This window comes from Cajanus cajan, chromosome 5, assembly GCF_000230855.2.
Source record: "Cajanus cajan strain Asha chromosome 5, NIPB_CcT2T_4, whole genome shotgun sequence".
In the NCBI taxonomy this organism is placed as follows: Eukaryota; Viridiplantae; Streptophyta; class Magnoliopsida; order Fabales; family Fabaceae; genus Cajanus; species Cajanus cajan.
Window position 1 is genome coordinate 5,968,399 of NC_138521.1, and position 60,948 is coordinate 6,029,346.

The window sequence follows — 60,948 nt, forward strand, 5'->3', positions numbered from 1 at the left end:
GTATGTTTGATCTGGACATCTTCGAAATCTGCTTTCAGCTTATTAAACGCGTGAAAATATAACAAAAGTGTTGGTTCTTTGATTTGGAAGGTGCCGTTGACCTGCTCTGTTACCACTTTCGAGTCACTCCAACACTGTACTCTGGGGATGCCTAAGTCCTTTGCCAACCTTAGGCCTGCCAGAAGGGCCTCATATTCGGCTTGATTATTGGATGCCTTGAAACCAAAACGGAGTGACTGTTCAATCACCACTTGATCAGGACCTTCTAAAATGATGCCGACACCACTGCCTTGTTGGTTTGATGATCCGTCCACATGTAGGGTCCAGAGGCGAGAATTGGGGATTTCTTTGGGGGTAAACTCATTCAAGAAATCAGCCAGGCTCTGTGCCTTGATGGGTCCCCTAGGTTCGAAGCGAATATCAAACTGGGACAATTCTATGGACCAAGCGACCATTCGTCCTGCCAATTCTGGCCTTCGCAGGACCTTAGTTACCGGCGTATCTGTTCGAACGAGCACCCGATGACTCTGAAAGTAGTGTCGAAGGCGCCTGGCAGTATGTACAAGGGCCAAGACCGTCTTTTCGAGGTGTTGGTACCTGGTTTCGGCGTCTTGCAGGGCTCGGCTGATGAAATACACTTGCATTTGCTCCGTTTTTTCTTGGACCAAGACAGTGCTGATGGCTTTGTCCGATACTGATATGTAGATTATCATGTCTAAGCAAGGGTCCGGTTTACTTAGTAACGGTGGAGCTATTAGCGTTGCCTTGAAGTTCTGGAAAGCTGTCTCGCATTCCTCGTTCCACTGAAACTTGGTAGCTTTCTTTAATAGGGACATTATAGGCCTTGACTTCTCGGCCATGCAGGGAAGAAAGCGAGCTAGAGAGGCTATGCGTCCGGCCAAGCGCTGTTCCTCCTTTATGTTGCGAGGGCTTTGCATGTTGATGATTGCCTGGCACTTATCGGGGTTGGCTTCTATTCCCCTTTTGGACAACATGAAACCTAAGAATTTTCCTCCGGCCACCCCAAAGGTGCACTTTGCCGGGTTCAATCGCATACGGTGCCGCCTCACTTCTTCAAAGATCGTGCCTAGATCTTTCAAATGATCACCGGCTGAAGTGGACTTGATGACCATGTCATCCACGTACACTTCCAGACATGCTCCTATCTGGTGGCGGAAGATTTTGTCCATGAGTCTCTGGTATGTGGCACCGGCGTTTCTTAAACTGAAAGGCATTACCTTGTAGCAGAAGTTTGCCGAATCGGTGATAAATGCTGTTTTTTCCTCGTCAGGCGGGTACATGGATATTTGGTTGTACCCCGAGTAAGCATCCAAGAAACTTAATCTGTGATGGCCGGCTGCGCCGTCCACCAATGCATCAATGTGAGGTAGGGGATAGGCGTCTTTGGGGCATGCCTTGTTCAGATCCGTGTAGTCTGTACACATTCGCCATTTCCCATTGGCCTTTTTGACCATTACTACGTTGGCCAACCAAGTGGAATACTTCACTTCTCTGATGAATCTCGCCTGGAGCAACTTGGCGGTTTCCTCCTTGATTGCTTGAGCTCTTTCTCCACCCATCTTTCTTTTCTTTTGGGCGACGGGCTTGGCGTCTCGGCATACTGAGAGACGATGGCAATGAAAACCTGGATCAATGCCCGGCATATCCGCTGCCGTCCACGCAAATAGATCCGAGTATTTCTTCAAGACTTGTTTGATATCCTTAGCTTCTGCTTCGGATAGTCGAGAACTCAAAAAGGTAACCTGTCCTTCGATCTTTCCGAGTTGGAAGGGGATTGTTGTCTCGATGGGTTCAACCCTATCTTCATCGTCCATCCTTGGATCGAGTTCCATGCCTTCTAGCTTTTGTTTGCTGACGTCGTCGATGACGTTCACGTCTCTTCTTGGCTTCGGCATTGGCTCTACTTTTAAGCTGGCGAAGTAGCATTCGCGCGCTGTCTTCTGGTCTGCATGTACAGTAATGACGATCCCCTCCTCGGATGGGAATTTCATGGCTAAGTGAGGGGTGGATACGATGGCTCGGAGTTTGTTCAGAGAAGGTCTGCCCAACAGAATGTTGTACGACGTGTTGGCCTGCACCACCACGTAACGCACCTTGATCCGCCTGCGCTGGTCGTCTCTGAAGTGGGTATATAGGTCTATGGTTCCTCGGGTATCCACCCTTTCGCCCGAGAATCCTACCAAAGGCTCGTCATAGGGCGTGAGCTCTTGTTCCGGGATGCCCAATTGTTCGAACGTCTTCCAGTATAAGATGTCAGCCGAACTTCCTTGATCGACCAGCATCTTTTTCACGAGACAATTGTTGATCTCCACACTAATGACCATCGGGTCGTCTTGCACTGGGTCAATACCGTGAAAGTCCCGGTCCGTGAACGTTATCGGGGGCATACGAATGGGAGATGCCCGTCCTATAGCGTTGACTGACTTGATAGCCCTCAAGTGTCTCTTCCGGGCTGAAGACGAGCTCCCACCCCCTTCAAAACCTCCAGCGATGGTGTTTATGACTCGCCTGGGCTGATCGCGGTCTCGTTGGTCGTTCTCCCTCGAGACCTGCTACGCTCGCGGGATCGATTCCGGGGAGGTGCTCGATCTTGGTTGTCCCTCCTATGCTCCCTTCTTCCAGGGCGGTAGTCGTTTCTTCTGTCATCTGCGGCCCGAACGAAGTTATGGAGGTGCCCGACCTTAACGAGATCCTCAATGCGGTCCCGAAGGGCGGAGCACTCCTCCGTAGTGTGCCCCCTATTCCGATGGAATTGACACGCTTTTGTCTTGTCTGCGTGAGGGGGGGTCAAAGCTCTTCGAGGAATAGCCAAAACTTTCGTGGTTAGAGCTTGTTCCAACACCTTGGCCCTGCTGGTGTTGAGCGGCGTATATTGCATATACCTTGGACCCCTACTATTACTCTTCGCATGATCTATGGCTTCTCGAGGACGAGGCCTAGGGAGTTCCTTGTCGTTCTCTCTTTTGGCGAAAGGTAGGTCGGGTCAGTTTTGGTTGCGGAACTCGGCCAGTTCCTCCATCTGCATGTATTTCGTGGCCCTCTGCTGCAGGTCGTCCAGGTTGCGAGGCGGCTTCTTACACAAGCTATTGACAAAAGGCCCGGGCCGTAGTGCAGTGGTGAGGTGATGCATTGCCACGGTTGGGTCTAGGTTCCGAATCGACAACGTCATCTTTCCAAATCTCTCCATGAAAGCCCATAGATGTTCTTTCTTGTCTTGGCGTATATTGACTAACGCGATGGATGTTAACTGATGAGGGCGGCTTGTGGCGAACTGTATTACGAAACGAGAGGACAGGGATGTGAAGGAGTCCACCGATCCGGGTGGGAGCCGAGTGAACCAATTGAGCGCTGGTCCTTTCAACGAAGTAGGAAAAACTTTGCACATGATTGCATCGTCGTCGGTGTACAATCCGACCTGCGTAACAAACGCATCGAGGTGTTCTTCAGGGTCGGATGTTCCATCATACTTTTCCAAGGTTAAATTTTTCCAGTTGTCGGGTAAACGAGACCTGGCAATGCCTGGTGTGAATGGTGTCCTTCCCTGCCGCCTTTGTTGATCTTGCGTCATTGTAGTCGGTACTCCCGATGGCCGAGGAATATTAACTTCCTTGTACCATCCTGAGGATTCACCCTGATCCCGGGTTGATTGATTTTGTACATCGTGCGAGGGCTGCCACGTCCTGTTATCGCTCCTGAGCTCGGCGTTCTCTCTTCTCAGAGCAGATAACTCATGAACGTCCTTTTTTCGGAGCCTTCTGAGTTCCATCACTTCGGCTCTTAGTTGTTCGAGGGCCGACGAGGGATTAGGTTGCTGGGATCGGTCCACGTATGATTCTTCCATTGCGTCGTTCTGATCCGTTCGCCATATGGGGGTGCCTCTGGGCATCCCGTAAGGGTGTTCGGTGGCTACATTCTCCTGCTGACTTCTCGTAAGTACTATGTTGCTTCGGGGTCGAGAACCGTTTTAGTTTCGGCCCCACGGTGGGCGCCAAAATGTTCATGCGTAAGAACACTTTTCTCCTTAATCCTTCCTAGCTGACTCCAAGTCCTTCTGAATCTTCCGTGCCGACCGAACACTAGTTCCGATTGGAGGGGGAGGGTACCTGCAAAGGCACTCCGACGATCAAGTCAGTATTCGGTTCAGAGCAATAAATGCACCAGTGGGAATAGTAACGTACCTCATTTATGTCACATCACCTGTATATTTATAGTGACATGTTTGGGCCTGGTGGGCCTTCTGCCTCGAGAATGGGTAATAGGTTGTTTATGTTTAATCTCTCCTAATTAGGTGTGTACTCATTGTGTAATAGAGGTCCTAATCTATATGTCTTTCATGAGTTGACTTTCTTCTGGGTCTTCGTCCAAGCTTGAGGCCGAAAGGGTGCTCGGCCTGCATCGAAGCCGAAGGGGGTATACGTCCTTTCTGGAAGGTATTCGGTCTATCTCGAGGCTGAAGGGGTATTTGGCTTGTCTTGAGACAGTTCGGTCTGCCTTGAGGCCGAAAGGGTGTCCGGCCTGTCCTGAGGCCGAAGGAGTGTTCGGCCTGCCCTGACGCCGAAGGGGTACTCGGCTTGCTTCGGCCAAAGGGGTGTTTGGCCAAAGTTGGGGGCAAGGGAGTATTCAATCTGCTTTGAGGCCAAAGGGGTGTTCGGCCTGCTCTGATGCCGAAGAGGTGTTCGGCTTACCTTAATGCCGAAGAGGTATTCGGCTTGCCCTGATGCCGAAGGGGTATTCGGCTTGCCCTGATGCCGAAGGGGTATTCGGCTTGCCCTGATGCCGAAGGGGTGTCCGGCTTGCCTATAAGGTGGCTACTAGTACAATATTATTTCATATAAATTTACATTGAGATGAGATAAATGAATTGTAATCTCACTGAAATATTAACTCGTTACATGGGATAGCGTATTTCCTTTATTTAAACTTTTTTTAAAAAATAAAAAAGTTACTTAATTTTTCTTTTTATTTTTATTTGAATTTATTTTATTTTTGAATCACCGAATTACCTTTATTTTAAAAGGAAAGAAACTACGCCTAACTACTTTACTTTTTATATTAAGGTTAAGATATATGTTTAGTTTAATCGTTTTTTCTAAAATGATTATTTATTTTAATGAATTGAAAATAAAATAAAGAAAAAATGACTTATATATTCATTTTTCTATAAAAAAATAGTTGCCCAACAATATTTTATTTAATTATTTATAAAGATAAATATATAAATTTAAAAATTAAATTCAAAATATTAACAAATATACCTAAATAAAAAAAAGTCAATAAAAACTCATTAATACCTTTTATTTAACTTCTTTAATATATAACAATAGCCATTATTACCAAATAAAAATTAAAATATAAGTTTATGTTATATTTAATTTATTTCTTTTATTAAAAATTAGTTAATTATCCACTTACCTTAATTTTTCATCTTATTTTATATTTAAATTTTTTAAAAATATAATTAAATTAATTGGTTAAATAGCTTATTGACCAAATTATTTTTATTTTGAACTAAAATATTACTTGAAACGACTTAGGCTATTTCGTACCAAAATTTAGAATTTAAATCCTAAAAGACTTACTTGGTTAAAGGGAAATTAAAAGTCACTATCACTCATGTTAATTAATATTTGTATAAATATTTCAATTTAAAAACCCACATTTCAGAATAATACAAAAAAAAAAGCATAAAAGATAGTAGTCATTAAAAAACAATTAATAGTTTTTATTTAGCTTTTTAATACGTAATAATTGTATAAAAAAATATGTAAAAATTGACATTAATAATTAAATAAAAAATTAAATGAAAACTTAAATGCAAATTAATGTTAGTTTCTTTAATTATTTTTGCTTTTTTAACTCTAATAAATAGTTTTTTATTTATAGAAAATATTATAAAGACAGGATGAAAATCGAACCTACATCTTTTTGCTTTTATCCTCAACTCTTTTCTCTCCAACTATTAGAATTATCTTAATAATCCTACTAATTAGTTATTGTTATAAAAGGAAGAAAAATAGAGAGAACAAAGAAGACAATATAAGATGGAGAATAGAATATGACTGGTGTATTATCTTTGGGAGATGACTAATCTATTTATAAGTACATGTGGTAACTGAATAATTACACAATAAAGGGAACAATAAATAACGAAAATATAAATGGTAATGATTGATAATGAATATTGACATCCACTAATTAAGCCATTAATTATTATTCATAACACTCCCCCTTGGATGTCCAATATTTAGAATGTGTCTCGTTAAAACCTTACTAGGAAAAATCCTGTGGGATAAAAACCTAGTGAAGGAAAAAGAGTACATCATTCATAAATATTTATTTCTCCCCCTCATGCATACAATCTTTAAGACGACGGAGTCCAATCTTGTGTATCAATTGTTCAAAAACTTTTCTTGGAAGTGACTTTGCAAAAGAGATCTGCTAGGTTGTCACTTGAGCGGACTTGTTGAACATTTATATCACCATTCTTTTGAAGATCATGAGTAAAATAGAATTTTGGTAGAATATGTTTTGTTCTATCTCCCTTTATGTATCCATCTTTCAATTGTGCAATACATGTAGCATTATCTTCATATATAACTGTGATGTCATTTTTCCAGAAGATAAACCACAAGTTTTCCATATGTGTTGAATAACAGATCTTAGCCAAACATATTCATGACTTGCCTCATGTAATGCTAAAATTTCAGCATGATTAGATGAAGTGACTGATATGGTTTGTTTTACAAATCGCCATGAAATAGTTATATCACCACTTGTGAACAAATATCTTGTTTGTGATTTACCATTATGAGGATCTGACAAATAATTTGCGTCTGCATAACTATTTAGTTATGGTTTGGGAACATTTCAATATAATAACCCCATATCCATTGTACCTCTAAGATAACGAAGGATTTGTTTAACTCCATTCCAATGTCTTCGTGTAGGTGAAGAACTATATCTTGCTAACAAATTAATAGAAAATGTTATATCAGGTCGTGTATAATTAACAAGGTACATTAGTGCTCCTATATCACTAAGATATGGTACTTCGGGACCAAGTATTTCTTCATCCTTTTCTTGGGGTCTAAATGGATATTTGTTAACATCTAAAAATCTTACAACCATGGGAGTGCACAATGGATGTGATTTGTCCATATAAAACCTTTTAAGTACCTTAGTTATATAAGCTTCTTGATGCACAAGAATTCCATTTTCTAAGTATTCAACTTGCAGTCCAAGACAAAACTTTGTCCTTCCTAGATCCTTCATTTCAAATTATTTCTTTAAGTAATCTATTGCTTTTGAAAGCTCTTCAGGAGTTCCAATAATGTTTATGTCATCTACATAAACTACAATTATGGCAAATCCATTTTCAGATCTTTTTATAAATATACACGGACAAATTGGATCATTTTTATATCCTTCTTGTAACAAGTATTCACTTAGTCGATTATACCACATACGACCTGATTACTTTAGCCCATATAGGGACTTATTCAATTTGATCGAATAATATTCTTTAGAAATTGCATCGTAAGGCAAATTAAATCCTTCTAGGAGTTTCATATAAATGTCAGCATCAAGAGAGCCATATAAATATGTTGTAACTACATCCATTAGATGTAAATTAAGTTTTTCATGTACAACCAAACTAATTAAATATCGAAAAGTGTTTGCATCCACTACAGGTGAATATGTCTCTTCAAAATCAATACCGGGTCTTTGTGAAAAACCTTGAGCAACTAGTCTTTCTTTGTATCTCACAATTTCACCATTTTCATTTCGTTTTTGCACAAAAACTCATTTGTATCCAATTGGTTTTACACCTTGTGGTGTATGTAGTACTGGTTCAAAAACTTTTTCGTTTAGCAAGCGAGTCTAATTCTACCTCAATTGCATCTTTCCATTTTGGCCAATCATTTCTTTGTCGACAATCATTGATGGACTTTGGTTATTGATCCTCAATATCATTTATTTCTTTTAGCACTATATTATATGCGAACACGTCATCAATATTGACATTGCTTTGATTCCATCGTATTCCATTCATGACATAATTTATTGAGATCTCTTCATTTTCAATAATTTCAGGTACCTGAGTTTCTCCTGGAACTGGAATATGAGTTATGTTAGAGGAATCTTTTTGAGTTTTTACATCCTCAATTTGGTCATTTTGCTCTTTAGCTCTCTTTTTTATTCGAGGATTCTTATCCTTGGAACCAATTGGTCTACCACGCTTTAGGCGTATTTATGACTCGTTTGTAGTATGAAATTGCCCAACAGGGACTTCAACTCTTATTGGAGTATTAGCCGCTGGTACATATGACTTAGTCACCCTTTTTGGATCTGTGAATACATTTGGTAATTGGTTGGCTAGATTTTACAAATGAATTATCTTTTGAACTTCTAGTTCACATTGTTTTGTACGAGGATCAAGATGAGATAGTGATAATTCATTCCAACTAATATCTTTTTCCAACTGTTTTTGTTCTCCCCCTAATGTTGGGAAAATCAACTCATTAAAATGGCAATCGGCAAACCTAGCCGTAAATAAATCGCCTGTTAATGGTTCAAGATATTTTATTATAGATGAGGATTCATACCCAACATATATTCCCTACCTTCTTTGAGGACCAATTTTGGTTCTTTGAGGGGGGCAATTGGAAAATATACAACACACCCAAAGATTCTCAAATGAGAAATATTGGGTTGCTCACCAAAAACCAACTATAAAGGAGAGAATTTATGATAATTTGTTGGTCTGATGCGAATTAATATTGCGGCATGTAAGATTGCATGCCCCCAAGTTGACATTGGAAGTTTTGATTTCATGAATAATGGTCTTGCAATTAGTTTTAAACGTTCGATAAATGATTCTGCAAGTCCATTTTGTGTATGAACATGTGCTACTGATTATCAATATCAATTCCAATGAACATACAATACTCATTAAAAGCATGAGATGCGAATTCACCAACAATATCCAAACAAATTTTCTTAATTGGATAGTCAGGAAAATGAGCTCTTAATCTAATTAGTTGAGCTAATAATCTCGCAAACGCCTGGTTGCGAGTTGTTAATAAACAAACATGTGATCATCTTGTTGATGCATCAATTAAAACCATAAAATATCTAAATGGTCCACATGGGGGGTGTATTGGTCCACAAATATCACCTTGTATCCATTATAAAAATAAGATAGATTCATTCCCAATTTTTGCTGGTGATGGTCTAATTATTAACTTCCTTTGGGAACAAGCAGTACATGAGAAAATATTTGATTGAAGAATCTCCTGGTTCTTCAATAAATGTCCGCATGAATTTTCAATTATTTTTCGCATCATGATAGTCTTAGGGTGACCCAACCAATCATGCCAAACCTCAAATTTATTTTGATGTGTAAACTTCTGGTTTACAATAGTATGTGTTTCAACTGTATTAATATACATGCAATACAGTCCATAGGAAAAAGTAAATAATTTTTCCAATACTTCCCTTTTATTCAAGTGGAGTTTCATGATATAAAGATATTCTACATTTTCTTCATTGTTTGTTTCAATATAAAACTCATTTAAACGAATATCCTTGAAACTCAATAAGTTTCTGTAAGACTTACAAAAATATAATGCATTTTTAATATGCAACTTCGTGTCTTTCAATAATAATATATTAGCTCTTCTAGAGCCTTCAATTATATTTGTAGTATCATATAACATTAATTTCTCGCATTATTGAATATGAGAAGATAAAAATTAATACATTAGAACATTCACTTCAGGGAATGAAATAATGCTAGTTAAAATGGTCTCTTGCATAAAAAAAATCTCAATATTTTGTTTTAGTCTTCAAGAGACAATAAACCAACTAAGGATATCTCTTAATCCTTTTTTTATATAAAAAAATATTATTACTTCTGGAGCAAAATAGATGTATGAAAAATATAATATACTTTTCAAATTGAGAAATCATTATAAAAATGACATTCTTGTTATGTATCTTTAGATATCAATTTAATATCAAAATTTACACTATTTTTTTTATATCATCTCATGTATATTATTTACAAATAAATGCTTCATACATATCTCACTAACACTTTATTTTTATCATTTTAGGAAATGAATGATACAACACAATCATATATTCATTTGAAGAAAAAAAATCATATCTTGTTTATGTCTTTCTTTATAAAAAAAAAAAAAAACAAGTGAGTCTTTCTCATTATACTTATTAAAATAAAATCATCTAATAAAAATATATTTAAGTCATTGCTAGGTTGACTTTAAGGAAAAAAAAATAATGCTAAAATTTAGAAAAATTATTCTCCTTATAAATGTTGTATCGAAAAAATAAGGAAGTAAACATTGATCATAATTTCATTAAATTCTAGTATTTTTGTACAAATCACAATCAAATTATAACGTAATGATATCTCCATCAATTAAAACAATAGACGCATAATATTATGAAAACAAATAATATCAATTCTATCAATAGGGTTTGAAATTAAACTCTTTTTAAGATTCAATGACATAACACATGAATTCAATTACATGACAAGTTGCTTATTTCAATCAATTTAATCATGAAGAATATCAAATTACAGATGTAGGAAAACTCATAATCTTTTCAAGAAATTACACAAAACCTAAATAGGCTTGAGGACACGCTTTGCTAGTCATAATTTTTATAAGTGCCTCAAATATCATTCAACATTATAATTATGACATTTACAAAATTATTTCACTTCCAGTGATGACTTCATTTATATCAAAGGATCAAATACAATATAATATATTTATATCAAAATTTTCACTTCTGGTGAAATTTATTTTATTTTTCACTTTTCATATTATTTTCTCACTTCCGGTTAGGAAAATATTCTTTTATTTTCATTGTCGTATAATTATCTCACTTACAGTAAGAAAATATCCTTTTATTTTCATTGTTGCATAATTATCTCACTTCCGGTGAGAAAATATTCTTTTATTTTCATTGTCGTACAATTATCTCACTTCCGGTGAGAAAATATCCTTTTATTTTTTATTTTTTCACAATTATCTCACTTCTGGTGAAAAAAAAATGCTTAACATTTCTTAATTTGACAATGTCTTCTGGATCATTGCAAAATCGTTATATGTGTATATATATAACATTCATGGAGAATTATACAATTTTACAACACATATCATTCACGAAGAATCATTCAATTTCAAAAAAAAAATTTGTTCTTTCGATTTCATTTTTTTTCACCATTTTCCCACTTCTGGTGAGAAAAAAAAATAAAGTAAAAGAGGTTGAACATTCTTCTTTGATATTGTCTTCCAGACAGATTTCAAAAATGTATGAAGAATTTCTTTATTTAATAGTGTATTCAGGAGTACTATAATGTCTTCAGGAGTATTTGATTCATAACAATGTAAACAATACAAATTTTTGATAAAATCTTATTATGGAAAATGAATAGCTAACCTTGAAATATTTGTCTTAAAAAATATGACCTTCTCCAAGAAAATTCTTCACAGCTTTGTCTTATAGTTGCAACACCAATAGCGAAAAGACTATCGTGCTGATAACGTGTTATAAAAGGAAGAAAAATAGAGAGAACAAAGAAGACAATATAAGATGGAGAATAGAATCTGACTGGTGTATTATCTTTGGGAGAGGACTAATCTATTTATAAGTACATGTGGTAATTAAACAATTACACAATAAAGAGAATAATACATAATGGAAATATAAATGGTAATGATTGATAATGAATATTGACATCCACTAATTAAGCCATTAATTATTATTCATAACAGTTATATACTATGTTATTTTGATTTTCACTCTTATTTTCTATTTGAAATCTTTCGGTTTCATATATAATAACTTTAATTGTTTAAATAGTTAATTAATGACAAAATTCACCTTCTTCCGATGAAAATTACTCCAAAACGTACACCTTTCTTTTATGTATGATAATGAATTAAAAAAAATAGTAATTAAACAATTATTTACATGTTCTTATTTTATGCAATATGTTGGACACTCGAGATTTAAACACACACATATCTATTTTTAGTCATCTTTTAAAAGAATTCATATCGATAAATGTGTCAAATGGTCGAGTCGAGATGGCCCAATCTGACCTATACAAACTAGATATTATTTTAAATTAGTTTGACTTAACCTATATTTTTTTCGAGTTATCATTTTTTGACTCGACATGGTTCATGTCGAGTCATGAAGCTAAATTGACCTAATTAAAAAAATATATTTAAAAAATTAAATATGTTTTTAAAATACAAAAAATTATGACATGATTAATTGATACTATATATTGTCATGAAATATCTAATAACTTTACATGTATACAATTTCTCACAACCATTACATTTGCATTTATCGATCCAACAATTAGTTCAACCTTTTTATAATGATTTCATACCTCAGAGATGTTAGGCTTAGTTTTCTTAGCTTTTTTAGTAGTTTGGTCTTGCTCATTAATAACTCTATTTTTACTTTTATTACCATCAGTAGCAACATAAGGATTAGTACCAACAATATGCTATTTGTGCTAGGAGGAGTTTCATTATATCTAGTTCATCCTCCATGCTATAAAAAATGTCATCAACATTCATAACTACAATATTCAAAATTAAACAAGCTTACTCATTCCATAATGGGTTATGAAGAAACAATAAGTTAACATAATTCTTAGTTCAGTTCACTAAGTAATAACAACAATGAATAAAGCAATAAAGCAACAAGAAGTCAAAATTTAGTTCACAATTCTCAGTCTACACAACACAAGTCTTAAAAGAGATAACGGGTCATGAAATCAAGCCATCAAGAACACAACAAGAGCGAAGAAACTCTCACTACAACTAATCATATTTATAAGTTTGTAACCACAATTTTTTAAGAGAACACAAAAGATTGAAGGACTATTATTATTATATTTTATCTTATTATATTATTTTATAACACATTACAGATTTATAACTTGACAGTGATTTAAATTATTCTATTTATTAGTTTAATAAATCAGTTAATAAATCCATGTGTCAATTCGACTTAAACTCATTTAGCTTGTCAAGCTTAGCAGATAATGTCAAAATGGCCTAATTTTATTTAGGTCATCCTTTTTAAGGTCTAGTCTAATCTTATTTGTGGGCTAGATGGATCGATCTATCAAGTCGGACCCAAATTAACAATTCTACATGTTATTAAAGACTATATATGTATACAAAACCTATCTCCACATGCCATTAAAAACTACATTAATAAACAAAATTTATATTTATCTCTTATTCTAAAGATTTTTATTGTATTAACACAATAAAAAAATTGTGGACAGTAATAATTGTCTCCAAAATCATTCTTTTATATATATATCTTTAATACATAATAGTAATCACTAATACATGATTTAGAAAATTTAAAATTTAAATCGATGCAAGTTTATTTTTAAAATTTTACTGTTTAGTTAATTCCCAAGTTACCCTGATTTTCATCCCTATTTTGTCTTCCTACATACATTTAATCATTTAGTCACTTAACAATTAACATTATAACTATAATTATTTTTTTTTCAATCGGATGAAAGAAAGAATTAAAAATTGTTTGACATATATTATTTTTATTTATTATTAAATAACTTTTATTATTGATGGATTTTTTTATTCTGATTCTTGATGAATTTAATTGTATTTACTGAATATTTTAAACAACTTTTATTATTTTGGTCGAGAGAAAGGATCCAATTTCACATGAAAGAAAGCGAAAAGGGATGAGAATACCGTAAATTTTAAATTAAGTATAAAATCCTTCACTTATTCGTAAATTTATTTTTAACAGTTAGATATATAATAAAAATAAATAAACATGAAATATTAAATAATTTTTTCATGTATCACGACTACTATTTATTCCAATAATATATTTAACTGTTAAAAATAATTTCACAAATGAATAAAGAAAGTTTTGACCCCTTAAAAGTCATCACAAAATATCAGCTAGACATTAAATTCTAACAACCTTGGTAATTGGTAAAGGAAACATGATAGAATTGATAGAGTCGTGTAATCTATGAATGAACAAAGTACTTAGAACTTGGAATTACCTACTAAATTTACTCTTAGTAAGAATTTAGCAACTGAATATCATATCCCGTTATTTCACCCATGTAATTGTAAATATAACCCAGTATTTATAGGAATTACATCACTCTTCCAACGTCACTCACATGCTAACAGGCTTACACCAAACTAATTCTTTTATTTAATTCAAAAAGACATCAAATTTGGGCTCAAATCCTTCATCCAAAAAGCCTGCTTCCTTTTACGTTCATTGGGCCCAATCCACTATCAAAGCATGAATAAACTTTATATATAAGTTAAGTATAGACTCTCCTTTATTATTAACTTTTTTAAATTTTATTTTTAATTCATACATAAATCAATTTTAGTTTAAAAATACCGATTTTAATTTTGTTTCTCTTAAAAATATTTTTGAAAAAATTTATCCGTACGTAGTTGATATTTATTTATTTATTTGATGATAAGTTGATATTTAATTAGTGAGCATGGTTTGCAATTCGTATGGCAGACAACTGTATGTAGGGGGAAGTTTCTAATTGTATGCCTGTATAATACAAAGTTAAAAACGTTTCTGATAATTTTTTATTGAAAAATATTGTTTATTTATATTAGAAAAACTCTAAAAAATATATCTAACTTATATGCAAATGTAAATTTTTGGATGTCCATGGTGGATCTTTAATGGGAGTTGTTCTCTCATTTTAAGTTTATCTTTTTTATTTATAAAAATTATAATAATGTATGCTATTCCAATTACAATTACAATTATTTTATGTTCCATTAATGACTCATGTAGTTCACATATTATTTAAGAGTAATGGAATAAAATAATGGATTGTTCAAGAAAGCAATCGTTTTATTTTTTGTTTGAATTTTTTTATTTTATTTCAATGCCTTATAAAATGCTTTTTACAGTTTTAGAGTTAAATTGGGCAGTCTATTTAAGCAGTATTTTAATGTTGTTGAAATTGAAGAAAAATTCATTTTAATTACTAAAATAATAATAATAAATATATTGTATAATGTTGTAGCAACAACTTTAATGACTTGCATTGTTAATGGTGCTCTTACATACCAGTGCTGAAATCCTAGTTATCTATGTTTGTGTCAATAATTTTGTTCGTCACTAAGTTGGAAATGTTGAAAATTTCTTTATTTTGGCTTTTATTGATTGGTGTATTTTATTTTTATTAAAATAAAGAATTGAATGACTTAATAATTTTTCTTTCTTTGAATCCAATTAAATGAAGTGATCTAATTTAGATTTTGAAATTCACTATTTATCTATATGTTTATTGGTCAAGTGTAATAAAATCAAGTTTAATCACCGGAAGTACTATGTTAGAACTACATGTCATGTAATTTTATTTTAAAGAGCAAATAATTTAAATTCGTATGCAAGTTGTTAAAATTATAACTATAATTATTTATGATTAGCATATATATAGTACCTAGATATACATATATTATATTAATGTATATATATGTAAAAGTTTAACGACCTAAATAATACAATAACTATACAAGTACATAAATATACCATAATTCAGTATTAAAATAATAACCTAAACTATCGGTCAATCAACACTACTAAATAAATTACATCAGGGTAACTCAAAAAGGTCAACAATATCATTACTAACATGACTTTTACACGAATTCTAATTATAATTTATCCTTATCCTATTTTCATATCAAGTATAATCATCACATTCCAACTAAAAAAACATGCAAAAGTAAGTTGATATTCAAAAGAATCAACTTCACAGTATACAAGCAAAAGTAATTTGTCAAAAAGTACAGCTTACGTGTTATAAGAATTGCTTATAGAAGTAATTAAAAAAGTGAGTTCTTCACTTCCTAGTATGCTTTTATTATTTTCTTATAGAATTTGACAGAAAGATAAAATAAAAAGAGTACAACTATTAAAAATGTTCTAACAAGCACTGAATTAAAATATGGCCTTTGAGTCACATGAGGCATAATCTTTTTGCATGACATATCTGACATAGTAATATTATGTAAACAAAGGATTTGGATCCTCCGCAGTTGTTTTATAAACTGCATCAGATTCTTGGCCTTCAAAAGTTGAGTTTCTTTTTATAAGAATTAAAAAGTTGCAACATCCTAGGTGGAAAGAAGATAATTACTCTATACTTGTATACGTCATGTTAGGCATGTTTAGGTAATTCAATAATGATTTGAATAAATGATCTAATAAGTTTAACAATATTTATTAGAAATTATGGATCGTAAATTTAATTTAATTTTATAAAATTAGTTTATAAAATAAAAATTATTTTTTTATTTATATATATTATTATAAACTTATTTTTAATTGATGTAAAAAATTTAAGATTCGAAGTTGATAATACCTCGAATGTCAACCGAGTAAATAGACCATTCTTTGCACAAAAAAAAAAATTCTTCCAACAAATAGATCTCAGATTCTCAGCCATTACAATAAAATTTATTTATACAAAATATAACTGAACAGAGTGAATGGTAAAAGATTAAACTGTACCCGGCCGATATTTTTCAATTGTGGGAGAGGAGATAATTTTGTTCAAATCTCCAAATATTTAATGTTATAAATTGATATAAAAATAAAATATGAATATTTGCTTAATTTATTATTTACGTATGTATATTGTAAAGGAAAATATGGTCTACAAATATTAATTTCTCGATAATTATTGTGAAGAATTTCATTTAGTCGTTATTGTTGGTTAAAAGAATTTCTAATACTATAAGTGTCACTTAAAAAAATAATTAGTTGACAAGCCTTCCGTGTCACCCAAAAGAACGTACGTATATTGTATAACTGTTTCTCATGAAGAACAAGTTGTAGGATAATTTGTAAAATTAAAATATTATGCAAATATATTAAAGAGAATAACACTCCCTCCTTTTGTAACTTTTATATCATTGCATGCCACCCATTTTTTCAAAATCACAAAAATATAGTACATGCATATGTATTATGTGGTCTCATAATCCAGGATTTGGTATACATTTTTAAATAAATAAATAAATAAATAAAAATAATATGATTTTTAGATAGAAAAAGGTCCAGTGTACCCACAAACCAGGTGGCAGTGGCACTAATTAGCATTAGTAGGTTGAAATACTTGTTGGGTATTGGGCTCCTTCTACGTGAGAAAGGCCCGAAATAAAAGTTCATTAATCATTATATTGTTATTACTTTTACGAACACGCATGTTCATTGAAATTTCCTGTTGAAAATATACATCTATAACAAAATAATACATTCATGTCCGTGAGTAAAGTTATTGAATTTATTTAAATTAGTTGAAATTAGTGCATTTAATTTATTAAGTCCTAAAAGTATTGGTATCCTCTTGACATCAGTGTGCAAAAAGCATTTATGATAATACTATATTTGTACAAGCTATAACAGTGTGCACAAAACATGGGAAAAAAGACTCCAAAATTCCAAATAAAATGCTAAAAATTTACAATAAAACTACAAAAATATTATCATTACAGCTTTTGAGCGAGAAGCAAAATTTTAAAAGTTAACACATCAGCACTGTTGGACATTTTTAATATAACTGTTAATTGATTGACAATAAAATACTATATTTGTTCAAACTTGCATCGTCATGAACTCGTGCAAGCCATTGAATATTAATAACAATTGGTTTTCCTAAGGATTGCACACTTTACTTCTAAACATAAAGCAATAGGCTGAAATACTAAATACAGTCAGATTACTTTATCCATTTTAGCTCCAAATCAACTGACACCATAATTTACAAAGTTGTAAATTTTCTTTTCCACACTATATGCAGATTGTTTAAATTAATTTATTTATAGCAAATATTATTATTTTTTCAATAAATTTTGTCCAGAAATTCATTTAAGTGTGACAATGTAAACATAATTTCTAATACTAATAGCCACTAAAAAAATAACAAGTTCTAGGATAATTTGTAAACTTCTTGGGCCATCCTTTTGTAAGATCACAAATCACATGATTGCAAGTCTTCCATGGGTGCTTCAAATAAACTTATTAAACCCTCCTTTTGTGAGTTATATATATCATTGGTTGCAAGTCAATTTTGTAAAATCACAAAATAGTACCATGCATATGTAGTCCTATTAATACAAGATTTGGTATGCATTGGTAAATCAAAAACAAATCATCAGAGTTTGGATTAAATTTAGAAAGCCACGTGTTTGTTGATTTGAAAGGTCGACTATACACACAAAACATTAGCTAATCTCAGACGCCAAAGTAGCACTAATCGCAAGTGTAGGCTGTGACTAATGAAGACTGTTTCTGTCTTGTGTTGCCTCTTATAACATATGATTTAAGGAAAGTTTAATTCCCTTATTTTATTATTATAGTTTCATAAATTTTATCTTTTAGTCTTTATAATTAGTTAAAAAAAAATTCATTTAAGTCTTTATAAATATTATTTTTCATCCTTTTAATTCCCGTCACTTATTTCTATAGGAAATAAAAGTAAAATCAAACCTTTAAGAAATATGAAAGATATTAATGACTTTGAAGACTTTAATTCCTTCTGCCATTAAAATTAATCAAAATTAGAGCGGTGCTGTCATTGGATATTAATTTTGATGAATATCAGATAAACCTAACAATCTTGCATCGATAACTTTGAAACCAGAAAATGCTGCTTTTCAAATAAGAATGTTACAACATAAGGACGTATTACTGGACAACAGTGCAAAGTTAGCAATCCAAAAAGATATGTAAAACAATTCATCGCCGTTGAGTGGAAGCTAGAACTAAACTTTAGTCAATGGAAGTTATACATGTGAGGAAGAGAAAACAACGAAATTGTTGCTTCAATAATTATGAGCATGCATGTTCATTAAGTTTTCCAATTGAAAACTTACGCTAACTATACAATAATACATCTGACCATGTCCTGTGACTCATGTTATTCAATTTACTTGAACTAGTTGAAATTAATGCATTTAAGTCCTAAAAGCATTGGTTTCCTCTTGACATCAGTGAGAGGATCGACCAAAAGGCACGAAAGATTTAAACCACAATAATCTATACCACAGATCTTACAAATCACATCTCATGTCAGATCTTATTTTAGAATCTATACATAAACTTTTTCAAAACACCTATTGAGAGAGAAAAAAATGAAATTAAATTTTTTTATAAATTAATTTTAGTTTATACACAAGTTAAAAATATTTATAAAAAAAAGTCAATAAAAATGAGCTTTTACAAATTAATTTATAAATAAAACTAATTTTAATTTTTGAAAAAGTTAATTTAATTTTTGTTTCCACATTTTCTTCTCTGAGTGTTTCTAAAGAAATACTAAAATAAGCCTCAATTCACTAAATTATTAGAAGCCCTACATCAACTACTTCAAAGTTGTTGCGAGTACACTAGCATGAAACAGCATATCGAAAAAAGTAATTTGTAGTTTTCACAATAAGTCGAAGAGACTAAATCTCCGTAAATTTTTGTATTATTTTGTAGTTAACTGAAAAATTACAAAGAGACTAAATCCATAACCTGTGAATGACGTGTTTCCACAGCAACACCCGAGTGCAATTCAAATGGATGATGAGAGTCCACTGCTCCATCAGACAACAATTGACATCAATGGAAGGACAAGCCACATGCATAAGACACGAAAAACTCAAATGCCCTTAGCATGTGTAAGTGTACTATGTTGCCCTATGCATCTTGTCTAGCACGATGTCTAGTGTATTTTAATCTCAACATGATAAACATGCAAGCCACAGTAATCCGAACTATCCGTTACCGAATCTCGTGTGACAGATTCTACTTGATCCCCGTAAATTATTAGCAGCCCTTGTTCAACTACTTCCAAGTTGTTATTTTGTAGTTTGTACAATAAGCTAACTGAAAAACCACAAAGAGACTAACTCAAATCCATTACTCAAATGGAGGAGGAGAATCCACCGTTCCACGTGACAGCAATAGGACTCCTCACAACGTGGCTTCCATCAGTCCACTCAATGGACCCAAAACTCTGAGAACCAGCGTAGGCAACTCTGGTAAACGCCACCTCAAATGCCTGCGTCTTGCTTCCACCACTGAACACAAGCGTGCTGGGTGAAACACTAACAGCAACACCAGGTGGAGCACTCACTTTAACAGTGTAAACAGCATCAACCTCACTTCCCACATTAGTAACAAGCCTTTTGTACTTAACCACCCCGCTTCCTCCACCCAACTCCACAGAGAAAGAAGGGTAATTTAAATCACCCGGATTACCCAACCTACCCACTTTCCCTTCACAAACATCCCCACCAGCAGGCTCTCTAGTGAAAACCGCGATCTTACTAGCATCGTACCCAATTGAACACAAAAAGGCCAAGTAGTCCTCAGTATCCAAATCATAAACCAACCCGGGATTAAGTGCCCTATTGGGATCAACATGACCAGCCCCATGAATGAACGGATTTGACTCCTTGCCACTTGCGAGATCCTTAATATTCCCACCAGAATTATCAACATTATAAGCCGTAGTCATCAGAGCAGACTTAATAGCCGCAGGTGACCACTCAGGATACGCCTTCCTAAGCAAAGCAGCAATGCCACTAGCATGAGGACACGACATAGAAGTCCCCGAAATTATGTTAAACTCGACCCTCCTAGGATCAAGGTCCAAATCGGTGGGGCCCACACGACCAGTCCAGCCTGCCAAAATGTTAACCCCGGGAGCAATAACATCAGGCTTCAGAATCTGCGGAGTGAGGTGATTCGGTCCACGGCTAGAAAAGGAAGCAACTTGAGGCGCAGAAGGAGAACCACCAATCACAGTGCCTCTAAACTCGATCGTAGCAGTAGGGTACTGACTCAGCTTTATATACTCCTTGATTTTATTCCCTGCGGTTTCACCCACCATAGTAGCAGCCAGAAGATGAGCATCAGCGAGAAGCTCTTCACCGCTCGCTTCAGTGTTGGCTAAAATCATTCCCAACCCACCAGCCAGCTTCACTGCACTACCTTTCTCAACTCTAGCGTTGCCTCCTCGATCGCACACAACGATCTTCCCTTGAACTTTCGAAGATTCTAGAGACCCCATGTAACAGTATCTACCTCCACAATCCGCGGCGTAAACCAAAGGAAGATTGAAATCGGGTAAGGAATCACCGTAATATAAGGACACACCGTTCAAAACCCTACCATCGCCCAGAATAACATCCGCGGGAAACTCGCGATCGATGGTCGAAGCTCCAACGGTTAAAATCCACGGCGCGATGTTCACGGCGGTGAAAGGACCGGGACCGGAGTTCCCGGCGGAGCAAGACACGAGAACGCCGTGTCGAGAAGCTCCGAAGGCGCCGATGGCGATGGAGTCGCGGAAGTACTGAGGTGCGTAACCGTTGGCGCCGACGGAGAGGGAGATGACGTGGACGCCGTCGGAGACGGCGTCGTCCATGGCGGCGAGGATGTCGGAGTCGAAGCAGCCGAGACTCCAGCAGATTTTGTAGGCGGCGATTCTGGCTTTGGAGGCCATTCCACGCGCTTGGCCCTGCGCGTAGTGGAAGAGGCTGGCGTTGGAGACGGCGGCGCCAGCGGCGGTGGAGGAGGTGTGCGTGCCGTGGCCTTCGGTGTCTCTGGGAGACTTGGATTCGACGGACTCGTCGATGGGTCTCTCGAGGTAGGATTCATAGCCTCTGAAGAAAGCTTTGGCGCCGATGATTTTTCTGTTGCAGAGGGAGGAGGGGAAGTCGGGGGAGCTTTGGCACGTCCCTTTCCACGTGGCGGGGACGGGGGAGAGGTTGTGGTCCGAGAAGCTGCCCAGCTCCGGCCAGATTCCCGTGTCCAGGACGCCCACGATGACGTCCTCCGCGTAGTCGGAGTTGGGCCAGAGCCCGAAGGAGTCCGCCAGCCCCAGGAAGCGCGGCGTGCGGGTGGTGTGGGGCTGCCGGATCTGGTCGGGCTCCACGGCGAGGACCCCCGGGGCGCGCCGCAGGTGGGGGAGCTGGGAGGGGGAGATGCGGGCGGAGAAGCCTTCGGCGGCGGCGGAGTAGGTGTAGAGGAGGGTGGGCGGGTGCGCGGAGGGGGGCAGGGAGCGGAGGATGGAGTTGTACCAGTGGTGGTGCGCGGCGAATAGCGTGGGCTTCTGGGATTGCGCCACGTGGACTATGTAGGTTCGTGGAGCGTCCGATGAAACAGAAAACGACAGAAAGAAAAAGAGAGAGAAGGAAAGGAAAAGAAGCAGAGAGAATTTGGTAGCCATTATTGGGATTGGGGGGTTTGGTTGTGTTGTGTTGTGTTAATAATAAAGTTGTGAAAAGAAGGTGTTACCGTTGATGAAGATAGAATGGTATTTGCGCTAGAAAAGAGGGAAGGTGAAGAGTAGATATTATTTGTTTGTTGAATAATTAAATAGGGATGAATGATGATGATTGATAGTGAAGGAAATTGGCATTTGGCATAGCTGGAATGGGTAGTGGACCCAGCGGAGCAGGCACCAATAATTGAAGGACGTATGTATGGGTCCTGCTCTTCCCTATCCCAATACAAACACATGCTGCTTTGTTCTATTTAACTACAAACATGTATCACATGAAAAGGATCAAAGATTTTATTAAATCTTCCGATTTTAATATTTCACGATGGATAATCGTATATTATCCATTATTTTTTTTACTTTTTCTACTTTATTATAAAATTAAAATTACATCTAACATGGTAAAATCTAAAAGATAATGATGTTGTGTTACTTGGTAAATATGATGATTAACAAAAATGTTTTTATGAGAAAAAAGTTTAAATTATTATTTCACACTGCTACATTTTTAATATATAAAATTGAACTCAATATTTAGCAAAATTATAATTACTCATACGCATTCAACTAAATTTTTATTAAAAGTTTAAATGATTTAGAATTTGTGTTTTTAATTAAAGATTGAGATTTTCTTTAAAGTTAATTATATAAAGTGATTGAGTATGAGTATTTTATTTTACTGTAAATAGGAATGATAAGTAAATTTGTACTCGTGGGTAATGTCCGACCCTATCCTAGCTTTGACAAAGAATATCGATTTGACCAGGTATGGATACAAGTAATACATGATTTAATAAATTGGGTATGAGGATGGGATGAATATATACATACCCACCATGTACTTGTATCCACATCTATTCCTATTTAAAATTTATAAATATTTAATTTAATTTTTTAAAAAATTACTTAAAATTTATGTAATTTATTATTATTTTTAATTTATGTAAAAAAAATTTAACTAACGTGATTTTGTAATTATTATTTTATGTTAAAATTTGTATTTTTATATTTTTTTAAAAAAAATAAAATTTAATTAATTTTTTGACGAGTAGGGAGCACAGGTATATCCGATACCCGACAAGTATGAGGATAGAAACATAAATTTCATACATGTCGGATAGGAGACGGGGATGTGTATATGGTACGGGAATGGGGATGGGACGACTATAGAGAAACATGTATCTACCTCACCTCGTTGTCATCCCTAACTACAAACAACCTTATTAAGCTAAAACCTCTTGATGGAGAGGGGATGACTTGTCCAAAAAATTATCCTTTAAGAATAAATTGTTGGGGAGGCCTTGAAAACTAAGTTACCTAAAAATTTGTTAAAGGGAGATATTATGTCACTCAAGTTGGAGGGGGGCTAACTATTTGCTTCCAAGTTTTTCTATTGCCTTACTAACTTTTGAAAGCCTCTATTGTCCATGGAAGACGTGTTTAGTGGTAAAATTATTGGGAAAACTTATGGGTTTTGTAACCATATGTGAGAAGTTAAAGGAGATATGGAAGATGGAAGAGGGTTTGATCTTATAAACATCTCCAATGGTTACTACATTGTCCAATTTGACATCAAAGCAGATAAGGAGAAAGTTTTTAATGGCTATCCGTGGGCAATCTTTGATCATTACCTTACATTTCATCCATAGAATCCAAATTTTTATGTTATGGAAACAAAGGTGGAGAAAACCCTTGTATAAATCGCTTTCCTAGTCTAAGGATGGTTTTCTATGATGAGAATGCCCTCCTCACTCTAGCATCAACAGTTGGGAAAGAAGTTCTTTAGTATACTTTTGTTGATGGATGAAAATGCCTTTGTTTATCTGCTTAATCTGAAGTCCCAAGAAGAACTTCAACTTGCCCATGATCAACTTCATGGGCGTGATCAGTGAGTCATGGTCGTGACATATTTGAAGGCCTCTCTTTGGTTTTTGTCTAGCTAGTCACGGGTGTGAACGACAAGTCACGGGTGTGAACGACAAGTCACGGGTGTGATCAGAGTCACAACTATGATCCGTGAGTCATAACTTTAACTAATGTTGATTCTTTTTTTTTCTCATTTTTTTCTTGTTAATTTTTTCTCCCTTTTATCACCTTCATTGTTTATGATGAGTTATACTTCTAAATTTGAGATAACTTGAGGGTGATTAGCTTGAGGATACAATCTAGTAAGTATAAAGAAGTAATTGAGTTAATGTTCAAAAGATACAGGGTTGAAGAATGTTCTTATAATAATTATAATTGGAATGCTTTAGTAGTGTGACTTAGGACTATGGTTCATAGTGTTAGTATTAAATGGTTTTACCCGTTAGGTGTTTCGATCTTATGAATACTTGAGGTGTCTATATTAGTGCTTAGAAAAGAGAAATCATGACAAAGGATAATTTGGAGTAAGTTATTATATGAGTTAATTGTCAACAACTTGAGGTATTTTTGGTGATAACAATGCCTAAGAAATTAATGTGTGATAATGATAAAGTTGTTAGAACTAGGTAAGCTATTGATTTAAATTCTTAGTGAAGTTGATCTCTTAGTGACTATGATTGAGGTGTTAAGCTAACATATGATTAGACGATCTCTTAATAATTCTATCTTAAGGTGTATCGAATGATGTTGTGTAATCATTGTACTACTTAATATTGATAACTAGTTGTAATGTGTGAGTATGTCATTGACATGATATATTGTGAGCTATGTATAAATTGATTGACGTGCTTTGACATTGATACAATTAATGTGTATAAATCTTGTAAGAGTCATATGATGAGAAGTCTATGTGAGACTTACCCATGATATGATATGAAAAGACATGTGATGTATAAATTGATGATATCATGTGAAATGTTATACATAGAGTGTGTTAGATATATATCACTATGAAAGACTCTCTTGTATAAAAAATTGGGGATCGGTCATTGAGGATAGCTTGATTTGTAAGTCATAGACTCATAGTCTCGTCCTTTGTATGCATGGAACGTATCTTGCATGATCCAACTATCTCGACCATATCTTGGTAATATATCCTCTCAATGAGACTGTATTGAGGGTGTAACCCAACATGTATTCTTAAGCTACTCTACGTGTATTGCTATCGTTAATACATAAGTGCGATGTGTAATATTTTTATTAGCGTCACATGCATGATAATATGTAATATGTGTCCACTACATAAGCATCTTAATGTTATGTCTGAGTTAATTATTATGTTATGAGTGAGTGAAGTGTATTATTGTTCCCAATATACCTATGTTACATATTATTTCTCACTCACATTGCTTTGTGTTGTTCTTTCTGTATGTTGTTGCGGGTGATCTTCAACATGGTGTTGAAAATGTTGGTGACAAGACTTAATCCTTATACATGAGTTGTGTTTTGATAGGATATGATATAAAAATTTAGTTAAGAATTGTCTTCTTTTATCATGTTGTGAGACAATTGTTAGTTTTCATGTAATATATTTCATTTGGATTTCATGACAAAAGAAGACAATTTCTAACTAAATTTTGATTTACATTTTATCAGAACATAACTCATCTATAAGGATTAAGCTTCATCACTAACAATGTTTAATAATTAACAAATATATAATATATAAAATAAATATATTTCTCACAACATAATTATAATTAAAATAAAATACATAAACAATTATAATAAAAATACATTTTTTCTCTAAATACTTATTATAAAAAAATATCATAAAAATACATATTTCTCTAACAAATATTATATAAAATAATTTTATAAATATTTATTTAAAATAATATCAATTATTAAAAACCTCTAAAATATTTCCCAAAAATTATTTATTTAATTAAAATAATTATAAGAAAATAATTCAAATAAATATAAAAGTAAATAATAATTAAACAAAATTTAGTGTATTGAAATTGTGCACTCATTCAATCTCCATGAGAGTTAAATGCCGTGACACATGCTCTTGTTAGCTGGAACTCAAATTTCTTGAATTGAGATCAAATTTACATTATTCACTCGTAATTGTGTTTTAGTCGCATATAAGGAAGATTTGTTCATTATTTAGTTTTATTTTTTTTTTCTTTGACTTTTATTTTCCTGTGTAAAAAAAATAATTTAATCTTTAACTTAGATATGTATTCATAATTATAAGTACTACACTAATTTTATAGAATTATTTTTATTAATAAAAAAATGAACTAAATTTATTTGATTACTCTTTAACTATATGTATGAAAAATGATTTGTGTTTTGTAATATTCTAAAATTTCCATGTAATATTATAAATTTTTAAAATAATGCATATATATATATATATATATATATTTTAATTTGATTACCTTATTCAAGATAAATAAATAAATATAAATGTTTATTTTTGATACATTAGGAGTTTTTTTTATAGTTGAACCAATCAAAATATTGTAATTCAAATATTTTTATATGATTTTTTAGAATAATATTTTAATTATTATATATAAATATGTATAAATATATTCATATATATATATATATATATATATATATATATATATTATAAATTTTTTTCAAAATTCTTTTTAGTGATAAAAAAAACGTGGATAATGCTGCAGTATAAAAATCTCTGCTGCAAGGTACTATACCTTATCTAATGCATTGATATGGGTTATCTACAAGAAACTATATAGTAAGGAGGCTTAATAACCAAACCAAACGGGACTAATTTTCCATTAAATGGAAATTAAGTAATCAATGCATACTTTGCTATAAATAGGTGATATGGAATTGAAGAATAGTGAAGGGAGAAAGCAACAGATTCACGTAGAGAAAATAGTGAGAAGAAGAGGAGAGTGAACGTAGAAGGAGATCGAGAGAAAGAAGAGAGAAATTTTTTTTTGTGGTAAACAGTTAGGGCTATCCCAAAAAGAAATATTAGTCTTTTATTAAAGTAAGAGGGAAGAGAACTTTATCTTTTTAAAATTTTACATACTATTATATTTATTTATTTATATTATATTCTATGTGTATTTACTTAGTGAAGTATCCCTAACCTCACTTATTTACTTAATTTATGATAATTTTTACTCATAATAATTAATAAGGTGTTCATAGTTTATGTTGTTTAGTTATTTTATAATGATTATTATTGTCATTTACTTGATTAGTACTCTTAATATATTTCATTCACGTAAACATTATTTTAATGATAAATATTCAAATTTATTTAGCGTAATTATTTTTATGATTAACTATAATATAGTTTTGTTAAAATATCTTTAACTTGTCTTGTTGTTATTTCTTCATGCATTTATAAAGATAAAAAAAATTATCTTATTGCCATAAGGATGAAAGTTTGAATTAAATTGTAGTTGAAGGTTTAATATTGGGGATTTAAATGAGTAAGTACTTAAGGAAAATATCCTTTTTTGGTTGATATTATTATGCTCATTTATCCTGACAACTACTAAAATAATTCAATTTTTTTATAATAATGAAAATTTAATATATATATATATATATATATATAATTATGTATTTACCGTTGATTATAGATAATTCTGTACTTTTATTTAATTATTTGTATTTATTTGATAATTATTCTCACTCCTTAATTTTTCTCTATGTAAAATTAAATATATCACAAAGTAGATGGATCTAACGGCCATTCCAGGTCCTTTTACAGTAGTTATCACTGCAATTTTTCCCGGGGGTAATTGGAGTGTAGAGGTTGTCTCCAACTCAGTCACGTTTCAAGGCATAGGACTGTCTTCGTTCTTTTTTTTCCCAATCAAGAAAATCCCACTATTATAGATGGACCCATTATAGTGACTTTCTTTTTAATTACCACCAACAAATCATGCAATCCTATTGTAAACTTATTTCCACCACCAATGTAAATACTATCATAGTAGTAGTAGAAAAAAAATGGTATGTAAGGCATGTACTCTAAATATTATTAGAACAATATGTAATGTAAATATTGAAATAATAATGTAAAATGTAAGAAGTTTATAGTTACGTATGTTATTACAAATATTTTAATGTGAATATAAGTTTATAGTTGTTATCAAGCTTAATATTATTAATAATTTACCTGTGTACTTAATCTATAAATATAAATATATATTTATTTATATGTATAAAAATGTATAATATTGGGGTTTATATTTATAGAATTAGACGTTACAATTTAATGGTATTAGAGCAACGTTCTATGTGTAACTTGGGAAAATGTGCTAACCATGTTTCTAGTATGATAAACTAATCTATAAAAAATTTAGATGGCAGGAAGAAGAAACACAGAACTGACAGAGGTTGTGAAAGCTATTAAAGACATGACTGCAGCCTTATTAAGAAATTAACGACCGGAAGGAATGGGGGAGTTACAAGGTTGGTTGAATTTTGGAGAAATAAACCTTCCCGTTTTGACAGAGGGTATAGTCCTGAAAAAGATGAATTATGGATTAAAGAAATAGAAAAGATATTCCGAGCCATGAACTGTCCTGATAACCAAAAAGTAAACTATGCAGTGTTTATGTTAGTAAGAGAAGCGGAATATTGGTGGGATAGTACTAGAAGGTTATTAGAAGGAGGAGGAATAATTATTACATGGGAAGTGTTTAGAACTAAATTTTTTGAAAAATATTTTCCTAATGATGTTAGGAGGGCTAAAAATATAGAATTTATGCAATTAAAACAAGGGAACATGATAGTGGGAGACTATGCTTCTAAGTTTGAGGAATTGGGAAAGTATTCTTCTTTCTTTTATCACCCTGATGAGAGGATGAAGTGTATTAAATTTGAGGATGGACTTAGACCAGAATTAAGAAAGGCAGTAGAGATATTAGAAATTTCTGATTTTTCTACATTAATACACAAGTGTCTTTTTCTGGAAGGTTTTGATCACAATAAAGATAACGGACCAAAATCTTTTGGTCCTCAATTTAACAAGAAAAGGAATAATAAAGGAAAACCTTATGATCAACCTCAATGAAAACTCCAATCTTCTCAATCTGCAGGAAATTCCAGTATACCCATGAATAATCAAGTTAAGTGTCTTAAGTGTGGACAGGGCTATTATGCTAAGGACTGTCATCTCAAAGGACCTGTTTGCTTCAAGTGTGGAAAGTCTGGTCATGTGTTTTCTGAGTGTGGACAACCAAAGGCACACACAAATACTTCTAGACCCAAACCAAGACCTCCTACCAGTGGGAGAGTTTATACCATGACTGAAACTGAAGCTGCTCAAAACAATGATCTAATACAAGGTAAATGTTTCATTAAAGGAAAAACTTTAAATGTACTGTATGATTCAGGCGCAACTCATTCTTTTATCTCCAATGATTGTGTTCAACACCTTCAATTGTCAGTTTCTTCTTTAGAGTCTAATCTAATTGTTTCAAACCCTAGAAACAAATCTGTAATTGTCAATAAAGTTTTGTTTAGATTGTTCTATTTTTATTGGTTATAGATAATTTCTTGTAAATTTGATCTACCTTCCTTTATCACAATTAGATGTGATTTTAGGTATGGACTGGTTATCTTCTAATCATGTTCTTCTCAATTGTGCAGAAAAATCTGTAATGTTTTCTAATTCTAAGGACCTATCGATTTCATTATCCAAACCAATAAGCAAGTTTTCATGGGGTAAAGTTCAAGGGTATTTAATCTTATCTTCTATGGAAGCTAAAGAGGAAGTTGATCTGAAATACATTGATGTTGTTCAAAATTTTCCTGAAGTTTTTCCTAATGATATTCCTAGTTTGCCACCTGACAGAAAAATTAAACTTTCAATTGATTTAATGCCTGGAACTGGACCAATTTCAATGTCACCTTATAGGATGTCACCTTCTGAATTGGCTGAGTTGAAGAAACAATTAGAAGAATTGCTTGAAAAATAATTCATACGTCCTAGTGCATCATCTTGGGGAGCTCCTGTTTTGTTAGTTAAAAAGAAAGATGGAAGCTTTAGACTATGTGTAGACTATCGACAATTAAATAAGTTTACCATAAAGAATAAATACCCTCTTCTTAGGATAAATTTGATGGATCAACTGAGAGGAGCCACTGTGTTTTCTAAGATAGATTTAAGATCAGGATACCATCAAATTAAAGTGAAGGCAGAAGACATACAAAAAAATTGCATTTAGGATAAGGTATGGTCATTATGAATATCAAGTGATGCCTTTTGGTGTAACCAATGCACCTACAGTATTCATGGATTATATGAATAAGATTTTTTTTCTGTATTTAGACCATTTCGTGGTGGTCTTTATAGATAATATCCTCATATATTCTCGAACTCATGAGGAACATGAAGAACACCTTCAAACTGTTCTTCAAATCCTGAAAGATAAACAATTGTATGCTAATCTTTCTAAGTGTGAATTTTGGTTAAGTTTCCAAAGATGGAGTGTCTCTGCATCCGTCTAAAGTATAAGGAAATTTTTTTCATTACTTAGTTTTGTTTATTTTTTTCTTTGACTTTTATTTTCCTGTGTAAAAAAATAATTTAACTTTTAACTTAGATATGTAGTTATAATTATAAGTACTACACTAATTTTATAGAATCATTTTTACTAAAAAAAATGAACTAAATTTATTTTATTACTCTTTAACTATATGTATGTAAAATGATTTGTGTTTAATATTTTATATTTAAGTAATATAATAAGGGCCTGTGGACCGGCGTTTTAGAATAAAGGATGTTTAATCACTTTCTTTAACACGATTTTTTTATGTGAATATATTAAAATGTGACATCAGATCTTGCAGATTTAAGTGACATGATTTTTTAAAATATCATGCACGATCCGAAGTTGTTAAGAAATATAGAAATATGCTGTAAGAAAATGCATATAAAAATATCACCTTTTAGGCACACGCGCAATGCGTGCTCAAATATTTTACTACTTAAACTAAAGTCCTAAATTAATTTATAACTATTATAGATTTTTTTACGTACACATTTTATTTTTAATTTTATCGTTAAATTACTCTTTGATTAATTATAAATTATATCCACTCCTTTCAAATAACTACTCCGCACTATATTTTTTTTATATAATTTTTTATAACTATTATAAAAGTAATAGACATTTTTTTTTTATAAATTTTAAACCACTCACTCTTATTAAAAAAAATATAATTTTTTATTTTTTATTTTTTAATAAGTGAAGCACAAAGTAACTTTTTCCGTTGGTAATAATATAGTGTAAATAGAAAATATAGCCAGCCATTGTTCTCACATCAAGTATTTAGAGTAACAAAATAAGATAGAAAGAAACCATTTCACATACTTCCAAAATCGAGAAATTAAAAAAAAAAAAAAAAAAAAAAAATCCACCAAATATTTTAATTGATCCGAATTGGTAATAAGATCCAAATGATAAAAACAACAGAAAAGGTAAAAGTTTACAGTAACTTGAATCCATGTGAAAATTTTACGCTGAAATTTAATTAGAGATAATTTTATATGTAACTAATACAAAAGTTAGTAATTTTATCATATGATATTCTATAATTAAATGACAGTGAAAACCTTAAATTCACATATATAAAAATTAATGAATTCACATATTAAACTTTTTTTTTATCAAATATTTATTCTTTTATGCTCATAATTAATAGCTTAAGGACGCTCATCACTCATTAGTATTTAATTTTTTTAAGGAAAGCATGTTTAAGAAAGTATTGTTTCATTATGTTACTAAAATGATCAAGTACAAATTTATTTATTTTACTTCTTCACTTTTAAAATATTTTTAAAGTAAAACTCATAAATATAACGACGTTTATTTGCACTTTTAGTCTTTTAAGTATTAAATTATTTAAAAATCCTATAAATAATAATTTAATACTTTAAAAGTGACAATAAAGGTATAATAAATAAAGAACTAAGTTTATCTTGAATATTTGAAATGATAAATAAAAATACATGTTATAAAAATGTCAATCAGAACGCCAAGATAAAGAAGCCTCTTGTATGAAATATTATGAGAGTTGTAATTACTTGTTATAAACATAAACTTATTTACTTTTTATACCAATTTTGTCTCATTTTGTTTCTATCTTTATTTTTTTTCTTCTTGTTTCATTATTACCTTTCTCCTCTTATTACCACTCAAATAAACCCCCAAACTAGGGTAAATGTTGACATTTTTAATTTCCTTTTACAGTGATTTTGTAAAGCAGAGTTGCTATTTTGCACAAAAATAATTGTCATGAATTATAAAAAAAAATACACATGCAATTATTTTAATAGAGTAGCAAATAATTAATTGCATTTATCAGAAATCAAGTAACAATTAAATAAAAAGTTAGTCAATCAAAATGATTTGTAAATTTTCGTACACCCATGGTAAAATTTAGCATTTTCCTTTCTAAAAATATTCAACATTGCAACATTAAATAAATAATGTGAGTGTTAATCATTAGAAACCAAGTTGATCGAGAAACCTTTTATACTCGTGCGCACAAGTTTAATACTATTTTTTCATCACGGTTTGGATTGTCAAAGGTAAAACATTCGTTCTACTTTTCATGAAATGCAACGCAAAACCATTTATTGAGAAGTAAAATGATGTTGGATATATGTTGCCATCATTCCCTTAAAACTACGTTAATTTCTTAGTTGAGCTCATGAGTACTTAATTTACTTATTGATGAACATGTTCCACAACATGCAGTTGTTCACACAGGTCCACATCAATCATCATCACATTTGCATGAAATATAATTAAATCAGTGTTTAGCAACAACAATTTTGGGCACATCTAGATGCACTCTTGAAGCAGGTGCTTCCACAACCACAACACTTGTTGTTTGATGAAGAACATGTACAACAAGAACAACAACAACCTTTTCCCATTTTCTTATGCACCACCCAACAGCTGCAACAGCAAGCCCATCCAAGACTGAGAGAAACATGCATCCTCGTTATAACTTTATTCAATTATGAACGATGAAACATATATATATATCAAAATGAAAGAGATTAAAGAAACCAAATATTATACTACCTGAAGTGATGGGATTTAGAGATCGTCTGCTTTCGTCTGTATCAAATTAAATGATTATTTTTATTTGATATTTGCAACAAAAATTAATTAATAATCTATAGATTAAAAGAAATGCTGGAGGTTCATACTTGGGTGTGAAGGGATCTGAAACAGAGCCTACAAAGGCATAAAGCCTGATAACAAAAATACTTCCAATTAGAATATAAAATACTTTACTCCAATACCAATATAATTTGTATTTTATATTTCAACAAAAACCATAGTGATAGTATTAGGATATAATTACACTATACACAGGAGTAATTAGGAAAGAAAGGAGGCTTACTCTTTGCAGCATCTAGAAGCAGGGTGAAGGCTTTCCAGTGATTTTAATTCCTCCTACGACCAATATTCATGAAATAGGTAAAACCTTCTAATCAAAAAATTATTTAGAACAAAATATGCTTATATTCCTTATAAATAATGGATATATTTGTTTTACGTTTTTCAATTTTTTTTTTTATTTTTTAAAATTCTTAAAATAGTTTCTTTAATCACTTAATTATATATATATATAACTAAAAACATTTAAACTTACCACTTGTAAACAAAAGTAGAAGCTCAAAAGATTAATCTTGCAATTTTCTCCACATATTTTTATTAAGAATATCAACCAAAAGTGCCACATTATTGTGTCCTCCGGAAGCAAACATACATGGTGTGCGAATTAAAGTATTTGATGAGGATATATGACATAGTGAACATCTCATGAGTAATCACTATGACTCTAGTTAAATCAAACGTTATTCCTTCACAGAAAACAAGTCATCAGCTGTTCTTTAAAACTTTAATTACAAGTTTTCTAGTTTCTACTAAGTAATGAACTTATAACTATTTTTAAAAATTAAAAAAAAAAAAAAAAAAAAAAGGAAAACCAGCTGTTGTTTCAGTTTCTCTAAATCTCGAAGAGCCATGTGACAATAAAATCTTGGATTTATTGACAGTAATAACTTAACAGTTGTCAAATCCGAGGCACACACGTGATTAGCATAAATTTTGTAAAACAAAATAGATAAATAAATAATTCTCATTAATGTGACACATTAAATTAAAGGGACATTATAATATACTATTTGATAGTACTTCTAAATCTATATATATAAGAAAAAAAATATTTAAATATTTTAGACTAAAATATAAATAAATTTAAATTAAGTCAATATTATTTAACGTTTTTAAACCCAAAATATAAGATAATAATTGGAAATATTATCTACTATAAGTGTGATTAAATATATTTTATTAAATAGTGTATATTTTATGTAAAAAATAAGTATATTTAATTAACTTTTTTAACATATTGCAACAATATTTTTTTTTTGCTTATACTACATATTGGTCGTTAGAGAATAGTAATTTGCGATAGAAATCCTTGGAATCCACCAAATTAATTACACAGATTCGGTTGAAAAACTTCTCGTTTCACGATCAAAAACAGGTGGAGTGAGTTTGTGTAGTTTTATCTTACACGAATCATATAATTTCTACGAGTAAGAAAAACGACACAAATATCTGAGTAGTTTTATCTTACATGAAATTCCATGTTTAGTCACATAGCTGGTGATTTTTTTTTTATCATCTATTAGAATAAGAATTAGAGTTTCTCTTATATAAGCTATAAAATAAAAGTTTGCACTAATTTTTTTTTATTAAAAAAACGTAAAATAGGCACTCCCGATATATATTTTTAAAAATAAAAAAGTACTTTGCTTAAACCAATCTTACTTCCTTCACAACTCTTCATGGTTTGCCTTCACACTTTCTCAAAAAAATAAAAATAAAAATAAAAATAAAAATAATAGAAAAAGTTACAAAATAATTGGTGATTTATGATAAGGAAGTGAGTGATTTAAAAACAATTACGAGAATAATAACGTCATAGAAAAATATGTATTTACAAAGCAAATAAATAAACATTATTAAAAAATTAAAATAATTTGAATAGAATGAAAAAGAAATGGTAGGAAAAGATAGGAAGAATAATTGAAGGATACCTGAAGTAAAGCAATCTCTCTCTCCAAAACCTGAATCTTAACCATTTGGTTGCGGTTGGCATGAAAATCCACAGGGCCTGGCGGTGGTGACTTGGGTCTCATTAACTGCTCCATGGAAGAGTTGTAGCCACCCCCACCCTCCTCCATCTTCAGTTTCTTTTCTACCGCAATGAACAGGGTTACAGAGCATGAGCATGAAAATGAAGAACGTGAGAAGATGGTGCAAGTTATAAACTTGAAAAATGGGGTAGCTTGCACTTGCACAGTCCAACGCATGGTGGGTTGAAAAATGGGTTAGCCACACGTGACTGTCACCGAGGAACATGAAAGAGTTTTCAGTTTTCAGTTTTCAGATTTGTTTTGCCAAAAGAGGCCTTGCAAATTCCAACAATAGCGGGACAGATGGTCAAATACTTTATTCATGTTAAAAGGGTAAAACTGTCATTTTCGGTGTACTTGCAGAGATGCTCTGCAATATCGAGGTTGTTCAGAGACAAGACCTTTCGACCAATCAAACTTCCATGCCCTGCGCAGGATACCACTTTGGCCAGACCCAATGTAACGTGCACCCAAGGATCACAACACAAGGGAGTTTGTGTAATGTGTACTCAATGTTGGACAGAAAATCTTATGAATCTTCTTTTAAGAGATTAAAATACAAGGATTTGTTTATTTCAGACAGTTAACCGTTAACAAAATTCAGTGAAAGTTTTAGTATTTAAAATATTTCATACCAACAAGATGGTATAGTTAATATATAATTTTGTTCCTTATGATCATGAATTTAATATCTAACTAATGTGTATAAAAAAAATATTTGTTAGAAGATGTTAGTTTCTTAAATAAATATCAGAATAATGAATATAAAGATACATAAAATAAAAAAAATAAATTACAATCATATTTTATGTTTTTCAAGATTACATCGATACTTTTCTATTATTTAGATTTACAATGAGATTTAAGTTAAAAAATGTTATACTGTCGTCTAATCCATAAATAATGTCAAATCAGTTAACATATTCATGTGACTTACACATGATTTTTTTAATGAATTTTTTCTTACAAAAAGCATCCCTCACCTTCTCCATTAATTTTAATGACTTTTGAAACAAATACAATTTTAAAAATGTTTACGTATTTAGATTTTCTACTAAGAAAAATTAATTGAAATTTTAAAATCAATGGTCCCAAAAGCTTAGTCAGTTGTTGGTAACCTCCACGACATAAAACTAGTTTGGTTTTATATTATATCTTTTCAACTCTTAAGAAATGTTAATGTAATTCTAGATAAGAACCAATGTATATTTAAAATATGTAAACTTGGTTCCTTTTTTATTTTAAAGAATTCATTTTTTTTTTAATTAAGAAGGACAAAACCCATGTATACTTAAAAATTTAAAGAACAAATTCAACGATATAAAAATACTCAGACTTCGACCATGCTTGCCGGATAGTATCAAGACAGAAAACACATTTTTTCCTTGTCAAGTATAGCTTCCAATTTTTATGAAATGTACTGATAGAAGAGATTCCAAACCAGGTAGCTTGTCTGATCACTCTGGCAGATCTTGATGTACAAGAATATACAACACTTTTGATAATATTATTTAGTTTCCCCATTGTTAAAACAAACAAACAAAAAATCTGCTTCAAAGGCAAAGGGGGTTTAAGAATTGTCCGGCACTCTAATTCATGTTTGTGATTGTCAAGTTTAGTAACCTTTTGCATAATATTAAAAATCTTGAAAGTAAGATAGTAATAAGAAGACATCAAACACAATAGATTGTTGGACTGCTGAAATACAAAACTCCCACGAAAGGAAAGTCATCATTATTCAATTATGTTCAGTAAGTTGTATCCATGGGTATTCATTTTTCAACTGTAAAGAGACTACCTATTGTCAATTTGATTGATCAGTACATGATGTTTGATATACAACAATGCATTTTCAGCTGAAGCCATAATTTATCCCTGTTATATACAGAGACCAATTTTTCCTTTCCTGAATTTCTTTCGTCCCATATATCAGCTGTCTGCGCGACAAAAATTATATAGCACATGGCGCAAAGAGATGTAGAAAACACGCTCGTTTTGATTTAGATCCATTACAATAAACTCAACTTAAACCAGCTAAGGCTATAAGCCCCATAGAAGTGCACACCCTGAAAGAAAGAAATATCAAATACAGGGTGACGAGACCCATTCCTAATATTCTGTTGGGATGCATGTTGTTGCGAGGTAAAACAAGAAGTGCCCATAACAGTCCTGTGATCAGAAATCCCATGGTGTAAAATAAGCTCCTGTCTTCAGGCACCACATACAAAGAGGGTTTCTTTGACCATGCCCCAATCAGCAACGAGATCCCCAAACCAACAAGTGTGTTGAACATAGGACCCGCATAACATCCAGATAAGGCAATCTGAACTCCATCTTCTCCATCCAATGCCAATGCAACATTTGACATCAAATCTCCCATTGAATTTCCCCATGCTAGTACGGTTAATCCCAAAATGGATGGATTAACTCCGAAAATTATACCAAACGCTACCAGTAGAGCCACAAGCTCATTTGCTATTATGTAGAACCACACTATGCTCATGATGAATCCTCCAAGAACCCAAGGGAGCAAAAACTGAGGCGGTGGATGATCCGACACTGTGAATCTATATGCAAGGATACCTAATGTGCATCCAACAGCAACACCCGCACAATAAGAAAGAATGACACCATGATTACTCACATTATCTTGGGTGCTCCACAGAAAGGCTAGGAGAATGGGAGCCAATGAAGCACTGGCCACAGCATAAGGCTTTGACCATAGTTCCTCAATGACCATTGGAATTGTTAACCGCCTAGGAATTGCCAGTGGAATCTCCAGCAGCAGAAAAAGTTTGGAAACGGAGAACGACATCTTGCTGTTTTCCGTGGACCCATCACTCCATCCCCAGGGGGGCCTCTCATCATCCAAATAATGGACGCTTCCCTGGTTTGAATATATAGCCACATTTGAAGACCACATCCACTGCGGCAAGGATGGAGGAAGGTGGGGAGGATCACTATCGGTGTCTTCAAGCAAAGAGCTATAGATAGAAGTATCCTCTTCAGAACCTAGAGAGAACACACTTCCCTGTACAGGAAGCAAAGGTGTGACAGCATCCAATTTCAACCTCTGTGCATGTTTCCTCAATAACTCATTGGCAGCAACAACAAATGCATAAACAATATATATGGACACAAAAGCAATGGCCGCTCCAACACCCACCTTACCAACAACCAAAATCAAAAGCAGCGAAACAAGTGTGACTAGAAAGAAAGTCACATCCCTTATAAAGCATCTTCGATCGATTCCAATCCCCTTCTCCGCAACACACAGCGAAACAGCTCCAACAACAATAGTGGTAACAAAAAGAGCACCACCCAACACACTGTTAAGACCAACTTCACCACTTTCAGCACCCACAAAGGAAGCTATACTTGCAAACACATCAGGTGCTCCATTCCCAAGTGGAAGCAGCACAACCCCAGCCACAGTTGGAGGCAGTTTCAAGAGCCTTGAGAGCTGCTCAAGAGAAGGGCAAAAATAGTCTGCAGCAGTGTTCCCCAGGAGATAAAACAAAGCAGCAAGCCACACACCCAATACTAGATAACCAAACACTCTAAAACTCTGACATGTACAATAGAAAAAGTTCAAGTAATCAAGATACCCATCAGAAGAACATTGTGGATTGACCTTCAAGAATTCACAGGAACTAGCATAACCATCATGGTGGACCAACCCAGCACATAATCCAGAACTACTCACGCCTAAATCTTCGCCACCAGCTACATTTGAAGAGTTGGGGCGGATTTCAACCATTCGACGGTGAATCACGGAAGGCGCATCTTTCAAATTCGAATTTTGGGGCGAACCATGGTTCACAAAAAACGATGATTGCCTAAGAAGAGGGTTGCGAATGATGTCTTCCCGATTGTAAAAGAAGAAAAACACGACCATGGCACACAATCCGTTGAAAAGCCCGTGAAAATTTCTGCGTCTTGCACCAAACAAAGCATTTGGCGCTTTCATTTCCAATATTAGGGTCTCAATTACCCAAACACTGGCAGGGAAAATCGTCTAGGGTTTCGGTTTCTTGAAAAGGAAACGAAACCCGAGAGCGGGGATTGAGGCAAAATTGGAAGCAGAAATTGAGGGGGAAAATCACATTCGAGTGGGAATTAAAGAATAATAGAGCTTACCCGATGAATTGAAGAAGCAGAGGAGTGAGGTTTCAGAAAGGTACGGGCTTGGGGTTTTCTGCGTTCCTTAGCAATTTGGCATGATTGGGAAACCTTGATTCATCGGTTTTTACACACGGAGATCATCATTTTATAATTTTTATTGCACTTTTTCTTTTTCACTTCATTTTATTGCACTTTTAATGTGTGCGGTTTTTTATCTTCTTAAATTTAAGTCTTCTGGTTATAATAATTATGTAATTTGTCATTTCTGATGATCACATATGGCAAAATAAAATAGGAAGACATACCAAAACAATCATCTCCTGCAATGTTGTTTAAGGAGAAGAGAGAGAGAGGAAGAAAAAAAAAATAGAGAAAAGATAAAATAAAAGTAATTACTACCATTTTAGTACTTAAACATTTGTTAACATTATTGAGTAAACCACCAAAATGCATAACAAAGAAAATTTCAAATAAGTTATTGCAAGTGTAATATGACAATTACATTACTTTAAAATTTAAAATTAATGATAAAATGTTTGAAGACCAAAAATAAAATGGTTATGTTTACAAATATAAGTAAATAAAATTGAGCATTTATTTGATTTTTTTATTTTAAAAATAAATGTGTTAGTGCATTATACTTTCACAAATCAAAATAGTTGTTTGTCTTGATACTATTATTCGTCACATTTTTTTTTTCTTCTAATTTTATATTAATGTGATTGGTAAAATAACTTTTCGTGATTTATTTTTAAAAAAATTGACTTTAGGGTTTAACATGATGATGTTATATATTTTTTAAGGATTAAAACAATCATTTACTCATTAAATAAGTTAGAGAAATATACATACTAAAGAAGTATGAGAAGCAAAAGATAAAATTGTGCGAGATACTCAATTATATGTACATGTATGTAAACATCATAATTTTTAATAATTTATTTTTTATATGAATCACGTGTTGAATCTCGGTATTGGACTTTAATATATAATTGAATAAAAATTAAGTTATACATCTTACAATGAGATTAATAAATCATATAAAGTCTCATTTTAACGATTTCAATTACTACTTGAATAACATGTAGTAATGACTTTATTAAAAGGAAAACAAAATGATAATAATATAATTTCAAATATCATTATTGTATATAACATGTTTTTTAATCACATAAACCACACATAAATTCAACATGCTTTGGTCATTAAAAGACTTCTATATTTAGTTAAACTATATAAAAGATGCTACCAACACATTTTATTTTATTTTTAATAGACGATGTTTTAAGGTAAAAAAATAATGTCACAAGAAAGAGATGTGTAAATTTCATGTTTATTTTATTAATTTTTACAAGACACCTCTTATTTAAGCATCATTGACATAAAAATTGTGAAATTTAAATATGAAAATGTCCATTTATCAAAACATGAGAGAATCTTCTCGTGTAATATGGATTAGTTGAATCTTATACAAGTTTTATATTTATTTTTTTTCTTATATTCTTCGTAGAACACTATTTATTTGATATCTATCAAGAGAGAAATAGACACAATTTGTACATTGGCTCTATTATATGTAATTTTAAATAAAAGGATACATAATTGCCAACAGATTTTTCTATAATTTTTTTAAAAATTAACATTTACTAAATTTTATTGAGACTTACGATGTACTTCCTCATTGAAGAGTATCATTCATAATTTTAATTTTGTGTTTTTTTGATAAAACTTCAATCAATAGAAAATAGTTATAATACGATACTAACCCATCATAATGCTTGATTAATGTTTTAATTAACACAACCAAATCACATACATGATGCATCCCCACCATTTGTCATCGTTATGTGTATTCATGAAGCATCCCATTTCATTGATTTGGTTGGTTCAAAGTTAATTTTGAGAATTTTAAGTCATTCTTCATTGATGCTAACCTGCCTCAGTATGTTACATTAGAACTCGTTCAACTACAACATCTCACAACTTATTCATTAATCAACTTACATCTTAACAACATGAATATCATCACATAATGTATCAACTCCCAACATATAGAGTCATCATCATACAACTCATTCATCATCTAATAGAAGAACATAGATCAAGGGTCCAACCACTAGAGCCATGACCAGGAGGTTACTAGAAGATTTGACTGCTTCAGAGCTTGGTGGGCTCAATGGGCTTGGTGGGCCCGAGGTACTTTTCACATGGGCTTTTCAATGATCACCATTTTTACTATGTTCATAAGTAGTGTAGGATTTCATATTTCTTGGTCTTGCATTTTGGACCTCTTAGAATAGGATTTTGGGCCTTAGGTCTCATAGGCCTAGATTTTGGGCTTTATGGGTCTTTGGACTTTTGGTACCCAATATGAGGCTTATTTTGTTTTTATTTATTTATTATTTCCTAATGTTTGTATTTGGTTGGCCATTGTATTTAGGCCTTTAGACTAGGAAAATGGAAGGATTACTTAAATAGGCTAATTAGGCAAAACTAGGTTTCATTTGGAAGTCATTTAAGTTGCATATTGAGTCATATGTTTTTCACCATGAGTGGCTGAACATGTGCACACTCAAATCAACCCTAAATGCTTGCCAAATTAAACTTAGATGCATCCATCCGTGCCTATATAAGTCTTTTCCTTCATTCATGTAATCATTTTTGAATACTTGAGAAATCTGAAATTTGCATTCAGTCAGTTCTCTCCTAAAAGTCCCTCGGAACCTTGCTTAGCCTTAGGAATTCCTAGAACTTCTAGGTGGATCCGTGAGCAATCCTTTGCTCTCTTAGGCTAGAGTGCTTCCATCTTGATTTGGTTCAAGCAAAATCTGGTCTTCTACTTCTCTTCTTTCTCCGAAATTTCATTTCAAGGACAAGATCTTGTGAGGAACAAAGCAAGGGAGGTTCATCACTCCATCTCACCTACTTAGTTCCATCATTCAACTATTAAAACAACTTAAAAAAAACTTTCATCATGAAACTCGTGCTCAACGCCATTCACAGGACGTCCAACACCATTGAGGTGGGGAACTTCTTGTCTCGCCTATGCCCAATGCTAAACTACCTACGCCTAACATGGTTATGTGTAGAGGTTCTCACACAATTCACACCTAGTGTGATTGCAACCTAAGACGAGTCTCTCTCCTCACGTTTGACACTACCAATCCTACACCTAGCGTGAGTAGGATAGGGACCCCTCTTTGGAGTCGCGTCTGATGTCTTGAAGGCACATCGATCTGACACAATATTAGTTTTTGCACTAATGTAGAAACTGATTTCATTAAATCCATTTGAAATCCAGCAAATCCCAACAACATGCATTGTACCAAACAACATTTATACAACATGTACAACAAGATTTCATCATCAAAAAACAATATGCAACCATAGATCGATTTGCAAGAATCACTAAATCCTCATGAAACACCATCAATAACCAAAGACTCAACAAATAATCATTTCCTCTTCACTCATAATTAATTCAACAACTATATGAAGTTGAATAAGCACAAATCATCACACCATCCATAAAAACACAAGCTTCCCTTACCTCTTGGAACACCAAAACAGCAAGAGGAAAAGAAAAGTAGAATGATCTCGTGCATCTCCAAAATCCAACCCTAACTTCACAAGACTTGATCCTTCAACTTAGCAACTCCTATCAACTTCAAGAATGAATGGAAATGTTTATAAGACAAAGAAGAAGAGGGAGGAGGTTTGCTCAAGTTCAAAGAACTTCTCACTAGTCTATTTCTATAAAATTTTGAAACTTGAGTTATGAGGCTCAAAACTTAAGAAAATACTTTTATACCTTTCCGAACTGACTCGACTTATCTTTATTTTAGTTGTGCAAAGACTAATTTATTCTCAAAGTCCTCTAACCCAAATTTCTCAACAATGACAAACATTTAAACAAAAAAACCTTATAATTAATAAAATAATCATAAAATTAATAGTGTTACAATAATATAAAAATTAATTAACTAAATATGTTGATTGGATTATATTTTATATATTATTAAGTTCTTGATTGAATAACATTTCAATCTAATTAAATCACCTTATCAAAGTTTTAAATCAAATGAAATAAAATTGTAAGTATAAGTGAAATTTAATTTAGACTATTTAATTAAGATATGAGATTCGAGTTTTGTGAATGAAAAAAAATTATGATTAATCAATAAAACAAAGTTGATAAATATTTTACATTGATAAAATGATATATATATATATATATATATATATATATATATATATATAACAATAGATAAAGAGAATACATGGGTTTGGTTTCCACTATTTTTAAGATATTTATATCCTTTTTTAATTGCATACGCTTTTACTTAATTGTATGATTGTTTTGGGCATAAATGGAAAATAAAAATGTGATATTCAAAAAATTACACCCCTCTCGCTAGAATCTCTTTTTTGTTGAAATCATTTCTCTCACATTTTAAAAATGTAACCGCACATTTTAACTGCACAATCTCTTTTGTTTTTTTCTTCATGTACCCACCAAAATACAACAGAACCAATGATAACGAATCGAAGTTCAACACTAGCCCGTAAAAGGACATTATTAGATTAAGAAGTTGTATACGCAGAGGAACCAAATTAACACTTTTTGGCCCTATAAAAGTTACTTTTCTTTCTTCTCTCAATCTTCTGTTGTTATTTTAATTAGAATTTGAAGTACTGTCGACATTTTCTGTTTTTGTTGTGTTTGTGTCTGATTTTTTTATTTTTGCATTTTTGGCTTCATATGTCCCATTTGATCTTAAATTTAATGGGTTTTGCTTAAGATTTTGCATGACTTTAGATTTTGACAAAATTTTTTATAATTTTCATAGTGATTTTTATTATTAATGGTGGTTTTTCTTACTTAATTGTGATTTCCAATTGTTATATTTATGAACTATTCCTATATATGTCATGAGGTTTTTTTATCAATGGTGGTTTGTTTTTATCAATGGTGGTTTTTTTTTATCAATGGTAGATGGTTAGTTTTTATGCTCATATTGATCTCTCAAGGTAACCGGAAGAATATTTGTCAGGAGGTGAAACAAAACGTGAAACCAACAATTAAGATAACAAATGCACCACTTTTACCACGTTACTGTTTTCAATTTTGGTTCCACTTTTTAAAATCATTTTACCCCAACTCAACCTTCTCTTACTTACTTTGTTTCTTCAACGGTACAAATTTGGAATTTCATTAAATTTGTAACTGCTTTATTCAAAAAAATTAGAAATCATCATACTGTGCAAATGATATATAACTGTACAAATGATTTTTACTCTCCCACTTTCCATCTCTCTTACAACCGCAAACATTCTAATGTGTTTTCAAAATCGCATATTCATGAGAGCAAGTTCACGCTCGCCACCCGAATCCTTAACGGTCTGTATTGTCATTATTTCTTTCTATTCATTCATTCACATTCTTTGATTTTAATTTCCAAATTCATTGTTTGTGCAATTATTTGATCCACAAGCCCCGAGTTAAACCCATCACCGAGGATCCTATCTATGCCACAAATCGTTATCTTATACTCTTTGATAAAGTTTAAACTGATTTTTTTTATACTCTTTCTCTCTCATCTTCATTTTTTTCTACTACATTTTTTTCTTTTATTGGCTTTGATGACCGTCATCACTTCTCTACATTTGTTGATTTAATTTGCAATTAACAGTTTTTACGGTTACAGAAAATAAAAGTATAATATATTTAATAGTTACAATTGAAATAATTATTGGTAGGATCTTCATTTCTCTCTTTTACCAACATCGATATGATATTATTATGACACCATGGTTTTCTTTTACCCACTGCAATTACAATTCAAATAAAGAGATTATTTATTGTGTTGTTATTAAGATATCATGTTAAGAACCATTGTTGACAGGTCATTCATGTTTTCTACCATTTATTAAATATTATGGATATTTATTTCTTTACCATACATGTCTTTGCTTTCACTGATTTTAGTATTTTTTTAACTTGGATAAATTTCTTATTACTTTATTGTTCTAGATTTCTTACTACTTCTTCGTGTTTCTTTTTATTTTTGGTCTGCTAAGATTTTAAATGAAATTAATTAGGGTGATAGCATTTACATTTTCTTTTAAATGATAATTTTGTTATATACTCATGATATTGTTTCTTGATTTTTATACTGTCTATTACATATAGGTTATTTCATATCCTTTTTTTAAATTTTTTTCACCTTTCTTCTTTTAGATATGGTTTAGTTTATTGCTACTTGCTCCATATTTTCTTTTATTTTTTTCTTATTTAATTTTTCACTCTAAGTTGGTTCTTATTTGCTATTATTGAGAAACCATGGTGATGTCAATTCAGTGCACGGTTACTTTCATCTTCCATTTTTTCTTATTTTTTTCTATTTCGGTAATAGGCACACAATCAATCTCACTATCACCAATTTGTCAGGTTGTTGTGAATCATCAAGTTCTTCTGTTTGTGGTTACTGTCATCATGTTTTCTACCATTTATTTGTTTTATGAATGTTTAATCTTTATTTTAAAATCTTTTAATTGTGCAACATGTACTAATTAAACTATTTCAAAATAGAAGATATATCACGTATTAATTATTGTTGTTGCTTTTGATTTAAAATTTTCTTTCGATGTCAATATATATCACGTATTAATTTTAACACTTTCTATCAATTTTAATTTAATATTTTTTACAATTAAATTAATTACATTCATTTATGTGTTTCTCAAGTTTAATCCTTTTTTACAATGATTTTTTTGTGTATTATTTTTACAATAAATTAGTTAAAAACTACAAAAAATTATTTTATTCAAAGAATTTTTTTATATCCAAAATCAGGCGTTAGCCCTTTTAATTTATAGTATTTATGAATTTGGCTTAATTTTTGATGATGATATACAAAAATCAAATTTTAATTTATTTCTTTTTTTTATCGTCAAATTAAGATTCAAGGAGATTTTTCAATTATATAAAGAGATTAATAGAAAGAATTTGAAAATGTATTTTGATAAACAAGTAAGTAATAATATATATATATATATATATATATATATATATATTTTATTTTTTATTATGAAACTTTATTATCATGACATTTTCATAATATTACTTATATTTGACTTTAAAGAGTTATGGAATATTTGAACTAATATTCACTTTCAATAATTTGCCAAATTGACAACAAGGTTAAATTTAATTTAAAAGTGACATCTTCATATTTTGTTATTACTTATTTATTTAATTTTAAATTTATTTATTGCAAATTCACCATTTAAAAGTATATTCTATTGGATGAAGTTCTATAGTAATAGTGAATAAAACTCAACTTTGGAAAATAGTGAAGAAAGATTTGTTGTCTCAAAAATTAGAAAGGTAATCTAATAATATAGTCATAAAAATATCTTATAATTATATAAAAATATAGTTATAACATTTCCTCATTTAGATCAATTCTAACTCATATTTTTTAATAATATTAGGACACTTGAAAATTCAAGATCAACTAATATTTGTCTATTTACAATTTTTATGCAAAACAAAATATCTCCATTTTTTAGGTAGTGGTTATTTTTTTTTTCATATACTATAAAAAATTACATAAAATGCTAATATGACATATTGATACATGACATTGTATTATTTATTTTTGTAGTTTTTTAAAGTTAAAAAAATTATGGATGATGTATTCTATAAAGAATTGAAATTTATTCTTGAAAGGTAAAAGACAATTCAATATAATTATTTATTAATTCTAATATATGTTTTCTGTCATGTTAATGTTAACTAGAAATAATAACAAAACAATATTTATTTTTTTTCATAAATTGTAGGGAAGCTAAAAATCATTCTAAAGTTGAATCATTATTTAGTCTTACTATTAGGAAAATTTTATAATTACAAAACATTAGGTTGTATGTAAAGTACACACATACACACACATATATATATTACTTTAATCCATGCTTACAAATATAATTATGTAGAGCATTAATTTTTTTATCTAAATTTTAACAGTTGTTATATAGAAAATAAATATAAACTAAAACTAAATTAAAACTATTTAAAAGAAAACAACTGATTAAACATATTTTAAATATTAACATTTAAAAAAATTGTTAAATGTTACAATATAATTAATATGCATTTCATCAATGAATAATAATAATAATAATAAATCATATAAAAAGTGTAAAATTATTTACATATTCATTTCAAAGATGAATTTTTTGAAATTTTAAAATAAAATACATATATGTCAATAAATGAATTTATTTTAAAGATGAATTATTTTAAATTTTAAGATAAAATAGTATATATAAACTAGCTACATAACCACCATGTAAAGGACTAATTCAATTTTTCTCGGTCTCAAACTAGTTCAGGGTCAACTCCAACCTGGCCCAGAAGAAGAATCAAAAAATTAAACATTAGGCTTAGCCCAAGTTCCCAACCTTATCCTTACTCTCTGGTTTCATATGTTTTGGGCCGAAAGTATCAACTATCATTATTGGTTGGATGATATCAGATTTCAAGCCTGCCATTTTTATGAGATTATTATTTTGAAAACAATTTTATTTTAAAAAAAAATCGTTAGTTTTTTGTTTTCATCGTATAACTTTTCTTATTCATATTCCATATTTCTCTAAACAAACAAACTTAACAATATTATCACGTGAGAATTATTAACAACGCTGTTAAGATATAATTATGATAAAGCATGTTATATATAAAATCCAAACGATGAATTTGAGATGAAATATTTAAAATAAAATTAGAAACCAAAACAATAATTTTTCATCTGATTATGGATGCTGTTTTCATTAGCTGCTTCTGTAAGGAGAAAGAAGAAAAGAAAAAAAAGAAGAAGAAGACGGTTTTAGAAGTGTATTTATATAAAATATTGACATGTCATGAGACCACATAATCTTTTGAAGTTAATTTCTTAATGGTGCACGGTTAATAGTAAAGGGATCTCTATATATTTTACCAAATTGATTGGTGTAAGTAGAAGACACAAGAAATTAAATTAAGATTGTGACATTACACGTTAGTACAAATATAATTCACAAGTTATTATCGTTTTCTTAATCCTGTAGTCTCAAGTCTCATTTGAAGTCAATAGAGTGGTTTGTTTTTCATCTAAGGACTTGTCTAGAATCCTACAAGAGACAAAGTCAAAATTGGCTACCTGCAATTTCTGGTAAATTTTCTTGTAGACTCTACGGCTTAACCGCAGGCCTAATTCTGGTTAGAACATATTCGTTGACAACCTACAATCACGGGAAACATTATTATGATGACCTAATTTTGCAACTTAATAATTGCCCACTTGGTTTGAACAACAAGTCTGACATATGACAAAGAAATGAATGCTTCATGAGGCCATTTTTTAATTCTAATCAGCCCATTAAATTAATCTCTTGAGCTAATTATCGCTAATCAGTGTGCATAGAGCAATGTGAAGGACCCTTTTATCTTATTCAAGAATTAGATAAACTACTTTCCCGGAAAGGAAGGGAAAAAATAATGTGCACAATTGATGGGAGCGTTTGGACGCTTGTTGGGGGTGGTTTAGGCGTTATTTTTGTGCAAGAGGAGAAACTACCAACCCTTTTCAAAGAATAAGACAGTCATTTTTTTATATATTATATTAACTATCATCCTAGCTGGCGATAACATCCACTCAAATATTTCCCAAGTACACCAATATTGACAAGAGTAACACAACCATTGGTCTCACTTGTCAACTCTCACTGCAACGTAAGACAACCAAGTTGCATGTGAAAGTGGAGAGACTAGAGTACATAGATCGATTGCTATAAAATTGTCCCAACTTAATTTGTAATCTTGGAATTCGAGTTATGAGTTTACAACTCTATTAAATATTTGAAAGGAACGTTATGTCATCATAGTGATTTATAAGATTTTTTTTTAATATGAGATATATGTAATTTATACAAATAAAGAGAGTGGATTGACTAATTATTTTGCTTCTCATTTTTTCCAAAACTAGAAAAGTTAAAAATGTATGGTTCTTGATACAAGAAAAAATGCTGACAACAATTTCACTTTACCTTGTTTTTGTTTATTAGAATGAAGCTTCTCTACAAGTATATTTTTTTCTAGCAAAATTAACACTTTTTATGTTGTTGAATGAAACTCAGATAACGTCCAAGTCCAAGTTTCTACAAAGTGCCAGATGTGTTGGAACCTTCAAACAGCTAGAGGTGACTGGTTTCTACTTGAGATGTGTAGTTTTATTTTGCATGACCAAGTTTAGCTCAGGACACACAAATAGTAATGATATGTTCAGTGAAAATTAAGTCATTTGGAGCTAAGTGGGGGCTGCCGCTGATCATCATAGAAACAAACCAAGTTCCACCTGACACGTCAGTCCTTGTGTTCCAGAATGTTCTATCATGCAGAATCACAGAACAGCAATTCTCTCTGGCAATTGTTTTGTTTGTAGCGAGACAAAAACTTGGTGCTTTTTTCTTTAACACTCATAAACAATTTCATATATAGTAAGATTGAATAGTTTAAATATATGTTTCAGTTACATCGAATAGTTTAAAGTTAATTTTACTAAAATCCTAGTGCATATTGTCATCACACTCGTGTGGCACCAGAAAGATCTAAATTCTAAACGAGCACACTTAAGAAAATCACAAATGGATGAGACCATCCAACCACTTTGCATTCCTAAGGCATAATCATTCCCTGTGGCCCTTGGTCCCTCTTTGTACAATAGTAGCCACCCATCTACTTTTGTTTCCATGTCACGGTTGTATTTACAGCTTGTTACCATTTATATAGGGAAAAGGGTATATTCAATGCTGATGTGCCATAAAGAGAATAAAAGCTAAAAGAAATTTTGTTTAAGTTTGTCATACATGAGAAGGGAGAACAATAGACTTCGTCAATGAAATGAATGTATTAATACTTTGTATACACCCGTGATTTGCTCCTTCTGTATTTTAAGAACATGATATATGTCATTGCATGAGTGAATATTTTATGGAAAACTCAGCACACAGAATTACTGCTTCAGGTTTCTAAGCACTATAGAGATATTCATGACTGTTTCAACTTCCAACCACCTATGGTTTTTTCTGTGTCTTGTCTTGTGTAATTGACTCAATTAAAATGAATGTTAGAAGCTTCATTTGTGCATTGCACTAAAAGTAGACCAGCCAATTTTATATCTCACCAATGATTAGTTTTTTAAGCCAGTTTTGAGAACTCAATTATTGGTGTATTTATTTTTCTTTTCACTTAAAAAATAACCGTAACTGATTTCAGCCCAGTTTAATCAATTTGAGTACAGACAAGATTAGTTGAACTACATTATCACATTTTTTTGAGATTTTTTAGGATTCCACAACAGGGCCAACATTGTCCTATTTTCTCTTCATCTGCACCAACCAATTGTGAAATATTTGTCTTCAATTATGAACATAATTTTTTTATTTCAAACGATTAAATGGAATAGAAAACAAGGTAGCTGGTATCAGTGAAGCAAAATTCTTGACCAAATTATGTTCAAATTTCTAACAAACAGATTGAAAGTTCTGTACTGGACAAAACTACAATTGAACATCTAATTTTTCAGCTTATATTTTTCTGTCCTTATTTCTGCTTCCTCCTTCCATGTCATCCTAACCCTTCATGAACCAGAGAGGGTAGAGAAGCAGCTCTCAGACCTTGTGAGAACAGAACCATGAATTTCTGTGTTAGTCATAGTTGGACTACTTGGTGTGGACCTTACTCTAGGGGAATCCAAAGTCCTTCTTAGAATCTGTCTCATGGCTGATATCAAGTGCACTGTTGGATTTGGTGGAGGCCCTGATGCCTTGAACTTTTTGCAGAAGTTCATATGCTTGGCCATTGCTTCTTCTGTGCTAACAAGCCTCTCAGACCTTACAATTTCATCCTTAACAGCCTCAGCACACAACCCACAAACCCATTTTCCATAGTACCTCTCCCTGATTCTTTCTATATAGGCTGGGGTGCACTCTTCTGTTAGCCCACAACAGTCACACACGGCAAATTCAACTTCACTTTGTGCAACTAGTATGCTAGCTGCTGATTGAGTTTCTGGTGCCGATATCACCATAGGGTCAATGATCATCGGTGCAGACATTGCAAACCACCCTGTGAACAAGAAACAATGAACACCAAACATGTTAATATCATTCTGCTGGTAATTGACATAACAAAGAAAGACAATTTTTTTTTTTCAAGAATAGGCATATGCTTCAACAGACACACATAAGGTTTTTCACAAGATCAATGAACCTATTGGTTCATTTATTCAACAAATAATGAAGTGTTTCAGCCAATGAAGAAAAAAAAAAATTCAACCAAATCAATTGAACAAAAAGACGTGATGAAATTATATAAGCAAACAAATTGAAGATGAAAAATGATGAGGATTACCAGCAGAAGCAGATCACAATGAATCAAATCAATTGTTTATCTTTTTCTCTACTTCTGCTAGCTGGGTATTCTTCTCTTCTTCTTCTTATCTCTCTTTCTCCCACTCTCCTTCCTCAATTTTTTCTTCTTCAGGCATGAATATCTCAGACATGAAAACCATTTCAAAGAAACTTAAAACAGAACACCTTTTGCTTCCTTGAACCTCCTTCAAAGAATTAAACAAAGTTATACTTTTTTTGGGGGGGCGAGAGAAAAAAAAGGAAACTTTGAAGAAACCCAAATCTTATGCGAGCAAAGAAAGGGATTTTATTGGGCTTCTGTAGGGGATCTGCACTGCTAAGTATATATGAATAGTGGGGAAGTTGGAGGAGAGAGAAAGAGAAAGGCACTTTGTAGAGAGAGAAAGAACATCAATGATTGAAGCTTTAAGGAGGTGAACTATGGTATAATCCACGTCGACAAAATTTATATTGAATGTGTGAATGTTTGGCCATTGATGATTGGATTGCCAGCTAAGCATTGTGATGTCGTGACTCTCTTCTTAGCCAATATCTGTTGGTCTTCCAAAACAATTATTCACACGTTTATATAAATATTACAAGACCCATTCATTTTAAACATTAAAAAATCCTTTAATTCTATTTCTTTTTTAGTTAATCTTTGAATTTTACTCTTTATTAAAGACTTCAATATTATTATGGCTTATGTCAATGTAAATTTATTTACGCTATTAATTAATTATAAATCATATTTGATATAATTTTCTACTTGTTTAGTAGTTATTATGAAAATTAATAAATTTATTATATGTAATTAGATGACAGTGTATAATTTTTTTTTTTTGCATTATTAAACCATATTTTATTTTTCTAAATAATTATTTCTATTAATTTAAAAAGAAGATATGTACTGTTATTGTAATTAAATTATAGAGATTAAAGATAAATAATGGTTGTATTTTTTGTTTCATTGTTAATTTAAAGTTTAAGAAGTAATGGAGATGAAATTAAATTTTGAAGTATTTTATTTAAAAATTAAACTTAAGGACTGATTAAAATGAAATAGAATTTTAATATATATATATAATATGGAGAGGATCCACCTACTCCATGATTACAAAAAATTATATGTTAAAAATTCTCCCAAAAGCAAAATTGAGAAAAAAAAGATTTTATTTAAAAAAGATAAAAGCAATGAGAATTTAGCTTTTTTCTGAAGCCATGTTTTTCTTATGGGTGCAATATGCTTCAACCGGGTCGTTGTTGGTGATGTGAAATTGCTATTTGGACAAACTCAAAATGTTCCATTGTAATTGAAGGGAGATACTTTTAATCTCTTTTCTATGAGAGAATTTTTATTTATTTTTGGTTACAAGAGAGTATTTTTAATAAGCGTTTATGTAAAATAAAAATGAATAAAACATAAAAAAAAAAGAAGTTATATAAGACATTAAATATGATATTAATTATTTAATATTTAAATAATAGAGTTATACAATATCTCTGTACGTCATAATATTGTTTTTCTGATTTATGAAGCTAAGTGATGCGTGAAATGTACATCATGCAAGGAAGGTACAGCTTGGAAGATTACCTCATAAAATAGCTTCCTAATTTCAATTACAGCTTCTATTATATGTACCATTACCTGCCGACTAGTACTGATTAGGTCAACATACCAAATATTAGATTTATAAGACTCACTTCATATATTTTTTTTAATTATATATTATTGATGTTAATATCGATTAAATTTATCGATGGTTAATTTTTGTTAAATTCTTTTAATAGCCTCTAATTTTAATTACGTATTTTTATCGAATAAATTCAAACTTAATTAAAGAGATCGAGTCAGACATATCAATTTATTAGTCGATGTATAAGTCTTGCTTTATATAATGATTGTTTTATTTTGATGTTAACATATTTTTTATTATTATTTTTATTTTGCTGTGAAGGTATTTTTGGATGGTATTACCGTATTGGTAGGAACATATGAGCGCATACTTTGGAGATCACCAAAACAAATACCCCATTGGCTCAAATATGATTTCTTTTTCGTTCTTTTATACCCTTTAAACCAGATAATAATAACATTGACGTGACAATTTTTAATTTAACAATAGAGAAAACCTTGAAGTGTACGTATCAATTTTGTATTTTCTCAACCTAGATCATTAATTTTTTTTTCTCCTAGAGAACTTGATATTCTTAAGTTACTCAAAATGTTATATAAAATATAATTAAATAATGATTTAATTATTTATGGATAATAATATAATTAATTTAATCAGTTTTAAATGTTTTAAGTATTTATTACATCAATCTTCGAAGTAATAATGAATAATTTTAAATTAATATGAAATGTTAAAAATTTATATAGTTTATATGATAAAAAAAAAATGGTCCTATAATATATTTTTCGGTATATGCATGTTTTATGCTTTAGTCATTCAGATATGACAATTTATAATCTCAGTGCATTGTACATGGACAAAAAATAATCATAAGGTTCACCCGAAAATAAAAGCCATTGTTAGTAATTTGGTTTTTCTCATGCATTGAGTAATATATCACTTATTATAATTTGCTTAAAAATTAAAATGGATCATCATCATTTCATGTTTATGGTGTGCGCGCGCCCACTGAAATATGGTGCATGAATATTAATTTCACCGAAAAATATTAGTTCCTCCTAGTGGCAAAGTTCTCAAGCTTGCGATAACAATATCCACTCATATATAAAATAAAATTTAATGAATATATTACTGCCCTACTTGGCTTGATTTAGCGTATCTTGATAATGTTGGACAAGATTGAATCAATATGATACTGAGGAGAGGATGAAGGAACTTATAATACACTTTACTTTAGCAAAATACAAGGTGCAATAATAATAATAAATTTAATTAAAAATTGATACAGTGAAGCAGCTTGACAATAAAGGGAAGCACATAAAGAAAAAAGAAAAAAAGGGAAAGGATGGGAGAATTATTCTTGTGGCTAATTATGTCAAGGTTCTCCATATATAGCGTATCTAGTGAGGTATTCTGATTCCAAAGTGTGACAACTCTAAAGTCCAAGCACATATGCATGCAAGCATGTACAACAAAACCCTACCCTAAATAATGTTCACTTTTTTCTTCCCAAAAGAGTTGGTTTTGTTTTTATTAGATGAAATATGATTATAGACTTATAGTAGTAACACAATATGAAAGAGGGGTGAAATTTCCACGCCTTTAATAATTGGTTGGGTTGGGTTTGTTTGCAAACGCAGTGCTTCCTACGCAACCACTTGTTTTATGGACCCCACTTCCATTTCTCATTATTAAAGACATCAAAAGCTAACACAAACATACAAACAGAACACCAACTTGGTAGATGTGATAATTTTCACGTCAAATGCATAAAACACCCAAAAATTACATATTATATCTTCACTATTTATTTGAATTTTTCGTTCAAAACTTTTTTCTCAAACACAACACTAAACATGCTGATAAAAATTTGATTATCCTGCTGTGTCTATGGAAAAAACTTGATTGAGAGGAGAAATAAAACTCAACTTAATAATCTTTAGGTCATCATAAAAGTGATTAGTCTCTAACTATTTTGAAGAGAAGAAAAAATAGAAAGATAGAAATGGAGAAGTGTATTATATACATATATATGTACATCCTATTGGAGATTAATTCCTCATGCATCAGATTTCCATGATGAAAAGAAATCCTCACCCCAAGGTCACAGTCAAACTGAAAGTAAAGTAGGTTCTGTGCTGAAAAACAGCAATTAATGTGTGGACCAAACAATGCCATGGCAATGAAATTAAATGGTTGTGTGTGACATATAATTGCTATTGCACTAACCAGCGGTTGTGATAAGGACTAGCACTTGGACACTGTGACACACCCTTTGGCCCTTGTGCAAACATTATGTTCTTATTGAGGGACAAACCCACCTTGGAATTCTTCTACCTTTCCCTTCTCTGTGTGGAGCTCTCGTTTTCCACTACAATATTCCACCAACACCCCCAGATATATATGCCACCGTGCTTTTCAAATGCATTAAATTTGTGGTGTGGGAACATGTAACATACTTCACAACTTCACATGGTCAGGACGATCCCCTAATTTCATACCAATATAGAGCATGTGAACCCATGCATCCTTGTTGTCTAGATCTCATTCAATCTTTAGATCTATGTTTATCCTCTTCTATTCTACACAGATCCTCCATTTTTCTTCAATTTTTGACCTCCAAACAATTACTAATTTTAGTGTTGTTAGTATGTTAATTAATGACCAAAAATGGGTAACATGTATAGGGTTTAGGGTTTAGGGTTTAGGGTTTAGGGTTTAAGACAGTAAACCCTAAACCCTAAACCCTAAACCCTAAACCCTAAACCCTAAACATGTATATCTCAAATTTTCAGTTGCATCATCAGAGACTTGCACGGTTATTACAGACAAATTCTTTAAGACAGTATTATTACACATTTTAAAAAATTGTGATTTTGTTTATATTTTTAGCCTGTTACAATAACAAGAACTTCACTGAGAATAACTTTAAAATAATCTTTTTTAGTTATATTTTTTTCATTTACAAAATTTAAACCTAATATCTTATTTAAAAGATGAAGGTTAATTTCATTTTCTCTCTAACCATCTATTTATTGGTTTTTCGGTGTATATATATATACGCTTGATATAGGTCAACTAAAACCAAATTGCTTATGGCTTTGAATAGATAATGACGATGGTAATGGGCAAATATAATATATAGTTAATGCTGCAATTGATTAATAGGAATTAGTTTAATAGCAGTGTCATCATGGCTTACGCTACACACTTATCATGTGTATGCTTAATTGATTGATCGCATCAAACTGAAAGCGATTAAACCAAAAGTAATAATAGATTATTAATTAATATATACTTCAACGATTTTGGTATATGATATAATATATATATACTTTTTCTTTTCCTTTCTCTTCAATTATAGCTATTTTCCCCCATTTATCATCAGGACTAGATGACGATTGTATAAAAGGTTTTTGTTCGAATCATATTTTTATAATGTGTTTTGTGATAATATGAGTAAACGTACTGTAAAACGATAGGAAGGAACAATGCTGTACGAGAAAGAGGATAAGATAAGAGGGGATCCGTTCTTCCCGTAATTAAACTCCATCGTAACTAAATAAAGAGAGTCTTTTTTAGTAAAGAATTATTAAGTTATTTATATAATTTATTGTGAATTTTAATTATATATAATAAATATAACTCTTTATTTCACATTCTGAAATTACTAGTTTAATAGATATATACTTCCAATATAAAAGTTTTTATTAAAACAATTATCTTTAATATAACTTTGAAGTTACTTAATATATATATATATATATATATATATATATATATATATATATATATATATATATATATATATCATGAGTTGTGATTAGATAGTGACATAAACTCTAAATATTATTATATAATGCATATATTATTTTTCATAAAGATTAAAGTTAATTACCGTTAGTATAAAAAGTCTTACACCGTGATATGATTTTAAAATAATTATTATAAAATTAACAAAATTAATAATATATACATATTAGTTTGTGATTGACAGATATTCTTAAAATGTTTTACGTTGTTACTAAATTACTTATTTTCTCTTAAAATTAGAACAATAGTTTAAAAAGGCAAAGAGAAAAATGGATTATAGAAAAAAAAATGGATAAAATGTAAGAATTAGACTTCTAATTTCGAGCTTAGGTTAAATGTGTTTTTTTTTTGTATGATCCAATTATGACTTGACCCGAACCAAACTCGTAAAATTGGTCTTTCACCTGCGGAAAAAAATGAAAACAAAAAAACAGATCGATTCTAAGGTTATTTACTTATTTATATACATTAGGTTGGGTTACTTATTTTGTTACGTCTATTATAAAATAAAATCCACAACTTAAAAAATAAGAATATTTCCCATAATTACATGTGATATTCACACATATAAATAGTATATGAATGAAATCACTTTGATAAGATTTATATTTTTAAAATTTTAAATTATTATTATTACTAGAGCTAATTAAGTTTGTAGTCCTTGAACTTTTCGAAATTTAATTTTTAGTCCTTAAACAAAAATTTGATTCATCAAAGTATGTTAATCTTTTTCTATTGAAGTTTTTAGTTTGTAAACAATAGTTTGACCGAACAATATCCTTAACCTTCTGAAAAATTTGCTTTTAGTCAATAAACAAAAGGTTAAACTTTTTTTTTTAATCTATTTAATAGGATTTCCGAGACTGTAAAAATCTAACAAAAAAAAAATGTTGATAGAGACTAAAACATAAAATTTGTAGGTATAAATATAAACGAAAAGTTGACCCAAGTATAGAGAACAAATGATTATGTGTAAACATAAAATCTTTATATTTTAATCTTTGTTTTTTTTATAAATATAATATAAATTTTTAATTTAAAAATATATTTTCCTACCTTCACTTTCAAAGATATGGTTATAGAATCGAAGAAGAGTGAACAATGGGCAACAAAAAGTTGGCTAGTGGAAGGAAATTGTGAAGCATAATGATATATATATTGTTTGATAGCTAAGATATATGAGTTTGTCTTGAAAGTTGAAAGCCTCTTAGGGCAAACTTTGCTTTGCGCACACAAAGTGACAGAGTGATTCTTTATGAAAGACTATTGTATTTGTTTTTGTAGGATGTGAAGTGAAGTGAAGTTGTATATATTATGCTTTGTCCTTTCCTCTTTTCTGTTCTCTTCCCTATTTGGCCAATGCTATCCGGGGAAAAGGGAAATCTTATCATTTCTTTTTTCTTTTCAGCACTAGAATTTTCATGTCATTCGTAGTTTTATGAAAATTCATAAATATAAATGAAATATTCAAAAATGCACATTAAAAATATTTAAGAAAATTTTTATAAATTTAATTGAAAAAATACGATTTTATATATAGTATATATAAATGAAATAACTTCTTCCCTACAAAATCTCTATCCTATAAACTTCTCTCTTATAATTTTCTCCAATAAACTATTCTTAATAAATTTATTGTAAATATTTATTTCCTTTTGTGTTGCTCTTTTTATATGTTTGTTGCATGTTATCTTCAACATGATGTTGAGGATGTTAGTAACGAAACTTAGTCTTTATTGAAGGATTATGCTTTGATAGAATGTGACATCGAGACTTAGTTAGAGATTATCTTCTTTTTTTTGTCATATTTTGAAATAATTGTTAGTTTTCTTGTAGTAAATTTCATTGGAATTTTAGTTGATTTTGTTTTGTTAAAAATATGATACCTTCTATGTTGAACATTTTAGATTTTATTTATGAAAAAAATTTCTATTTAGTTTATTTATTCCTGTATTATGATATGTGGGGTAAAAGGTGTCATATCTTATCCCCAATCCTCAAAGGAACAGTTTCGTAGGTGAGGTTATCCTTCAATTGAATGTTATTAGATTTAACAATATGAGAAGGATTATACACATTTTCTAAGTTGGAAAACATGGAAGACACTATACAAATTTGAAAGAGACAGTGGTAAGCCTATTTGGTAGGCTACATCACCAATCCTCTTAAGAATTATTGATAAGGACTAATGAAACGTGGAGTAAGTTTGCGATACTTAAGTGCTCTACCAACTCCTGTCCAATGAATTACCTTTAGGAATACACGATCTCTCTCTTTAAACTCAATGTTTTTCCTTCTCTTATTATATATGGTAGCTCTTCTACCTACTTTGAGTTGTTTCGATTCTATTCTAAATTAGTCTCATTTTCTTAATGGTTTGTTGAAATACCTCAAGTCCTAACATGAAATTCTCCCCCAATTTTTCCTAACATAAGGGTGTCATACATCTCCTATCATAGAGTGTTTCGTAGAGTGTCATCCCAATACCAAAATGGTAACTAGTATATTATAGATAAACTTTATCAAAAGTAAAAAACTCCATGTCTAATAACACATGCTCTCAACAAAGAATTTTTTTAATAAACTATTAAAAAAATTATAGCCAACATTACAACACAATAATAAAGACGTAAATTTTGTTTTTTCTTATATATACATAAAAACAAAACCAAAAATAATTCAATAATTAGCTTTAAATCAAAATAATTAAAATAAAAATATTAAAAGATATAAATATTAAGAATTTGTTAACTTTTAGTAAAAAAGAATCATTTCTATACTTTAGAATAAAATCTTTATAAACAAACAATTTTTTTATTCGTTTATAAGTGATTAAGTATTTTTAGGGTAAATAATAAATTATTATAATAATAGTTTAGAATAAATAATATTATAAAATCTTTTATTAACGTTAATTAATACCTTAATATTCATTTATTAAATGATTTAAGCGGTTTAAAAATTTATTAATAAAATGTTTTAAATTTTTTATGATTTAAACCATTTACAAATTTTAATATTTGTTCATACAGTTTTTAATTTAATGATTATAATTATATAGACTATTATTTTTGTCAAATGATTTATTAACAATTTTTATGTTTTGTTTTGTGCTGTTATAACATATATTTAATATTTTATTAAATTAATAAGATTTTTTTATACCAATTAAATCAATTAGTTAATACTCTAATTATTTGTTTTGATAATGATTATAATAGATTTTTCTTTTATTTATTTTGCCTGGATTAAAACAATTATACATTAGTTAATTATTTATTTTGATTACAATCGATTATGAGATATTAATTAACGTTAACAAAAGAATTTTAAAATTAGTATTTATTCAAATATTCGTGTGTGTATATATATAGAGAGAAGGGTTATAATATGAAAATCCAACT

The 60,948-nt window shown here is 31.2% G+C and overlaps 5 protein-coding genes across 6 annotated transcripts; all 5 read right to left on the reverse strand.

Annotated features, from left to right (window-relative positions):
* Positions 1-6,579: 6,579 nt before the first annotated feature.
* Positions 6,580-7,149, reverse strand: LOC145957796 (secreted RxLR effector protein 161-like). The gene is made up of 2 exons (XM_083074204.1): positions 6,918-7,149; positions 6,580-6,836 (listed from the first exon to the last, which is right to left on the reverse strand). The coding sequence occupies exons 1-2, from the start codon at positions 7,147-7,149 to the stop codon at positions 6,580-6,582; spliced, it is 489 nt and encodes a 162-aa protein (XP_082930330.1).
* Positions 7,150-19,584: 12,435 nt separating this feature from the next.
* LOC109812595 (Subtilase family protein) lies at positions 19,585-22,480 on the reverse strand. Its single transcript, XM_083074817.1, has one exon. The coding sequence runs from the start codon at positions 22,349-22,351 to the stop codon at positions 20,039-20,041; it is 2,313 nt and encodes a 770-aa protein (XP_082930943.1). The 5' UTR covers positions 22,352-22,480; the 3' UTR covers positions 19,585-20,038.
* Positions 22,481-32,838: 10,358 nt separating this feature from the next.
* On the reverse strand, positions 32,839-36,220 carry LOC109812592 (uncharacterized). 2 transcript variants are annotated; one of them, XM_020376586.3, is made up of 5 exons: positions 35,415-36,210; positions 33,707-33,759; positions 33,510-33,554; positions 33,382-33,417; positions 32,864-33,276 (listed from the first exon to the last, which is right to left on the reverse strand). In XM_020376586.3, the coding sequence occupies exons 1-5, from the start codon at positions 35,688-35,690 to the stop codon at positions 33,111-33,113; spliced, it is 576 nt and encodes a 191-aa protein (XP_020232175.1). In that variant the 5' UTR covers positions 35,691-36,210; the 3' UTR covers positions 32,864-33,110. The 2 variants fall into 2 exon arrangements, with proteins under 2 accessions (XP_082930945.1, XP_020232175.1); XM_083074819.1 differs by lacking the exons at positions 33,382-33,417; positions 33,510-33,554 and having other exon boundaries at positions 32,839-33,276; positions 35,415-36,220.
* Positions 36,221-37,217: 997 nt separating this feature from the next.
* On the reverse strand, positions 37,218-39,802 carry LOC109812588 (cation/calcium exchanger 4). Its single transcript, XM_020376580.3, has one exon. The coding sequence runs from the start codon at positions 39,481-39,483 to the stop codon at positions 37,534-37,536; it is 1,950 nt and encodes a 649-aa protein (XP_020232169.1). The 5' UTR covers positions 39,484-39,802; the 3' UTR covers positions 37,218-37,533.
* Positions 39,803-51,164: 11,362 nt separating this feature from the next.
* LOC109812593 (DUF1677 family protein (DUF1677)) lies at positions 51,165-52,538 on the reverse strand. The gene is made up of 2 exons (XM_020376587.3): positions 52,096-52,538; positions 51,165-51,810 (listed from the first exon to the last, which is right to left on the reverse strand). The coding sequence occupies exon 2, from the start codon at positions 51,797-51,799 to the stop codon at positions 51,323-51,325; it is 477 nt and encodes a 158-aa protein (XP_020232176.2). The 5' UTR covers positions 51,800-51,810; positions 52,096-52,538; the 3' UTR covers positions 51,165-51,322.
* Between the last annotated feature and the right edge of the window lie 8,410 nt (positions 52,539-60,948).

Excerpts from the sequence above, each read along its gene's own strand:
- LOC145957796 (XM_083074204.1), bottom strand. The coding sequence starts at position 7,149 with ATGGTTGTAAGATTTTTAGATGTTAACAAATATCCATTTAGACCCCAA. Across the intron at positions 6,837-6,917 it reads AATCCTTCGTTATCTTAGAG|ATCCTCATAATGGTAAATCA; the intron begins GTACAATGGATA and ends ATTATTTGTCAG.
- LOC109812595 (XM_083074817.1), bottom strand. The coding sequence starts at position 22,351 with ATGGCTACCAAATTCTCTCTGCTTCTTTTCCTTTCCTTCTCTCTCTTT.
- LOC109812592 (XM_020376586.3), bottom strand. The coding sequence starts at position 35,690 with ATGCGTTGGACTGTGCAAGTGCAAGCTACCCCATTTTTCAAGTTTATA. Across the intron at positions 33,418-33,509 it reads TCAGATCCCTTCACACCCAA|ACGAAAGCAGACGATCTCTA; the intron begins GTATGAACCTCC and ends AATTTGATACAG. Across the intron at positions 33,277-33,381 it reads TCTAAATCCCATCACTTCAG|TCTTGGATGGGCTTGCTGTT; the intron begins GTAGTATAATAT and ends TGTTTCTCTCAG.
- LOC109812588 (XM_020376580.3), bottom strand. The coding sequence starts at position 39,483 with ATGAAAGCGCCAAATGCTTTGTTTGGTGCAAGACGCAGAAATTTTCAC.
- LOC109812593 (XM_020376587.3), bottom strand. The coding sequence starts at position 51,799 with ATGTCTGCACCGATGATCATTGACCCTATGGTGATATCGGCACCAGAA.